At 30.6% G+C, this 72,089-nt stretch overlaps 5 protein-coding genes, 1 long non-coding RNA gene and 2 other non-coding genes across 11 annotated transcripts in view; 5 read left to right on the top strand and 3 right to left on the bottom strand.

The window, feature by feature from the left end:
- The window catches only part of LOC145958379 (uncharacterized), a 1,082-nt gene extending 668 nt beyond the window's left edge, over positions 1–414 (bottom strand). Inside the window, exon 1 of the long non-coding RNA XR_014434123.1 lies at positions 1–414. This exon is cut by the window's left edge and continues 3 nt beyond it. This is a non-coding gene — a long non-coding RNA (uncharacterized LOC145958379).
- The window catches only part of RFC2 (replication factor C 2), a 3,825-nt gene extending 2,591 nt beyond the window's left edge, over positions 1–1,234 (top strand). The window contains exons 5-7 of one of the 2 annotated variants that reach the window (XM_083075425.1): positions 414–542; positions 622–816; positions 878–1,234. In XM_083075425.1, the coding sequence (XP_082931551.1) occupies positions 414–542; positions 622–816; positions 878–916 (363 nt within the window). In that variant the 3' untranslated portion in view covers positions 917–1,234. The remainder of the gene's footprint in view (positions 1–413; positions 543–621; positions 817–877) is intronic. The other variant, XM_020371215.2, reaches the window with a different exon arrangement.
- A 1,069-nt stretch (positions 1,235–2,303) lies between these two features.
- TRNAV-AAC (transfer RNA valine (anticodon AAC)) lies at positions 2,304–2,377 on the bottom strand. Its single transcript has one exon. It is a non-coding gene; the product is annotated as a tRNA-Val (tRNA).
- A 103-nt stretch (positions 2,378–2,480) lies between these two features.
- TRNAV-AAC (transfer RNA valine (anticodon AAC)) lies at positions 2,481–2,554 on the bottom strand. Its single transcript has one exon. It is a non-coding gene; the product is annotated as a tRNA-Val (tRNA).
- Positions 2,555–5,077: 2,523 nt separating this feature from the next.
- On the top strand, positions 5,078–9,462 carry SAY1 (Ubiquitin-like superfamily protein). The gene is made up of 11 exons (XM_020372177.3): positions 5,078–5,352; positions 6,237–6,307; positions 6,433–7,009; positions 7,091–7,174; positions 7,340–7,452; positions 7,568–7,775; positions 7,894–8,094; positions 8,179–8,310; positions 8,786–8,929; positions 9,016–9,072; positions 9,175–9,462. Exons 1-11 carry the CDS (start codon positions 5,269–5,271, stop codon positions 9,280–9,282), a joined length of 1,779 nt encoding a protein of 592 aa, XP_020227766.1. The 5' UTR covers positions 5,078–5,268; the 3' UTR covers positions 9,283–9,462.
- Positions 9,463–14,970: 5,508 nt separating this feature from the next.
- On the top strand, positions 14,971–18,339 carry LOC109808901 (GRAS family transcription factor). Of its 3 annotated transcripts, none has more exons than XM_020372079.3 (2): positions 14,971–15,412; positions 15,639–18,339. In XM_020372079.3, the coding sequence occupies exon 2, from the start codon at positions 16,186–16,188 to the stop codon at positions 18,160–18,162; it is 1,977 nt and encodes a 658-aa protein (XP_020227668.1). In that variant the 5' UTR covers positions 14,971–15,412; positions 15,639–16,185; the 3' UTR covers positions 18,163–18,339. The 3 variants fall into 3 exon arrangements, with proteins under 3 accessions (XP_020227668.1, XP_020227667.1, XP_020227669.1); XM_020372078.3 differs by having other exon boundaries at positions 14,971–15,476; XM_020372080.3 differs by having other exon boundaries at positions 14,971–15,551.
- A 19,370-nt stretch (positions 18,340–37,709) lies between these two features.
- LOC109809828 (F-box protein PP2-A12) lies at positions 37,710–40,488 on the top strand. Its single transcript, XM_020373229.3, has 3 exons — positions 37,710–38,265; positions 38,379–38,497; positions 39,738–40,488. The coding sequence occupies exons 1-3, from the start codon at positions 37,963–37,965 to the stop codon at positions 40,165–40,167; spliced, it is 852 nt and encodes a 283-aa protein (XP_020228818.1). The 5' UTR covers positions 37,710–37,962; the 3' UTR covers positions 40,168–40,488.
- A 20,504-nt stretch (positions 40,489–60,992) lies between these two features.
- Positions 60,993–64,368, top strand: LOC109809805 (lysophospholipid acyltransferase 1). Its single transcript, XM_020373206.3, has 8 exons — positions 60,993–61,361; positions 61,458–61,513; positions 61,666–61,886; positions 62,211–62,619; positions 63,102–63,187; positions 63,575–63,638; positions 63,716–63,834; positions 63,971–64,368. Exons 1-8 carry the CDS (start codon positions 61,066–61,068, stop codon positions 64,109–64,111), a joined length of 1,392 nt encoding a protein of 463 aa, XP_020228795.1. The 5' UTR covers positions 60,993–61,065; the 3' UTR covers positions 64,112–64,368.
- The last annotated feature ends 7,721 nt before the right edge of the window (positions 64,369–72,089 follow it).

The following is a 72,089-nucleotide window of genomic DNA, read 5'->3' as shown; positions in this document are numbered from 1 at the left end:
AGTAACAGGACTTGCCAGAGACTGTCTCCGGATATGATTTCTGGTTGCGAGAGATGGTGGTGGATGGCTGCAAGTGCATTGGAGAAGGTTTATGTTGATTTATTTTAATGGAGAGAATAATCTTTTTCCTTCAGAAATAAGAATCCTAGTCTAGTGTAGTGACTAGGAGAGTTCATTCATTTATTTAAAACCCTAAAACTACCTCTATTTCCTACCTCTCTACAATTTATGCTGCTACTGCCATAACCACCATGAATGGTGCCATTCCATACTTCTTCCATATTGTTCTGTTCCAATTCTGCAATGCCATAGCACAACTATTGCCATAGCCGCTATTTGATAATACTGGTTGCAATCTATTTGGCTTTAATTATATTGAGGAAATGAATAACTGAATTTTGTTATTGTTGAAGGTTCCCTATGTTCCTGAAGGACTTGAAGCCATCATTTTCACTGCTGATGGTGATATGAGGCAGGCCTTGAATAACTTGCAAGCAACATTCAGTGGGTTCCAATTTGTTAACCAAGCAAATGTTTTCAAGGTTAGAATCAACCTTGAATTGTAATTTGTATTTCTCACAATGTACCATTTGTCTTGTTGAAATCCGTGATTGGTTTCAGGTTTGTGACCAGCCGCATCCGCTGCATGTGAAGAATATGGTTCGTAATGTGATTGAAGGGAATTTTGATGAAGCTTGTTCGGGCCTCAAGCAACTGTATGACTTGGGATATTCCCCCACAGATATCATCACGACACTTTTTCGTATAATAAAAAATTACGATATGGCTGAGTACCTGAAGCTGGAATTCATGAAGGTAGTTAGTTATCGGTTGGCTTACACACAAACAAGCATGCTAAATATCTGATTAACAATAGTTTTCTTCAAATTGCAGGAAACTGGGTTTGCTCATATGAGAATTTGTGATGGAGTTGGTTCTTATCTTCAGTTGTGTGGTCTATTGGCTAAGCTTTCTGTTGTTCGTGAGACGGCTAAAGCTGTATGAGTAGTTTTCCTGAGTACAGCTGAGATATGTCATTATTTTTTTCAATAGTAAAAATGTTCTGTTGATGTAGCCTTATACTCTTGATGTCTCGATGCTAACTGATGCTCCAATGCTTCGACTTCTATAAATATGTTGCGTTTAGAGTGGGTCAATAACTATCTCTTCTGAAAATGTTTTATTTGTATACTATTTAGTTATAGTTATTAATTATGATCGCAATTTTATAATATGTGACGAATAAAGCAGAGTACTTCTCTCAAGACATCTAGAAAGGTCTATGGTTGAATGTGGTGGTTAGTTGCTTTTAATTGGAGGAGGGACAGGATTTGCTGCAGTCCACAAATCTCTCCCGTTTGATTAATCCACGATTTCATGTTATGCCACATCATTCCGTTTTTGTATTGTGAACTAAGTTACATAGCAACACAAGTTGTTTACCCATCAAATAAACTAATGTCGTGCCTGGAGATAAATGCACCACGTATACGAAGGCAATTTGGCCGCGTTTTGCCTTGAGAGCCAACTGTTGAGAAAAGTTTGCACTAACTACTAGAGTATTTTCTGTGGAAGCTTCAAGAAGCACTATCACGGCAAAAAAGCTAGAAAATCAAAAACAAAATACGAAATTACAGAGAAAATTTTTGGAGGATCCTTCTCTATAAAAATGGACATTCCCTTGCATCTTATTATATCCAAATTTATTAAGTTTTTGCAAACTTTGTATTCAAGGGTAATTATAATATGTCATTCTCAACAATTTCACATACCAAATTTTAAAGTAGAACAAAAAAGTAAACCAAAATATTTTTAAAAAGAATCGGCCAATCCATGATTTAAAAGCTCATGAACTAACAAAAGCATACTTGACATGATATTAATTAACTAGTGCTCGTTATATCGAGACCTTAACAAGTAAGTAATAAAGACAACACCTGTAACTTGAAATGGAGTGCATACAATCTTGTAACAAAAATGCGCCAAATTTTTTTGAACTGTGTAGTTTTTACCATGATAGCCATCGCCCAAAGGTGAAGTGATGGACTTTCCACTTGCTATTCTGCAGTTCGCTGTGAGCAAGACATTGGTGCCTTACTTATCAGCACAAATTCAAGTCATTTACATTACTTATCAGCACAAATTCTTTTGTTGTCATGAAAGCTCAGTGAAGTGACATGTGCTCAATGGTCAATACTGGTCCTATTCCTTCTTCATAATCATCAATATTTCAGATTGTATGTAGATACAGAAAGAAATAGAAGATCAGCGGGGCAAAAATTTTAGATATAAAATTAAAATATTGGCATCGCCCGGACTCGAACCGGAGACCTTCAGTGTGTTAGACTGACGTGATAACCAACTACACCACGACACCAAGTTATTGATGGTTGTTACATATTAGCTTTAGTTAATTATATATATAAAACCCTTAGTTACAACTTACATGGCAAAAATTTTAAAAACCATATCATACAAAGTGGCGTCGCCCGGACTCGAACCGGAGACCTTCAGTGTGTTAGACTGACGTGATAACCAACTACACCACGACACCAATTTGCTATAAATTTTCTATGCTTAATTCCACCTACTATTTGTTGAATTTTAACAAAATTTATATAAATTTTCTAAGCATTTCAAATATTATATTACTTACTTTAATATATATAACATTTATAGTAATTGAGTAACGTTGTAATTCAGTCATTACAAATAATATCTAGATTCTATAAATAATATTAAAACGATTTTGACTTATTAGAATTAAATTATTAAAACCATAATTCATAAATAATAATAAAAAATTAAATATTTTTCGATTCATGTAAATCGGCCAAGTTTTAATTTTGATTTTTGTAATTTTTAAAATTTTTATCCTAAAACTTAAAATTACTAATTTTAGTTGTTATTATTATGTGACTCTTAATAACCACTTATGTATTTATCAAAAGGTTAAATGGCTATCTTAAATATATCCACAACTATTTATGATACTTAGTGGTGGGCAAAAAAAATTGAACTGAACTGAACAAGTGGTGGACTGAACTGAATTGTACTATAAAAAATTAAATTATTTGTAAAAAAATTGAACTGAACCATTTAAAAAAAACTAAACTGAACTGAACTGTTAGAAAGTTGAATTGTATTGAACTATATAAACTTAACTGAATTATAAAAATTAAACTATTTTTATAAAAGGATAAAAATTAAATGTGTCTAACATGTTCTATCTAAATAAATTAGTTCGATAGTCTAATGACCAAAACTTTGAGAAAAAAAGTTATCAAAAAAAAAATTGTATCAATTTTGTTGAGCCTAACGAATCAATTGAACTATGTTGGATGATTTATTATTAGACTTAAAATTCACTGAGTTTGTTTGACTCAATTTTATATTTTTTTCCTTTGAAAAATTTAAATAAAATGGAAAATAAAGTATAGTTGGCAAATGTGTCCTATCTTGACAGATCAATGAGTCGGAATTTTTCAATTCAAAATATCATAACAGTTCAATACAGTTTGAATTGTAGTTCAGTTAAAGTTTTATAGTGTGGTTCAGTTCGATTCAATGATACAAAAGAATAGTTGAGTTTGTTTGAACTAATATTCAGTTTAGTTCAGTTCATGAGAACTACTTTTAAGTTCAGTATAGTTTTTATAAGTTCAGTTCAGTTCAGTTCATTTTGTCCACCCTAAACAAGTGTGGTGTCTGGTTAATAAGCCTAACTAACTAGTGAGTTAGAATGTTTAAAGCTAAGTATCATTCACATGGAGACTTTATACAACATTAGGTCACAACACCTAATGCTTGGAGGAGCTTATTGAGTGTACAACACCTATTAAAGGAAGGTCATTGCCAGAAGGTTGGTAGTGATGCAAACATCTCGATTTGGGATAATCCTTGGTTGAGACATACTAACGAACATTGCCATATTGAATATTAGTTCAGAAGAACTCAACTAATAATAACTAAATAAACTAATTTTTATCATAATTATTATTTATTATATGACTTAAATATGTTTAATTTTTTTAATTAAGTAAATGAATGAAAATGAATTAAAAATATATTTTAATTAAAAGTATATATATATATATTATGAATAATTAAATTAAAAGTATATTTTAAAATATTCAAAAATTAATATAAAAAGAAAATGATAGTATAATACTTATATCTCTAAGGAGTAAAAGTGCAATTTACTTATTTAAACATATAAATGATAAACAATGTAATACTTACATATCTTAAAAAATGACAGTGTAATTTACATTAATATTAATTGTTAAGTGAAATAAACTAATAAATTATACATTTTATCATAAGAAGAAAGAATAATATAATATTCTTATATTTTAAGAGAGAAAAATGTAATTTTTTTTAATGATGTTAAATTAAACACTCTGAAATTAATATAAAAAGAGAGTGATAATATAATACTTATGTTTCTAAAGAGTAAAAGTACAATTTACTTATTTTAACATATAAGTAGTGGATAGTGTAATATTTATATATCTCAATAAAAAAATGTAATTTACATTAATGTTAATTGTTAAGTTAAATTAACTAATAAATTATATATTTTATTATAAGAGGAAAATTAATGTAATATTTTATCTGATAATCATGTTACATTTTTTTTATATAGATATTTCTTTACCAAAAATTAGATATTATTTTCCTTGAAAAAGAAATATGAGAGAAATATTTTATCTTTTTTGAATAATTTTTTTTATGATATTAAAAATTGATGTTAAAATTATTAATAAAACTATTTTTATTTTATTAAATAAATTATAAATCATCTTAAATATAATATTAAAATAATTATTATAATTTCATAATTTTAATTATTTAAATTTACAATTATTAATGCATAATAATAGTATTTTAATATTTCACTTAAGTTCCTCTCATATTTATGTTTAGGTGTCTTTTTTTCTAAAAAAATTTATTGAAACGTAATTATAAAGCAATATAATGTTGGATACTTTGAAGGCTTTTTTGATCTGGAAAGTATACTTGTCCTTCAAGTAGAGTTGAATACAAATACGACAGCGTATATCATCACGGAATTCCAAACACACACTTCTTCTTTCACCTTATTAACCTTAACCCACGCCCGAAGAAACTATATCTCTAAAAGCCCAACCCTTTCTACATACAGAGACTACACACTCGCAACAGCCAATTTTTTTTATTTTTATTAAACAAAAAAGAGAAGAAAAAAAAAGCACTGAGTTTTTGTTTCATTCATTTTCGATTTCAATGGCGAGGCCTAATCAGGAGGCAGTTGAGACGTTCGTCAGTATCACCGGCTTGCCTGAAGCAATAGCGTTGCAGAAACTCGAGGTAGGTTTTTTATCCCCTTTCCTTTTTTTTTTTCCTAATTATAAAAGTACTTCATAGCTTTTAATTGGGATCGAAGGAGGAAAAAAGGTTGGAATTTGATTTTCAATAGCTGTTTGATCGATCTTAGTTAGGGTTTTCGTGCAATTGGGTGATGACTTTTGTTATTTTTTTAAATTGTTTGTTTTTTTTGTAAAATTCTACAAAAAAAAGATTCGATTTATATATCTATTTCTTTTTTCTCAAATTTATGTGTAGATAATACTTTTTGGAATCATTGTATTCTGTACTAGGATGTTGGCTTTACTAGAGGTACAATTTAAATAAATGAGCACCCTAGGTCGTCGCTGATTAGGTGCAGACATTATCGTAAATATAGGAAATACAGAGTATGATCGTAACATTGCAATTGTCGTCTTGGTTTTGTAACATGATATGGAGTTAAAAATGGGCTGCTGAGTGCAGACAAATATTGGCTTTGAGGCAATATATTGTAGTATTTTATCTTTGATGATGGTAATATCAGAAATCTGTTGTTTATTATATGCTAGTTCTTGTAGAAGCACAATGAGGATCATATAACTTTACTAAACTTTGAAAGTTTCGGCATGTTGTGTTACCAAGCAGACACGGGTCTCCTTTTTAGCCTTTTGTCTAACCTCAGATGATTATTGACCAGATACTTATACGAGATTGGAATGTTACCACTTATTGCAATTAGAAATTTTTATAAGTGACCGGTCACTCTTCTTATAGTGTCAGCTTCTAATTGATCTACACAAATATTTCTGATTGTATCCAATAAACTAATATGTCTGGTTTATTTGTATAGAACAAGTGATTGTTTATAAATTTCCTCTTCATTTGTAAATGTTGTTTCATGTCAGGAACATGGTGGTAATCTCAATGAAGCAGTCAATGCACATTTTAGTGAAGGAGACAGAAATCTAATGACAGGGTATACTCTCTTTTCCATTAGTAAGAGTGATCATTGGGAAATATAACTTATAGTGGTTTTACTGTTTACATTATAAATCTTTATTGTTGTGATTTTGATATTTTATATTTTTTCTTCGTGGCCAGTTCTCACAACAGCTCTACTGCATTTCCTCAAGATGATTTCATGGATATAGATGATCAACATGATGCAGAAATTCACAGACCCCCATCATTTCCGGTTTCAGCAGCAAATCTCAATCCGTTTTCTCTTCTCGATTCAACAATTGGGAGAGGTATATTTGGTACTCATCTTGATTCAACAGTCCAGGCACCATTTGTTACACATCCAAGAGAGGTAAGGGAGATTCCTATAGAGGTTAAGGATGGTAATCAATCCACTTCTCAAGCTGGTCATGTTCCGACCATTGAAGATGTCACTGGAATTGAGGCCCATGGTCCAGATATCCATGGAACTGTTATAATCAATGATGAAGATGATGATGATACTCTACCTGCCCAAGTTGCACATCAAGATGAGCAAAGACATAAGATATTGGCTGATACTTCACTTGGTAGCAGTGCTAGACCTAGTGCTCCTGAATCTGAAAATTTACCTGATTCTAGCAATGACATAGAAGAAGAAATGCTTCGTGCAGCCATTGAGGCTTCTAAGCGGGAGGCTGAGGAAAATTACAGAAATCACAAACTTGGTGGACAAATTGTATGTGTATTTCTTGATGGATTTTCTCATGCTTTGTTACACTTGATACTTGTATTAATTTTTATTTTCCACTTGGTGCAGGACTCAAATGAATCAGGACCACAGTCAAAGCAATCTTATTTGGAGGATCCGGAGCTTGCCCATGCAGTTTCATTGTCCCTGAAGGTACTCCTGTAATTTGTATTTTCTTATTTCTTTACATCATGAGAAAAACCACCGATGTGTTATTATCACCAAGATATATAGACCATAGCTTTGATTTTAATTTTTTATATATACATATATTTGAAATTTGGAACCTTGATTGCTTATAACATGAAATGAATTCAGACGGCTGAGCAAGAAAAGGCATGGCGTGTACATGGAGGAGATTTTGAACCACAAACAGTAGGACCATCTAAATCATTGGAGGTTGGACTAGGGGAAGTGGCATCAAATGGAAGGTACATTATCTCTTTCTTTTTGCTTGTTGCTGTTGCACTCTGCTGCATTGACTGTGCTGAACTCAGCATTCTCTTGGATTGTCGAATCTGAAAGGGACAATTGTGGTCATTCTAGATTGCAGGCTGGAAACTTGTCCTTCCATGATGAAGCCGAAGATGTAGAGGAGCAGCCACTGGTTAGGAACAGATCTAGACATATGTCTTCGGGATCCACAGGATTGGACAAAGATGTTGAATTTGGTGAAGCTAGCGCACTGCCAAGCACAACAACACTGGATAGCAGTAATCCTGATCATAATGGAAATTCCTTCCCCTCTGATGAGGTATAGGCCTTCACTTTATCCTTTTCAAAAAGTATTAAAACTCTTTTATTACTTGCTATGTCGTCTCAACTTGTCTCTGCCTCCCAATTCCTAATCTTTGACTAAAATGAAATTGCAGTGGGGTGGCATTTCTTCAGAGGAGCATGATGAAGCAGTAATGCTTGAAGCTGCAATGTTTGGTGGAATTCCAGAAGGGAGTGGGTATCACTATGCTTATGCACCACATGAGTTTATGCAAAATAGGGGTTCCAATCCTCGGCCCTCATATCGCCCACCTTCACCATCACTGGCTGCTCAGCGCTTGATAAGGGAGCAACAGGTGTGATTATTTATACAATAGGCTAGAGTTGTAGGTTATTAATGGTCTGATTTTCGCTATTGCTCTATATGTTTATGTATGCAGGATGATGAATATCTTGCATCATTGCAAGCAGACAGAGAAAAAGAATTGAAGGCCATGGAGGAAGCTGAGGCTGCTCGTGAAGAAGAAAGGCAGAGGGCGGAAGAATCTCGCAGGAAATTGCAAGAAGAGCAGGTAGTGCATTTGTAACTGATTGCCTTGTTTTTTCATTGCCCCTTGCATAAATCCTGATGTTGATGGGATTTTATTCCTAGTTTCGCACCCACTAGGAAAATAATAAGATTTTAGGTATAAAAGGTGAAATTTTTATTGTCAATGACAACATTAAGAACCGCCGTACACTTGGTCCAAGAAAGATTTGTGTTTTTATTATATTTTATTCTTTTCTTGATTTATATCCTGGATATGATTCCTTTTGCAAATCCTAGCTATGAATTCATACCTTCCTAGAGAAAGAAAGCAAACTCCTGGTTCCAAATTATTTAGGGTATGTTTGGGAATCATTTGAGTACTTGAGTTCAACTCAACTGTGGTTGGGAAGGAAAAAAAAAATACTCACAACCTTTTCCTTTTTCTACATTGGAACGTGTGTTTTCTCATTGAACATTGTTTTAAATTGGTGTCCAAATATACACTTAAATCATGTTAGGAATTGGAAACCAAGTTAGCAGCCAAAGAAGCCTCATTACCACCAGAACCATCAGCAGATGATGATAATGCTGTGAACTTGATGGTAAAAATGCCAGATGGTAACCGTCGTGGACGTCGGTTCCTAAGATCTGATAGGCTACAGGTAATGTCCTGTTAGAATGTATGCTGTTTTTTCCCTTTCTATTTTTGGTGCATACTCATGCTAAACTTGCTTCTGGACATTTTCAGTCTCTGTTCGACTTTATAGATATTGGTAGGATGGTGAAACCAGGCAGTTACAGACTGGTGAGAAATCCCACTGCCTTTCAGTCTTACTATCTTACTATTAATTATTCAGAGAAATGATTTATTTGCACCATACTTTTTTTAACGTTATTCTTTGGACAGGTGAGACCATATCCTAGGCGTGCTTTTAGTGACGGAGAGAGTACTGCCACACTGGTTGAACTTGGCCTCACCAACAAGCAAGAAGCTTTGTTTTTGGAGTTAATCTAATGCCTTGATGCAATTTGCTACAAACAAGCTATTGAAGTTTTTAGTTTTATTAAAAATCAAAATTACAATATGAATCACAATACACAGACGGATGTGGCATTTTAATTGGGTTTCTACTGTTTGGTGATGCAATTTATAAATTTACAGATCTACAAGATCAGTACAGTACCATTAGTTTTACTTGTGATGACTAAATCCTTATGGCGAATGTTTTGTATATTATGCGGTAACATTGACGAATACTTCATAATTAGCGAAAACCTAACGTTTCCCCTTATTTGCAAAGAAATTCAAGTTCAATTTAGAGGCTCCTAGCGTTATCTTAATGTTTTTATTAAAAAAAGAAAGAAAAAGGTTTAGCTTATTTGTACTGTAAGATACTTGTTAATAAATAAAAGAGATTGTTATACTAAGCATATAATATTTAATAGACTTGTGTTTTAATATCTCGGCTGTTGATAAGTACCAGCAAAATTCGAAGAAAAAAATATTAATGTCTATTTTCTAAGTTTATTATAACTTCTTTTTGGTAACATTTTAAAGGGGAAGTTAGCTATACAGTATCCAAAATATATTATTACATTTGTTTTTCCAATACGGAAAATTCTCAGATGTGAACTTAACGAGTTTTGTTTTGATTAATATAAAAAATCAATTATTTTGATAATTATAATATATTATAGTCTTACATATTTATATTTTATGCTTTTGTTTTTATTTTTTATCTCAAATATTATGTCACTAGATGTTATATCATGTAAATATAAGTAAACAAAATATTGAAATTTAACGATTAACACATGTGAATTTGAAGATGGACTAAAATATCTTATTTTTAAAATTAAGAAGATTAAATATTTTTATTTTAAAATAAATGAATCAAAATTATGATTAAATAAAGTAAAAGAACTAAAAATACAATTTAAACTTATTTTTATGTTTTAAGTGTTTGTAAAAGATATTTTTGGAGAACTTATGTTATTATCACAAGTTTTGCTAGATAGTTTATAAGAATAGTTTATGCACACTTATAAAAAGACACCTTTGAATCTTGATAGGGTCAAATATAATATTTTTTCACCTAAATTAATATAAATATTAATTTCTACAAAAAAAATTAAATATTTATTGTTAGTATTTTCTTATTTTTAATATTTTTTTTTTATAATCTCATTAGGAATTTTTAAAGAGTGTGATAGTTAGTTCTAATTTTGCACAGAATTGTGTCTTATCCTAATTTAAATTTATTGTTGCCCAAAAAATTTAAAAATATAATATAATTATATGAATTTATATTTTTATACATGTTGCTAGTATTTTTGTTATATGTTATTGGTAATTCTTTTATAAGATAAATGTTCAAATTGATCATTGAATTTGTAAGACATTGTAATACTAGTGCTCATTTAAACAAATAATTAATTTAAGATCTTATTTAATAAGCTCTTATGTACTTAAAACTTATGTTATAAGTTTAAAATCTAATAAGTTGTTATATTTATATATACATGTCAACAAACACTTGTACATGTTACATGGGAGTATACGACTATTAGTGTAACTTTTAAAGAGTTTGTTAGTTAGTTCTGATTTTACATAAGGATGTGTCTTATCCTAGTTTAAACTTATCATTGCCAAATATTTTTTTAAAATATAATATAATATAATTATATAAATTAATATTTTTTATATATGTTGTTAGTATTTTTTTTATATTTTATTGGTAATTCTTTTATAAAATAAATGTTCAAATTGGTCATTAAATTTGTTAGACATTATCATATTAGAGCTCGTTTAAACAAGTAACTTATTTAAGATCTAATTTTATAAGTTCTTATGTAGTAAAAACTTATTTTATAAGTGTTTAAAATTTGATAAATTTTTGCATTTATATATATATACATGTTAACAAACATTTATACATGTTACATGGAAGTATATGACTGTTAGTGATATCATATTAGTATTTATAAATTCTTCCAAATAGCACCTTAGCCAATAAAATTTAAAAATTATCAAATATGTTGCTGAAAATATAAATTCACAATCATATTAATTTATAACTAAAAAATATGTAATTAAAGTGATAATATTAACATATATTTAGGAATCAAAATAAACAATAAGTAATTAAATGTAAGAATTTATTTGACAATCTTTTCGTTTCAGTCACCAATATGAAGTGTCTTCTAAATTCAAAGAACAAAGTGGATATTTTAATTCTATAGTAGTATGTAGTGGTTGAATTTTTGTGATAACTTGCTATTTTTATATGCGTATAATTATTCAAACATATATAAATGATTTTTTTTCTTTAAACCTATATCATGCTATTAAATTTCAATTTAACACTTAATTATATATTTAAATCATGTTTTGATCATTAGAAATTTTAATTTTTAAAATCATTGATGGTAGTATGATGATTTTTTTTTTGTGTGCCACATTTTTTTAAATTAATTATATTTAAAATTATCTTCTGAAAATTAAAAATAAGTAAATGGAAAGTATTGATTTTAATATATATATATATATATATATATATATATATATATATATATATAAGTGATATGTTAGTATATTAATTATTTAGTTAATTTTAAACTTTTAATTTATTCTTCATCGTGATGGTTTTTTCTTTTTAAAATAAGATAATGGATCCAGGGACGGAGCCAGGATTTCAATACTGGGGGGCCGAGAATTGGAATGATCAAATGAGGCGCTACATTTTTTTTAAAAAAAAAAAAATCCAAAGTGATACCACATAGCAGGCCGTACCAGAAGTCCAAAAGTTGAATAAAAAAATAAATTTGGGTTATTCATTTAATTATACATATGAGTTTATATTAAAAATAGGGGGTGCCATATAGTAATATATATGTATATAAAAAAAAATTAAAATTGTTGGGGGGGCCGTGGCACCCGTAGGTCCCCCCTTGGCTCCGTCCTTGAATGGATCAGTATGTTGACTCCCTACCTTAGATATGTCCAATTGTATGGACCAGATCTATTAGCCGTTTATGACTGTTGCCTTTTTTCTTTCAAGTAATCAAGTTTTCCTTTCTTCGGTTGACGAAAGATTTTTCTTTTAAGTCGATGGACATCTTTAGATAAGTTTTTTTTCTTCAAAAAAATATTTTTAGAAGAGAAAAATATGAAAGAAAATGAAAATAAACTTTTTTAATAAGTTAAAATTGATTTATATATGAATTAAAAATAAGATTTACTTGTTGTTCCTATTGTATTATTTGTTGGAATTAGACTATTAGTGTTAGTTGTTGATATCTTTTTAGTTATATCATTACTTTTTATGTATTGACATTTGATCATATATATATATAGATATAAAGAGATTTATTTGCTTTAAGAATTAATAATTTAATGTTTAAATTATATTTAAAAAATTTAATTATTAAATTAAAAGTTTTTAATTAATAGATTAAGTTAATAAATTTTTGTAAAATTTAAAAATTATACAATATTTCAACAGTTCATTATATATATATATTTTTTTTTTCTTTTTCAAATTAAATATGTTAATTTAAATTAATGTAATTATATACTAAATAGTTGTTTAATTTTATTAAAAGATTATAAATTTAACTTATTTATTAAAAATTTCTAATTTAACAATTAAATCATTAAAATTTAATATAAATTTATTGAGTGAGATGATTTTATATGTGTAATTATATTTATGTACACATATATGTAGGCATTTCAGTTATTGTGTTATTTGTCATGTTACATAGTATAAGAAAAAGAGAGTTGCTATTCATCCCGAAAAAGTAACTGAAACATCCTCCGAAATTTTTAAATATTCATACTTTTTAATACATTTATTATAAAATAATTATTTAATTTAATATTTTATAATTTAAATTAATATTTTAAAGTTTCGGAATAAATTTCGGAGGATGAATTCGGAGGATCTAGAATTTTTCTAAGAAAAATACTAATATTCATTAATATAACACCAACAATTTTGGATTTTAAATTCAAAGCAATATCTATTGTATATTTTTCAAATTTCACTAACCTACTAGTCATTACTATAAATACAAAGAAAAAACATTATAATACAAAGATATTTTGGATTACTGATAATTTTAAAAATATTGAAATTTATATATTTATTTCTCAACCAAGTAATTTTATATATCTATATAAGTAACATAAATAAAAGTAATTATTCTTCTCACTTTCTAAACACCAAATTGACCAAAACAACTAGAGCAGTCAAGTCGTCGTGAGGAGGTGGAGAATCCAATCTGAAGACCATCTCGACTCGTGCGCTACGTGTCCCACGAGACATGATGATGGCCATAAAATATACTCTGTAAATTGTACTTTAAAAATGAAAATTTGTATTTATTTAATGAAAAAGATTACCATTTCCGTCTTCAAAATATTTAGTCCCTCAAATTTAGGATAAATCTATTTTTGGTCCTTCAAAATTAAAATTATTGTTTTTAGTCCATATAATTTTAAAAATTTTTATTTTAGTCCTTATATTCAAATTTTATTAAAAAATTTATCAAATATTATTGCATAAAATCTACTTATTGGTATTTCTATTAGTGAAAATATCACATTAAATCTGATTGATATTGCATAACTGTTTTAATTAGTCACTTTCAAATATGTTATTGGTAACCTAAGAGACTAAAACAAGATTTTTGAAAATTACAGGGACCAAAAATAACAGTTTTAAATTTGAGGGACCAAAAACAAATTTATCTTAAATTTGAGGGACTAAAAACATATTTAAGCCATAATAAAACATCGTTTACATATATTTTTAGTTATAGTAAAATTGATGAATTTTAATTTTGGTTCCAGTAATTTTTCTCTTTATTTTATATTTTTCTGAAATTTATAAATTCATTTCAAAATTTACAAGTATGAAATAATCTTTATAAATTTTACAAGGATGAAAAATAAAATAAAAAAATTTACAGAGACCAAAATCAAAATCATCCATCTTAACTAAAATATATTTAAACCTTCTAAAATTAATATTTTTAATCTTAATAATTATTTTAAATAAATAATATTTATTTTAAAGATTTATAAAATACTTAGAGATGTTAATATATTGTCATTAAAATTATAATAAGCAGGTTCAAGTGTGAGTATTTTTATATTTATGTGTTTCATGAATTTTTTATTAAATAATTTGTACATATATTAGTTTATTTAACATAAATAATAGTTTTATGTTTTAGAAGAAAAAACAGAAAATTTTTATTTTCTAGAAATAATAAGCTTACACATTTTTCAAAGATAAAAAATATATTTAAGCCTAAGAATATTTAAGTAATTTTCAAGATATTTAATAGCATGTATAAAAAATTGAAGATTAATTTAAAAGATTTTCAATGCTAAGAAATTACTTATCATAATTTTTTAATAATTTTAATAATAAAATTTAATAGTTATGAAAGCACCAACAAATTATTATAAGAAAACAATATCGTATCTCATTAGTCATTATACATTGTGATTGACCTTTTTTTTCTCTGAATAATATTCAAGTAATTCTTTTTTAGTTTAAGAACAACATAGAAAAAATAATTTTAAAGAATAAAGTTGGTAGTTTACTCTTATTTAGTTGATAACTACGATCCTTCGAAAAAAAGAAAAGAAAAGCAAGATAAGAGAATTTGTCTAACAAAAATAAGAAAAGATTATATAAGTAGTACTATCATTATAGAATGTAAAAGTAACGGTCAAGTGAACGGATATGAGGGGACAGTACGTGCGACGTGGCACGTGAAAAGTCTGAGTGTCATGAATTATCCGTACACCAACTCCCCTTCCCAACGGTCATATTTCACCGACATCCTTCAACGGTCATATAGCACCTCACCTCTGAGCCGTTTGATCTTAATCAGACGGTGCAGGACCAAAGTGCTTCCCTCCCCTTTGTCGAGCATGTTGTCATCATCTTATTCCTTTCTCTTCCTCCCATGCTGGTAAATCAAACCACTCGTAGGCCCAGAAGAGGAGAGGGGAACTACTACTATCTACGGTGATGGAGACAGCGCTAGTGCTGACGGAGTGGTGAACAAGTAGAAGTAGAAGAAGAAGAAGAAAGAAGAAGCGCATACAATACAGCAACATGGTGGTAAGGGGAGACCGTAGTAGTTGTGTTATATAAAGCACTGGTAAAGGTTTGTGTTATCTTTTGGGTAAGTGAGAGGGGGGGTGGGGGGGTTTGTAGTAACTTGATAGTCTTGTACCTGATTGAGTTCAAGCATTCAGAGGTGGGGTTTCTGGCTTTTGCTTCACCCCCTGCAATGACGGACTTGTTCAACGTTTCCACTGCTAATATGGCTTTCACTATTTCTCAGGACTTCTTCTGCCACAAATTCCAAGGTGTATGTTTCTGTTTCTCATCCCTTCCTAAACTTAAGACCATAGCACTCTTTCAAATGTCCCTCGGTTAAACTCTTCCGGAATCCGATGATCGTTTTTATGTGCTAGCTAGGCAGGCCTTTTCATTAGTCTCTCCAATTCTTTCATTCTTTCCTGCATATAACTTAATTCACATTCTTTTGTCATTACATTACAATTATTTTCCATTTACAGATTCGATTCATATAGGATCAACACTTTGAATTTGTAAAGATAAAACCAAACCAAACATTCATTTTCTCCGTTTGTTAAATTCATCGGATTCCTTTTTTTTGCTGGACATAAAAGAACCCCTTAGAAACTAAGTTGTCACACACTCACATAGATTGTCAACTGCATGCAAATTGAGTTTTAGAGGAAAAGGATAGATTTTGTTGAACAGTTAATAAAGTTATTACTAGATAGAGAGAAAGGGAAGGGAAAAAGAAGCAGGTAGCAGCACTGGGGTGAGTGAAGCAACCGGCGCCACAAAAAGCATAGACGATGTTGGCTGGGTGTTCTAGTTCGACATTGTTGTCACCGAGGCACAGATTGAGGAGCGAAGCATCAGCACAGTTTCAAGCCTGCCACTTCCAGATGAACACGCAGCGATTGGATTTACCATGCACCACCACCTTCCCTCGCAAAGACACCTCTTCACGTTCTCAGCCCCTGAGGCCAGTGGGGCTCTCCGTGGAGAAGCCACTAGAATCCAAGACCAGCACCTGTTCCCTCAAGCACAACATTCGACTCCCACCCTTGGCAACCACAGCAGCACCAACACCCCTGGGGGCAGAGAGAGAGTCAATCAAGGACAAGAGTTTGAAAAGGCTCGCGGAGCATGAAGAGTCCTTCCACATATCCAAGAGGATCAAAAAGGGTAGCACCACCACCGAGTGTGGTGACAACTTTTGGTTTCAGCCAGGCTTGGAGAGTAACGCCACTACTTTAGGAGGGCTTAACACTTCACTACCTTTCTCTTCGGAAGAAGAGAGAGTCTGTTTTGTTCCTTCTGAAGTGGTGTCTCATTCTTCCCCTTTGCCTTTAAACCCTTGGCTGGAATCATGTGTGACCAAGATAACAAATTTCGGTGAGGGTAGCCAGCATCCTCCTCCACCTCCTCATCATCATCATCCAAGAGAAGGTTCAGTCTCCAACGCTTCTTCAGAGAGCCAAGGGCTGAGCCTGAGAGTAAACGACAACGTATCAGAACATGAAGTGGGAAACGGTTCAGGGAATCCTTACCATCAGCACCAGGAGGTGGTGGAGACAGGGGAGGAGGAGGATCATCACGGGTTCGAGCTTGTAAGCTTGTTAACCGGCTGCGTGGATGCAATAGTGTCGAGAAACGTGAGCGCAATCAACCACTTCATAGGAAAACTGGGTGATTTAGCTTCTCCAAAGGGAAGCTCCATAAGCCGCATATGCGCTTACTTCACAGAAGCATTAGCCATTCGAGTGACAAGGGTTTGGCCTCATGTTTTTCACATCAGCACCACTTCTCGGGACATGGTGGATGAAGAGGAAAACGGCACCGCATTGAGGCTTCTGAACCAGGTGACGCCCATTCCCAAGTTTCTTCACTTCACATCGAACGAGATGCTGCTGAGGGCTTTCGAAGGGAAAGACAGGGTTCACATAATAGACTTCGACATCAAGCAAGGTCTCCAATGGCCTAGCCTGTTCCAGAGCCTAGCTTCGAGGACAAACCCTCCGAGTCACGTGAGAATCACGGGGATAGGCGAGTCAAAGCAGGAACTGAACGAGACCGGAGACAGACTGTCGGGTTTCGCGGAAGCGTTAAACCTGCCCTTCGAGTTTCACCCAGTGGTGGACAGACTGGAGGACGTGAGGCTGTGGATGCTGCACGTGAAGGAGAACGAAACGGTGGCGGTGAACTGCGTTTTGCAGCTGCACAAGACGCTCTACGACGGGAGCGGAGGAGCATTGCGGGACTTCCTGGGGCTGATTCGCAGCACAAACCCTAGCGTGGTTGTGATGGCGGAGCAAGAGGCGGAGCACAACGAGGCGAGGTTGGAGGCTAGGGTTTGCAACTCGTTGAAATACTACTCGGCGGTGTTCGATTGCATCGAGGAGAGTGGGGTTGGAGAGGAGAGTGCGGTGAGGGCGAAGGTAGAGGAGATGTACGGGAAGGAGATACGGAACATAGTGGCGTGTGAGGGGAGGGAGAGGTTGGAGAGGCACGAGGGGTTCGACAAATGGAGGAGGATGATGGTGGAGCAGGGAGGGTTGAGATGCGTGGGGGTTTCGGATAGGGAGATGAGTCAGAGCGAGTTTCTGGTGAAGATGTACGCGTGCCAGAGTTACCGTGTGACCAAGCAGGAGAAGGAGGGAGCTACTGGGCTTACGCTTTCTTGGTTGGACCAACCTTTGTACACTGTTTCCGCTTGGGTGCCGGTTCATGTTCATGTTGCGCTTGCGGCGGGTACCTCTTCCTCTTTTTCTCAACCACCTTCATAGGGAAATACTATTACTATTATTATTATTCTTTCATTCTTTGTTGCAGATAAGATTTCTTTCTTTTTTTTAGCTATATTTCATACATTTCGCTTCAATTTCTGCTCATTGTTTTATTCATTCTTTATGTAACCTGAAATTCTTTGTCATTCAAATGAATTCAGTCATTCATTTCTCTTCTCTCTATGCAATTCAAAAGGGTTTTGTTCTCTGGTTTGAATAAGGCGTATGAGTTATATTGTAAGTCCAGTGGCATTGATCTCAATTTCAATCAGAAAAAAAATAAAAAAAATACCCACTACACCTTTTTTTTTCTTTTTTTTTTCTTTTTAGAATATATGGGGAGTGTCTCTTTATATACAAGGAAAATAGTTATTGCATAAGTACCGTAAAACATTCCTTTTTTTATGTTGTTGTTCTATTGGATTAACAAACATGAAAAAGAAAGAGGAAGCAGAAGACCATCTTTGTTTTCTAAATCCTTTAATTAATACATTCTCCCTAAACATGCCTTTGTTTTTCTTTATCTTTTGATGTGAAGTGGGTTAGTGGGTGTTTGGGCACAACTTTTGCTAGGCTTTTGTTTCTTGCCCATAGACTCTTTGCTATTGGGCCTTCTCTCGTGAAGTACCATTCAACAAAAAACAAAACGAGGCAGATGATAAACACACCTCCACTCTCGTATAAACACACTCTTTTTTAAAAAAAATATATATAAAATGTCTAAATTACCCTTTAAAAAAATGAAATTCATAAATTTACACCTCCATTCCCCGCACCCCCTTATCCTGTATCTGCATGTAAACTTTAGTCTGGAACGGCACCAGAACGGGCCGTTCTGCAAGAAGAACGGCCCGTTCTGCTTTCAGAACGTCTCGTTCTGAAAGCAGTACGGCCCGTTCTGCAAAGCAGTACGGCCCGGTCTGGGGCCGTTCTGTTGCAGTACAGGTCACCGCGTCACTTTTAAAATGGCTACCTCTTATGACTGATTTTAAAACCCCGATTTTAAAAGTCATTTTTGTACTAGTGTTTCTTTCTATAGAACAATAGTAAGAGTCTTTCTCTTACTATTCCGGAAAGTTCTTTCCGGAATTATATGAACAATAATTTTACTATTCCGGAAAGTACTTTCCGGAATGCTAATGACTGTAAAAGTACTTTTCGGAATACTAATGATTGTAAAAGAGCCTTTTTTATGCTGGTTATGGTGGGGCTAGTCCTTTTTTCTATTCAGAATGACTGTAAAAGTATATTACTTAATAACATTGAGCGGAAAGAGGCTTTGGGAAGAAGAGGGGTATGGAGTGTGGGGTGTGGGGAAGGGGGGTGCGGGGAAGGGAGGTGTAAATTTAAGATTTTTTTTTTAAAAGGGTAATTTAGACATTATATATATATTTTTTTTAAAAAGAGGATGTATTTATACGAGAGTGGAGGTGTGTTTATCATCAGCCAAAAAACGAACATATAACAATCCATGCTTTTGTAAAGATTACACCCTCCCACATAACATATCTACGTATCCATTGGCAAGGAGGCGCCGGGTTTTTGCGTAGGAGTTGTACTTGTAGTCATAACTTGAGCATACCATCTTCCTTATATATATATATATATATAAAAATAAAAAATATTACAAAGATAATCATAATGAGAATTGAACTTAAGTTTCCATGTTTCTAATTATCACAATCTTTCCTCATCTAATCACTAGACTAACCCTAATGATTTTCTTCTTGAGATCATTTGAAAAGAAAGAAAAAAAAAGTATATAAACTTCAAGTTCTTAAGAAAATAACAAGTTGAATACATTATTGTTAATTACTTAATCTTTAAATTTTAAAGCTTAAGATTTAAATCTTAATTTTGTAAGAATAATTAATTTTTAATATTATTTTTTATTATTTAAAAATTTAAGAGTAAAACAGTTAAAAATTATGTACACAAAAATAACAAATCGTTTTATATATAGATATTATACATAATTAGAAGGATATCTAATTCTCATTCAATTTGCTTATAAGTAAAATAATATCTTCAATTATAATTTTATTTTTAAATAAAAACTAAAGCAGACATGAATGTGAAGCCACTTTTATTATCAACCGTCTGTTATTATTATTAACAACTTTGGGACAATTATGAAAATCGAAAAAAAAGAAAGTTGTATCGATAATATTTGATGACTTGAAGCAAGCTGGTAATAATTGCCCAGTGGTTGGGCCAACATCAAGTCTTTTAACCAGTATTTGCCGCTGATGTCTGCATCATTTTTAAGCAGGAAATGCTTCACTTCACCAAAATTTTGTTGTCTTTCACATCTTTTTGTTGTGACCACTCATTCCATTAAGAGAATATTTTCTTTCCAATAGCTGAACAGAATCAAGTTTGGGAATTATTATGTTGATGACTGAGGAGCTCTCAGTGGTCATTGTATTCAGATTTTTTTTTGGTATAGAAGATATTTTGTTTGGAAACGTGAATGAAGGCCGCTTGGTTAAACGTTATATCATGATTCATGAACACGAATGTTAATTAATATTTATTATATATAACTAAAATTTAGCATAATTAAGTACATCAATAAATATTATATTTTTAAATATCAATTATATTAAATTTTTTGAATAAATAAATATTTTTAAATATATAAATTCTTTTTAGATTAACAATAAATAATTTTATTGAGATTGTTTTTATTTATTAATAATTTAGTTTAAAAAATTATAATTTAATTCATAAATAATTATAATAAATAAAAATTAAATTAGGCATGATATTAAAAAAAATTAAAAGTTCTTTCGTCAAAGAAAAATTTCAAAAAAATAATTTATAATAATTTGCATTATATATATATATATATATATGGGTTAACTATTTTTTTTAAAGGATTAATGAACTTTTATCAAATTTTGTTATTAGTTGTTTGCTGTTTTTTTTCTTTCTAATTTTAGGTCTTATTATTTTTTTTAATTTTCTCTTTGAATTTATGATTTTTTTTCTCTGGTTAATACTTTGGTCTCTAGCCACAAATTTTTTTATTCATGTTAAAAAGTCAAAGTTAAAACCAAATAAAAGATTTGGAAGCTAAAAATAAAAATTTAGAGATTAAAAATATATTTTTATCTATTTTTAAAAATAATAATTACATTTACGATTACTTTATCTATAAATCTATGTAAAATAGTTTTAGCATTTTAATTATTTTCATGTTATTTGTTCTTTTTGTTTATTTTCATGTTATTTGTTCTTTTTGTTGGTCCCAATCAATTTTTTTTATTACATCTCTTCTCAAATTCAGGAGCGTGGAAGGTTTTATTGTGAAACTTTTTAATTTTTTTTTTTATAAAATAAAATATAACTCCTTTCTTTCTATTTGATCTCAGAAGAGTAAAATGATAGGTAAGGGGTGATGATAGATATAACAATAAATTTATATATCGTATATGTTGTTTATTGTTCCTCAATTTTTTACATCAGTGCGAAAATAACCCTATAATCTTTTCTTGTAGGTACATAATATATCCCTATAATCTAGTTGAACGTGGAAATTACTATCCTTTGGAAATGATCATGGAAAAAACATAAATTGAATTTGTATTTCTTATGGTAAATTGTACCATGATAAAGTTAATTCATATAAATTTCAATTTTTCTATCAATAAAAAAGTAAAGAAGAAATACACTAATTAACTTAAACTTATACTTTACAAACACGTGATGAATTAATTAAAAATACAAGGAACAAATTACTCACAGGATTCAAAACATAAAAAATCTAATGAATTCATTTCAATATTAATTCATTTCACAGAAAATTGAATAATTAAGTAATTAATGAACGAATATGAATGTTAATTTTATAAATAAATAAAAAAAGGTTAAAAAGATGTGTCTTAAAATAAGAAAAATAGGACTCAAATATATTATAAAAAAATATATGACAGCCCACCGAAAGTGACTTGTCAGCAAGGCAGCATCATGTTTTAAATTCCATGACCGATCGTTGATGTCTGCGTCAATATTTTTGAACTGGACAATTTACACATAGATTTGTCATGTTCTATATTTTTCTGTTTTTTTGTCACCACTCGTTCCATGATGAGGGGGAAAATTCTTCTGGTAAAGTGGGGAGAATTAAGATAAGGGTGCAAAATGAGGACTGAGGAGCTTGTCATTGATCATTGAATTCAGATTTTTTTCTTGTTAGACATTGAAGTGATAGCCTTAAAGATATTTTCTTCCAAAGCTAATGATTGTTGACAAAGAATAAATTTAAGTCTGTAACAAAATGAAATTTTTAGTTATGCATGGTCTCAAAGATATTTATTATTTTTAGTGATAAGGATTACTTTTGACCCATAAATGTAGTTGTAAAATTGATAGGATCGAATGTGTTGAAATGTTGATGTTGAAAAATATGAGTTGTGTTATAAAATCTTATTATATATATTAATATTTTAAATTTTAACTTACTCTTACATATTTTTATGTGTTTTAAATTATGATGGTCATACTTGATATGGAAACATAATAGAAATAGGTTGAGGTATTGTGCAGTAGAGATCGTCTAACGGATGGTGGAGTGAAGTTTTTTTGGTGCTAATGTTGTGTAGTACTATGTATAAAAGTTACTTGATTGACAATTTAGGTTGTATAATTTAATTTTACTAGAATACTATACTTATATTATGTATATTTATATAGTTGTTTTACCTTTATGTGTAGGATATATAGTACATATTCTCGTATATATAGGTATACAACCCTAAGTTAATAATCATTTCACTACTAGTAGATATGTCGTCTAGTACATGGACTATGTGGATCGTTACAATTTCATCATCAATTACAACATGCATACTTTCTCAACCAAAAATCATTCAATTCTCTTCACTCCTAACTTCAAGAACTTCAACCTCTTTTCTACCCATCACATGAATTTAATTAATTAATATCAACTACATTCTAAATGATTAAACAACAACAACAATTAGCATGCATCGACACTTGTTCCAAACACACAACTTCCCCTTACTTGTAGCTGCTCCAAAGAGAAAAGAAGAGGAAGGAGAAGAAACTTTCTACATGATTTTAACTCAAGATCTTAAGCTCCTCAATGTTGGATCTTCTAGCTCTCTCTATATATATATTCTTAAGTTGAACTAACTTAACTATACATGAGACTATCTTAAAGGCACCCTAACTCTCAAAGTCTCTTAATTTCAGAGATTTTAAAACAACATCCATAACAACATAAAAACGTTTACTTACATAATTAAATTAAAACATCTAAAACTCATCTTAACAGCTGTACTCATACGTCTCTCATGACTCATGCACGTCTCTCATGCACGTCACGTTTTTCTTTTTCGTTCACGCCACTTTCTCATTTTGATTTTTCATTCCGTTATTTTCAGATTCTCTTTTGTACCTTTTCTCTTTCTACCTTTTTGCTGCTCCATTTTGTACATATACCATCGTTTTCTCAGCAATAAGAAATTGAGCTGTTGTTGATCAATTTTTACGCATCACCCTTCATTCTCCTTTTTCTCCCTCATGCGGGATTTTATTATGGTATCAGAGCTCTTCCATTGAAGAGCTCTGCTGCGCATTCATCTTTTTTCTTTCCTTCCTATTACTATGGAGGACGAAACTCATTCAACACCCCCTTTTCACAGTTTCCTCTATCTTCATCCTGGCGAGAATCCTGCCACTGCGCTTGTATCACCTGTTCTTGATTTAGGCAATTATCATTCATGGAGTAAATCCATGCTTACTGCTCTTAGTGCCAAAAACAAGATGGAATTCGTGGACGGGAATGCTCCACAACCGCCTAAGTCTGATGTTACTTATTCCGCATGGCGTCGATGTAATAATATGGTTGTCTCTTGGCTTGTACATTCAGTTTCTCCTTCTATTCGTTAGAGTATACTTTGGATGGACAAAGCTGATGAGATTTGGAATGATCTTAAATCAAGGTACTCTCAAGGTGACCTCCTTCGTATTTCAGATTTGCAGTATGAAGCTTCTTCCCTTCAGCAGGGAGACCTTTTTGTCACTGAGTTCTTCACAAAACTTAGGATTATTTGGGACGAATTGGAAAATTTTAGGCCAGATCCTACATGTTCATGCACCCACAAATGTTCTTGCAATGTTTTACCCACCATTGCTCAAAGGAAGCGAGAAGATCAAGCCATGCAGTTCTTACGTGGATTAAATGAACAATATAGCAATGTTAGATCTCATGTTCTCCTCATGGACCCCTGATGAAGATTTTCGCAATCTCTCCACTTGGCAAGCGGACCAAGTTTCGATGTAGTATTTAAGTATCGTCCTCAGGGATTTGAGAATTTAGTAATTCTTACTCTAATGATTAATATAGAGATGTTGATATGATTGGAAGTGAGCTAATGTGAGGCAAAATTAAAACGGTAATGTAAAAGTTATAAGAACAATTATATGAAACAAGGATTGGACCCTAGAGCACTTGCTAACTCCTAAATTTCCTTAAAATAAATATGATTTCATCTTCATGACTTCCACGTTCATTTAATAATTCAACAAGATCCCTCAAAATTGAATCCTAAAGTAATTAATCTAAAACATGATTCCTCTATGTTTTATGATTAACACTTTGCATTAAGAGCAATGACTTGAACAAGGTGACTAAACAAATCAAGTCTATTCCTAGAGCAAGAGATGTTTAGGTGCAAGATTCAGTTCGGGTTTTCAAAAACATTTTCCAACCGGATTCAAAAACCAAAAATCATACAACGGGTGATCAAGCCGATATAAGCATTAAGAGAAGAATCAAACACAAGTAATGAAAATGAAATGCATATATATATTTAAGAAGAAGAAGAGTTAGTAGTTACATCTAGACCAATCCTCAAAGATTTAGCCCCTCATGACCATTTACAAGATCAAAGGAGTGGAAGAAGAAATTACAAAGGAAGAGATGAAGAAAAGGAGTTGATCCTCGTTCCCAAGTGAACCAGCCTCCAAATCTTCGTTCTCACTCTGTTCTTTTTTCCTCCTGTGCTCCCAGCTCTTGTTTTTCTCTTTGTTTTCGTCTCTCCTCCCCTTTTCTCTCTCCCCTGCCCTTTTATAATTGCTAGAATTAAAACAGAGTAGGCAGGAAAGAGAAGAATCCGCTCAGCGCCTTGAAACGGCTGAGCGGATTGGGAGTTCTTCACCATGAAGAAACCTCAAGGGCTGAGCACGTGAGATCCGCTGAGCGCTTTAGAGGCAGAGAACACCCCTTGTTCCTGGATGAAATCTGCTGAGCGGATGGGAATGGCTGAGCGGATTGAAGGCAGAGAGCACTCCTTCTCCTCCAGGGCCAATCCGTTGGGCGCTTTGAAGTGGCTGAGCGCCTTGAGTTTGGGAAGTTCTCTGACCTGATTCCGCTGAGCGCTTTAGAATGGCTGAGCCATTCTTCTCCAGGTTTCAAAACCTACAAAATAAGCACCAAATTAGATCAAAGGCTTCCTATTCCCTGTACTAACATTAATCAAAAGCACCTCTTTGATTCTAAGCATATATAGATCAAAATAATATCAATATGTACACAAAATGTGCCAGATAAGTGTCTCAAGTGAGTATTAAATCAAACTAATTAGACACTTATCAACCCCATTCCTCCAATTTCTAAGATTTTCTCCTATGTTGTTCAACAGGAACGCCAGCTTTTGGGGTCTAATTTTGTTGCCAATACGGTTACAAAAACTGCTGCAATCAATGCAACTGCTTCATCTTTCACATGTACCCACTGTGGTAAATCAGGACACACGGAGAATCTATGCTATCGTAAACATGGTTTTCCCTCTAACCATGACAATAAAAGCAATCGTGGTGCCTCTAATCGGTCTGGTAAAATTTGTATTCATTGTGGGAGAAATGGACACACTATAGATGTTTGCTACCGTAAACACGGGTTTCCTCCAGGTTACAAATCCCCGACTGGCAAGACTTCCATTGTAAACAACACGGTGACTGATGAATGTAAGGCCAGTGATCAACAACAAGCTATTCCAAACCAGGATTATCGCTTCACTCCTCAGCAGTATCAAATCTTGATGGGTTTAATACAACAATCAACCAATAGCAGCTCAGCTTCTCCTTCTTCACATATAAATCATGTTGGTTCTGTTTCTTCATGTTCCACACAGCCCTCACCATCCCCAGGTAATTGTTTTTCCACCTCTGTCAGCACATACAATCTCACCTCTTGGGTCATTGACTCTGGAGCCACTGATCATATATCTTCTTCCCTTTCAAATTTCTTTTCGTATCGTTCCATTAATCCTATTGTCGTCAAGCTACCCACAGGTCAACAAGTACTCGCTACCCATTTCGGTCTAGTAAAGTTCACTGATACTTTCTACTTATCAGATGTGTTGTTTATACCAGATTTTAAATTCAATTTAATTTCCATTTCTAAGTTGGTTTCTTCTCTTGATGTGCAACTCATTTTTTGCTCCACGTCTTGTGTTATTCAGGATCTGAAAACCAACGAGAAGATTGGTACAATTGATGTAAATGTTGGACTCTACACCATGACCATTGCTGCCATTCAACCCTCTATATGTTCTACTGTCTGCAATCCTGAATGTAGCATTCAATCCATTGATTTGTGGCATTTTCGCATGGGTCACTTGCCATATGAAAAATTACATTCTATGAAACAATATTACCCATGTCTATATAGTAACAAACACTTTACGTGTAACACCTGTCATTATGCTAAGCAAAAGAAACTCCCATTCCCTCTGAGTCATTCTCATACATCTAAATCTTTTGACTTACTTCACATTGATATCTGGGGACCTTGTTCAAAAATATCTTTACATGGACATCGTTATTTTCTTACCATAGTTGATGATCATACACGATTTACGTGGGTTTTTCTCATGAAAACTAAAGCAGAGGTGCGTAATTGTGTAACCAATTTCATTGCTTACGTTGAAAACCAATTTGAAACTCAAGTCAAAGTTATAAGAACTGATAATGGGGTTGAATTTTCCATGAATAAATATTTTGAATCCAAAGGAATTATTCACCAAACCACATGCATTGAAACTCCTGAGCAAAATGGAATTGTTGAACGTAAACATCAACACCTTTTAAACGTTACCCGTGCACTCCTTTTTCAATATGCTCTTCCCCCTTCGTTTTGGTGTTTTGCACTCATGCATGCTACATACATCATCAACTGCCTTACCACGCCTTTCTTACAACATATTTCCCCTTTTGAAAAATTATATGGCAAACCATGCGACATTACCACTCTTCGTGTCTTTGGATGTCTTTGTTATGTTAGTACTATTAAAGCCCACCGTAAGAAATTGGATCCCAGGGCTCACCCTTGTGTTTTTCTTGGATTCAAACCCCACACCAAAGGCTATCTCACCTTCAATCTTCATACTCGTAACATTGAGGTTTCTTGAAATGTTATATTTTATGAAGACCATTTTCCTTATGTTGACCATACTGCTCAACCTACATCATTTACTCCATCTCTCCCTCTACCTTTCACAAATGACCACATTATTTTTTACTTCAATCTTCATAATCTTGCACCTTCCACTTCTCAGCCTTCTCCTTCTATTTCTTCACCCGAATCTGCTCATTCAACCCCTGCTCCTCGTCGGTCTACTCGTTCACATCATCCACCTTCCTATCTTCGAGATTTTCATGTGACACTTACATCAACTGGATCACCATCTTCTCCAGGTATTCGCTATCCCTTAGAGTCTTTCATTTCTTATGCTCACTTATCTTCATCTTTTCGTCATTTCATTTTATCTATTTCTACTACCACCGAGCCTAACTCCTTTGTTGAAGCTTCTAAGCATGACTGTTGGATTAAAGCTATGAAAGATGAGATCACTGCCTTAGAAGCCAATCATACCTGGACTATCACCTCTTTACCACCCAACAAAACAGCAATTGGTTACAAATGGATTTACAAGATAAAACACAATGTTGATGGATCAGTTGAACGATACAAAGCCCGCTTAGTAGCCAAAGGATACACACATCTTGAGGGCCTTGACTTTCTTGACACGTTTTCACTGGTTGCTAAGTTAACTACAGTTCGCCTTCTTCTCTCATTAGCTGCAATTCATAACTGGTTTCTTAAACAATTGGACATCAACAATGCATTTTTGCATGGTGATCTCAATGAGGAAGTATATATGCATCTTCCTCCTGGTTTACCCTCCACTAAATCGGGACAAGTTTGCAGGCTAAATCGTTCCTTGTACGGGCTCAAACAGGCCAGCCGTCAGTGGTATGCCCGCCTCTCAACGTTTCTTTTGACTCATGGATATACACACTCTTTTGCAGATCATTCTTTGTTTTTGAAGTTTACAGATTCTACTAGTACAGCTCTCCTAGTTTATGTTGATGACATCGTTCTTGCTGGGAACAACCTCATTGAAATACAACGCATCACTACTCTTCTTGATCAAGCTTTTAGAATCAAAGATCTTGGAGATTTAACCTATTTTCTTGGTCTTGAGGTTGCTAGAAACAACACTGGTATTCATCTGAGTCAACGTAAATATACACTTGATATTCTTTCTGACACTGGCATGTTAGCTTGTTGCCCATCATCCACCCCAATGGATTATAAAGCTGGTTTATCTGCTGATACTGGTACCCCTTTGACTGATCCCTCTTCCTATCGAAGGTTAATTGGGCGCTTGATTTATCTCACCAACACTCGGCCTGATATTGCTCACGCTGTCCACCATCTTAGTCAATTTGTTTTTCAGCCCACATCTTCTCATCAACAAGCTGTTTTTCGTATACTTCGATATTTGAAACAAGCCCCTGGACAAGGCATTTTTCTTGCTGCAGACAGCTCCCTTCAATTGAAAGCCTTCAGTGATTCTGACTGGGCGGGTTGCATAGACACTCGACGTTCTGTCACAGGTTTTTCCGTTTATATTGGACACTCACTCATTTCATGGAGATCAAAGAAACAGCCCACTGTATCACACAGTTCATCAGAAGCAGAATATCGAGCTCTTGCTTCCACCGCTTGTGAAATTCAATGGCTCACATATCTTTTAGAAGATTTTTGCATCTCCTTCACTTGACCTGCTCTCCTCTATTGTGACAACCAATCTGCTCTCCAAATCGCATCCAACCAGGTGTTTCATGAACGAACGAAACACATCGAAATAGATTGTCATCTCCTTCGAGAAAAAGTGACCAATGGTTTACTCAAACTGCTGCATGTGTCATCCTCCTCTCAACTGGCTGACATTTATACCAAATCTCTATCTCCTTCTCGTTTTAAAGAGCTGTGTTCCAAGCTGGGAATGTCCAATATCTACTTCCAGCTTGAGGGGGGCTCTTAACAGCTGTACTCATACGTCTCTCATGACTCATGCACGTCTGTCATGCACGTCGCGTTTTTCTTTTTCGTTCACGCCACTTTCTCATTTTGATTTTTCATTCCGTTATTTTTAGATTCTCTTTTGTACCTTTTCTCTTTCTACCTTTTTGCTGCACCATTTTGTACATATACCATCGTTTTCTCAGCAATAAGAAATTGAGCTGTTGTTGATCAATTTTTACGCATCACCCTTCATTCTCCTTTTTCTCCCTCATGCGGGATAACTCACATTGTTACGTACACATTTTATTAAAGTTAAACAAAAAATACTAACGAGGTGTTTGTGAGTAATACTATTTGCAATTAGTTAGTCACGTAGCAAAATAGTAATATTAAAAATAAAAATAAGTATTTTAATATTATAAATTTTAATTAAAAAATAACATATACGTAGTAAAAAAATATTATTATTTCTTACATGGAAACTAATATGACTAAGTAACTTTATATAGCTCATATAAATGTTAGTATTTTTTATTTAATATTAAATAGCATGTTAATAGTGGACTAACATTGTATGACATATTTTTATCTCTTTTTTACAACTACAATGTAGAAATAAAGTATAAGCAGCACTTGTCATTTTATCAGTGGAATTCTCTCTGTGATGCAATCGGCATTTCGACAATCTTGCTTACGATCCTAATGATGGACACCTGCCGAAAACCAGCTAATCCAACCAAAATTCTGTGGTCTCGTGGAGATGAGTCATACACGTCATTTTTATATTTATTTATTTATTCTTTGTTTTGCCCGAATTGTCTTTGGTCAAGGTTGTGACCAAAAAAGCCTCTGGCCAAGGAATTTTCTTTTTACAACAGCCTGAAATATGAAAGTTCTAGAATTTTTAGGATAATTTTCATTTTTCAATTTTTATATTTATCTTATTATTTTTATCGGTAAATAGTTGATGTATTGATAATATAAAAAATCAAAATATTATTTGTATCATTGTAAGTTGTAAGATGATATATTTATTTTAAGTCATTTCGCGTTGTTAATTTTAGTTGTTGTGTTATGTATCGAGATACTCTAGGATATGAGAGTTCTTTATGAATTTCAGTAGTGTTATAAGTTTCTTTAGATAGAGAGTCAGTTTGACCCCGAAAGGAAGAATATATTAGATATCTATTTTGAATAAAGTCTCATAAACTCCATTCAACAAAACTTAAAGAGAGGATTCTAGAGAGAACTCTAGTCCAAGAGTTCCTAATACTCTAATTCTTCTCCTCTTCCTTCTTTGATTATCATTTTAGTTGTATTATTTTTGAATTTAGGTCAATAGGAGGCTTGGAAATCTTGTTGTTGGCTTGAGTTGAGGGAGGCACAAAAACTTGGGAACCCTTTTTTTTTCTTCTTTCACAGTTAGCTTCAAATATGAGGTATGGGTAATTGGATTTATTGTGTTTTGGATGAGTTGCTAGCTAGTGAATGATTTTTGAGTTTCACATCGTGTGAATTTTCAAAGATTTGTGGTTGTGTTAGTAAGTTCAAAGTGGAAAGCATGTTGGAGATTGGAGTTTTGGGTTATGAATGCAATATGTTGATTTTATGTGATTTAATTGTTGCATGTTGGTTTTTGAGCTAGATTTGAGTTGCTTGTGTTAAGTAGGAGCATCATTTTGTGTTGCATGAGTGATTGTGGCTAAGTTTCAAGTGGAATAGCCAATTTTAACGATCTGCATAAGTGTAGAACTTGCATCATGTCATACGCCCCTTTAGAACGTTAGGCGTCATTTTAACATGAAGCTCTTTATCTTGACTACATCGAGTGTAGGATCGGTAGCATCAGATGTGAGGAGAGAGACTCATCTTGGATTGGGATGACGTCGGACATGGTTTGAATGACTTCGAGTGTTTGAACACTGGGGGGTATTTGACTTGGTGACGTCGGGCCTAAAGTTGAGTGACACCCATCATGGGCAAATTAGAGTTCTTTGTCTAGATGACGTTGAGCATCGATATGGTGACGTCGGATGTGAGTCAAGCAGAGACTCTCTGCTTGAGGTGAGACTGGGCGAGGGATTTTTCCACGTTAGGTGCAAGGTCTCAAAGGTTTCTACCTTATCCATGTTGGGTGCATGTTGTGTGGCATCGGGTGTGGGCGAGATAGAGATTCCTTGCCTGAATGGCATCAGTTGTTGGGTATGTGGCGTCGGGCATTGATGGCTGAAGGAAAATGTTATGTGATTTGATAAATTCTTGAGTACTTGTTGATTTAGTTGTTTGATGACTAAATGAGAATGAATAAGTTGCATGGATGATGTTGTATGTGATGATTTTGTTAGCTGAAAGTTGAGATGAGTTGTAGGTTGTGTGGTTGTGTAGTTGTGTTGAAATTGCTATATGCATGATGTTGTTGTGCTTTTGAAATGATGAATGCTGAGAATGTTTTCGGCATTTAAGCATGTTGTGTTGTTGAGTTGTTGAGTTGTGATGACCAACCTAGGACTAAATGAGGGGTTTTAAAAGTTGCATATCCCATTGCAGGGATATTATGTTGTGGTGTTCTACAAACCCAACTTTGTTGAAAATCTTTCCTGAAAAGTTGACCATTGAAGTGGATATCTATGTTGAATCTCCTTTAGGACTTAGTTGGTATCATGTGTGGGCAAGGGTGAAGTACATGTGTATGAAGCAACCTCAGTATAAGGGTCAAGTCAAGTTATATTGATTACAAGTGATCAATTGAATAAAATACGAAATCGGAAACTTATTTTCTAATTGGGTATCAAAATAGCATAGTATTTAAAGGATAATCAATGAGCTAATCTCATAGGAGACTTAATTAAGTTAGCTAATGTCATGATAGGCTTACATCTAGTTGTTCTACCTTGATAATAGTACTAGACTTCCTAGTTTAAGTGGTGACATCCAAGAAACTAAGTTATTGTGTTGCAGATTGATGTCCAATTTGTTATTAATCTAGCAAGCCAAAAAGATCACCCTATGTTGTTGGTTTGGTAGGGTTAAGCCACTTAAACTGCTCATCATATGTTGTAGGAAATCTCTTAATTGAATTATGTGACGACGTACCTATTTGTTGTGCTAAATATGTTGTGTTGTTGTGATGAAAAAATCTAAGTTGTTGATGTACTAATGTTCAACATAATATTGTGCTATAGTAGACTAAGTTGTACACGTTGATATATATTGGTTGTGTTGTGATGTGTGTTGATATGTTGAAGGTGTAGGGAAGATGTATTGGTATATTAATATTTTGTTGACATTTCATGTTGTTTATATGTTATTTTCTTCTTTTTTTTTTACTCCAACTTACCCTTTTGTATTTTCATGTGTTTTGGATTGTGATGGTCATACATGACATGAGAGCAAAACATGAATAGATATGGAGTTGTTCAGTAAAGGCCACTTAGTAGTGGTGAAGCTGAATTTTTTTAAGCTACCTTTGAGGTGGTCCTTATATAGATCGTAAAAGTTATTTGACCGATAACTTAGGTTATATAATTTATTTTTACTAAATCAATATATTTATATCACCTATATTTATATGATTAATTCACTTTTGCATAAATAATATATAACACATATTCAATCATTAGTGGACTTATAACAATAAATTATTAGTTGTTTTGTTATGTCAATTGTAAGTTATTAAGTGTAATGATTAAGACAATGTCGTTATATTATTAATCTCAAACTATTATTCATGTTAAATTTATTAATTTTTATAATAGTTATTTTATATTTATTATAATTTTTAAGTAATTAATAATATATAGAAATTAGTTAGGGCATCTCCAATGGAAGCAACTCATTTGAGTTGTTTCATGCATTAAAAAATGAAAAAGTGGTCCCTAGTGTGCCATGTCAGTATTAAACAACTCAAACACAAATTTATTCCAATGATAAGAAACTTTAAAAAATTCAACTTTTAGAATTTTTTTCTAATCATTTATGAACCAATTTTAAATTTTTATTAAAAAGGATAATTGCACTACAATAAAAGAAAATAAATTACGAGAAAAAATATATAATAAGTAGATATTAAAAATAAAAAAATAATAGTAAATACATAAACATTATACGAAATTAATTTTCATCATTATTATTTCTGAAACGTTCCCAAATATGTTCAATAAGATCTGCTTGAAATCTAGTAAGGAACGGTTGCTTGAGGAAACAACTATCTCTTTTCTTCAAGCAACTCATATTATCATGTCAGAGTCCTCTAATGATAAGAAACCGGGACTTGAGTTGTTTCATGGGACAAACAACTCCCATTGAAATTGCTCTTATATTTTCTGTTACATCACTTCTCAGCTATTACTTAGCATGTTAAACTCGCGTTTCTCTACACGTGGTTGCTTACAACAATCTATACCAATCAGAATTTCATTCGTATTTTTCTCTTGTAGGTATTGTATTTTCAGTTAAAAAATGTGAACCGGGCGTGTGTATATGGGAGTTAGGAAATATTATTTATTTATCAAATTGAATTGTACGGAGTAATAGCGACAGAGTACTAGTATACACATGGTGTTGGTTGTATAAACTGTAGCTGTCATCTTTATGAGTTGTATAATGAAATTGTGGATGAGGCCGGTGCCGATTTAGTTACGCGGACGATAATAATTTCAAGAGGACAAAAGGTGTGATGGAATAGGGAATCAAAATATAATATAAATGGAATGAGGACGAAAATTTAGCATTTCCTACCAACAATACTTTGCATTAAATTAGTATTAAAAAATATTTCTTGCTTTACTCGTTTACCGAAAGAAAAATGTGTTGCTTTTGTGCATTTTTTATTTTAATAAGTAATGCATTCTCTAAAACGTTAAAGTGGTCTTTTTTAATACATGATCCCTCGTCACTGAGTCAAATTTAAGGCTATGTTAATTTGCTTTACGACTAAAACAAATTGTATATAGGACTGCAACACAATTTTACTTGCTCCTCTCTAACGTCCTCTCCTGCAGATTGTATATAAATAAATGTCTTTATGGCTTTTCCTTTGACAACTAAATGACGTTGCTAACATGATGAAAATAAACATGTAGGGAAAATTGTAATGTACAAATTACAATTTCATTACTCAGTGAAATCAAATAGAGACAATCATGATAGCTTTTAAAGTGTTTGTCTAGTAGCATGCATGGCCGTGGCAAAGCATACATAAATTGCTTTGCATCCATTATTGTGTCATGTAATACAAAGATGGATTGTGATATAATTATTGTTGCTTGTATTTGTGGTTTGCTTCTCCTAATAGAGCACGTGCTTTGCTTTTCTTAACAAAGCACAAACATTGTTATCCTTTCACTTGAGGGTTATGTGAGTCGCCGGAGGTAAATTATAGAGGTATTAACTTATAAACTTGAATGTGTGTATCATTTAAAGAAACATTAAGGAGGATAGGTATAATTTCTTTTAAAATAAATGTTCAAATACGAAATTGATCAATAACTTTAATATGAAATATACATTTAGGATTGGTACATGTTAAGCTTTGATAAGCTTAAACTTAACTTGATTCATAATTACAAATTTTGAATTTGATCTATTTTTTTTTGTTACATATAGTATTAATTTTAAGGTTTTTACTTATATATATATATATTTTTTATATTATCTTTTGATTCATAATTTTTTTTATCAACTATGATTGTGACATCTTTCTACCAAAAACATCGATTCTTAAAAAAATATTAATACATAGTTGAAATAAATAAAACTAAATAGTTTAAACTTGGATGAAAGGATTTAACATACTTACTTTTAGTATTTTGAAATATAAGAAATTTTAATTAAAAAATGTGAGGACACTAAATATAAATACGCTTAAAAAGCTTGTACACAAGTTATTAATGCTAAAACTTAAACAATAACAAAATGCTAATAAAATGAGTCCATAACAAAAAAAAAAGTCTAATAAACTAATCCCCTACCTTGATGTTACAAAATAATTAGAGCAGTCTTATAACATAAAAAAAAAGTCTAAGTTTTGTCTCTTACAACTTAAACTCATTTACTTAGCTTGCACCTTAAAGGACATTTAGCCCAACAAAGAATACAAACACAAAAGCAAAGAAGTGAGAATAGTCTCACACATGTTAAAAATACATATAAAGAGACCAGGTGGTTAACTAAACACATAACACAAGCTCATACACATACACAACACAGAACACTTGACTCATGAAGACTCATTCTTAATTCTATATGCATGTAGTATTATAAGCTCTCCACATAAGGCACACAAACATGGTAGTTTATGAGTATATAAAAACACATATTACCACATAATGGATAAACAATACACTCACTCCCACTAGAATGAAGATTCAATCGGAGCCCGTTAGGGTTCCATAGCTAGCCATGGTTACATAGGTCATGCATGTAATGCTTGATAGACTTGGGATTTCAAACTTTGCCCTTTAATTGTGAATTCAATGAGTTCCTAAATCACTCTAAACTTATCTACAAGTCCCAAATTAAGTTTACACAGGATCAAAACACAATTTTAAAAAAATCACAACGCCAAACACTTAAACCCTAGTTTCACTCAAAGAGTATCAATTTCATCCAATCAATCAATTAACAACGAATCCGTACAACAAGCATCTAAACATGTAATCAACACTCTTGTGGTAATTTTAACCCCTCAAATCACATAAGAGATTGAAGAACACTACCCACAATCCTTATACATGTATATGTGAGATAGTTCTTACTCTTTCTTATCTCAAATGATGATCACAACCATATAGGGTGTGATTTTACTAATTCTTGAACTGCTCCTCTCACTCCTCAAGCAAAAGCTCCCATGAAATTCTCTTAAGCATTAAAAGCATAGAACATTAGATTGAAGCAAATGAATATCTCCCCTTAGACCCCAGCAAATCAAGTGATAGTTTTTGACTCCTAGAGTCCAAACTCATTAGCCTTGAGGTTAAAACACTCTTCAACATTTAGTGGAGTCTTCTATTCTAATTACGTCTTTACCATACATAAAACTCAAATTCAATAATTTATTTAAGGAGATTAGGTCTAGTACCATTCAGACCAAGGACTTGTTGGTCGACAATATTATTTTGAATGTTTATATCAAATTTTATCAAAATTAAGCAACAATAAAAATTAATTAAATTATTCATATTTTAGTATATTTTAAATTGTATACATTATGCCAATTTCAATTTATACGAATGAAGTATCAATTAATTTTGGATTTATAAAATCTTGTATATACAATCTAGTTAAAATGATTTTTAAGTTTATAGATTAATTTTAAAAAGCCCTCATCTAATTAAAAATTGTTGAATAATGTAATAATTAATAAAGATTACACGGATATGATTTGATTTCTCTTTTAAAAAATTTATGTATTACTTTTATCTTTTAAAATATTACTAGAAAATACATTAGTAATATTATTACTATGATATTTCTTCAAATTCTATTTTAGAAAATGAGATAAATGTATCCAAAAACATATTTAAAAGAAGAAAATTAGTAGAAAAAAATAATTTTTTAAAATTTTTTATTTATAATTTGTGTATAAACTAGTTTTAATTTATGAATTTTAATTTTTTATTTTTATCTTAAAAAATTTATGGATATTATCCAAACAAATTTAATCTATCTAAATTTTATCACGAGTTTGTTAAAACGTGGATAAACAACGAATATTTCCAGTTACTCGAAAAAAACACACTCTTTTTTAAAACTTTCAGTTACAACATTGAAAGAGTGACCAAAGCAAGCACCTTTTTTTTGTTTTACGATAAAATCTGTTAAGATCCAAAATCATAACAAAATTAAAGATCACCAAAAATCATTAACTTTTTAGAATCGAATCATATAAGGTGAGAAGGTACTTTAGAAAAAAAATGCAATATAAAAAATTGTATTTTTAAAGAATAAAATCTAAAATTAATTATAATATCAGTAACTGATTTTTTAATCCATGATTATTATTAAAATTTATTTTCTAAACTGCAATTTATTCATTTTAGAGGGAATAGATCATATATTTTTTTTAATATTAATACAATGGAATAATAATAAATAATTTTAATGTAATATAAATAGTTATATGAAATGATGAAGTATTTAAAAACATTTGCTATTTAGAAGAACTTTTTTCTAGAGCAATTTAAAATTAGTTAATATTCAGGTTTGATACATAAAAATTAATGGAGATTGAACAAATAAAAAACAGTGAAGGTGGATAATTAGCGTGTTGTGATACGGTTTCCGTCAAGTCCAAGTCAGATCGCGCTGTCTGGAGGAAACAAACAAAGGAAGAAAAAGAAGGGCAAAGTGTGGTGTTTTTCTTTACCCACAAACAACACAACTGTTCGGTGTGCGCCTCGTGGCATACAAAAAACACCCCTTAGCTAGCTCAGTCACTACTCCCATTCCATTTCATGGGTCTCCGCTTCTCCTCTCCGCCGCCGGAATCGCCGTCCACCTCCGCTTTGGCCGAGTTGCCCGAGAGCTGCGTGGCTCAGATCATGACCTACATGGACCCGCCCCAGATTTGCCAGCTGGCCACGCTCAACCGCGCCTTCCGCGCCGCCTCCTCCGCCGATTTCGTCTGGGAATCCAAGCTGCCGCCCAATTACCCCGCCCTTCTCCGCCGCATCTTCGCCGATTTCCCCTCCCATTTGGGCAAGAGGGGGATTTACGCCAGGCTTTGTCGCCTCAATTCTTTTGACCACGGCACCAAGGTAAAAAACATCTCATAACCTAACCCTAACCCTAACCCTCTTTGTTAGCTTCTGTTTTGCTTTCGTGTAGTGGACTTGAAGAGTTGTGTTTTTGTGTCTGTGTGTTTCCGCAGAAAGTTTGGCTGGATCGAAGCTTGGGTAAGCTGTGTATGTGCGTTTCGGCCAAGGGACTCTCCATAACTGGAATTGATGATAGGAGATACTGGAACCATATCCCCACTGAGGAATCCAGGTCACATTTCTTTACCTTTTACTCATTCCAACACTTTTTTTATATAAAAAAATTGTTATTATTATTGATTTATATTAATCCGCCTGGGTTTACAAACTGTGTTATCCTGTTTGAGAGAGATAAACTAATGATGAAAAAATTGAGAAGAAAGGGGGGATGGATGGGGGAGAAATTGAATTTGGGTAAGGATCTGACTGCGCATGGGGAGGGGGAAAATAAAATGTGAACTCATGAGTCATGACATAGCTATTCAATCCTTAAGGAAACCCTAGTGTGTCTGAACTCGTGACATGGCAATCGTTGAGGAAACCCAGCTTGGTTAACAATCAATGTTAAATTACTAAAACATAAAACCCTTAGTAACCATGAGTATTAAAATTGAAAACCCCAATAACCGTGAGATACTAAAAGGGTTCCAAAGTTACGATCAATGGAATTCCCAGTATGTTATACCATATACCTATTGATGCTAGTATGACTGTATGAGACTATGAGTAGTATCCATATTCTATATGCTGTTATCCGTGTTTATTCTGCAATCTGCATCCTTCTCTTTGCTAACTTTTTAGTTTATAGTTTTATTTAGTAGAATGCTATCTTTGCATTTCCCCCCTTCTTTGAAGATGTTAAATATTTTATATATGTTATTCAAAGAGTGTGAATATCTTTTTTGGGTCAAAAGTTAGTTCCTATACTCTGTCACACTCTGCCACTTGATTCTTTAGGTAGTCATTGTGACAATAAAATCCATTCAATCATGGGATGAGTTCACTTAACTGATCCATTTGAAGAGGAATGTTTAGGGATGAACTATGAAGTGAAGTTAAAGGGGGCTAACTGGAGCAGTGTGGTGGAAAATTTCCGACTATGCAGATGATGTCATTGTAATTGCTATTGCAGAGACCTAATTGTGGTTGCAACCGCAATTTATAACCATGACTATTGTAACAATTACATATTCATCTTTTAGTGTTTTATTACCTAGAAATTTTGGTGGTTATTTGCATTTTTTCCCCATGTTCAGAAGTCTTCTGGCTGTACTGTATGTTCTAAAATTCACCTATCATGTCAAACTTGTAGGTTTTGGTATTGTTCTTGTGATGTTGTGAAGGAAGGGAAAGCATTTATATGTTAATGAAGATTGCGCCTTTTCTATTGTTATTCTGGTTGATGATGCTAGTTTGAAGCTCCAGTGATGTAGTTTAATTGTCTAAATAAGTGTTATCTCCTTCATTTGCAGATTCGGCAGTGTTGCATACCTCCAGCAAATCTGGTGGTTTGAAGTGGATGGGGAACTTGAGTTCCCATTTCCAGCTGGGAAATACAGCTTGTTCTTCAGATTACATCTAGGGCGAGCCTCCAAGAGGTTTGGAAGACGAGTCTGCAACACAGAGCATGTCCATGGGTGGGACATAAAGCCTGTGCGTTTCCAGCTATGGACTTCAGATGGGCAGTATGTTGCATCCCAGTGTTTTCTGGACGGACCTGGCAAATGGATCTATTACCATGCAGGGGATTTTGTTGTCGAGAATGGCAATGCATCAACAAAAGTTAAGTTCTCTATGACTCAAATTGATTGCACGCACACTAAAGGCGGTCTCTGTTTAGATTCTGTGCTCGTATATCCAAGTGAATTCAGAAAGGTTAAAGCATTTTTGAGTTACTCTTAACCTTTGTACCAAATATATTGTAAACTATCTATATGTATAGAGCTTAGGCCGCGTCGGGAAGAATAGAGAATCGAGTTTTTAATATGGTTCTTTAGGTTAAGAATCGAGTTTTTAATATGGTTCTTGAAGGTTTAGAATTTTGTAGAAGCCAGAAGGTGATGTATATATGTACAATATTTGTTTGATTAGTCTGGAACATTCGGTCATAACCTTGTTTGGTTGAAGAATATTATATTATATGCTTTTGGCATGTGGAACAAAAATGGCCATTTGATGACAATGGATGTTGGAAGAAAACGAATAAAGTGGACTACTTTTTTAGTCTCGGTTTAAATTCGATTATATTTTGAAACGTGGTTTTCCTTTCTACTTGCTCCGCGCCCCCTGTACTAGTATGATACAAATTAATCACGATTGCCTGAAATTATCTTTTATTGCGTTTTGTTGATCATTCTTATCCGATGACGTGGAAATGAAATTGTATCACTTACCATACTGATTGTGCAATTGGGACACACTTGTGGGGTCATCGATCAAGCTCTATAGTCTATAGTGCGTCATCAATGGCCAAAATATTCGAGATGTATTGTAAACGTGTATATATGTATAGATAGAGTATAACGAGAGTTAACTATCCATTTTGTTCGTCTGATATATTACGAGGGTTTAAATAAATTCAAAACATTCTTTTTTTTTTTCGTTCCTGGAGTATCCACCGCCGATAGCAGTGACTAATCTCCTCGCTACGTTGGAGGCACCTCAAAGGGTGGGATAGCTGGCCCCAAAATTTAACTATATTCTAATTATACTTTAAATAATTGATATTATTGGTGTTTTAAAATCAAAATTAGAGATTCAAGTTGTATTAAAATTGACTTTAAATGTCAATTTTTACCGTGCAGCTTATAAAATAAAACTCTAATTTTAATTAGAGAACATAATATTAATATATATATATATATATATATATATATATATATATAAATAAAGAGCTGTATCAAAATATTGTCCTTTATAAATATGGTAAATTTTAAACACAATTCTTTATATACTTTTGATTTTTTTATATAATAAAATAGGATTCTATCTCAACATTCAAAGTCGACTTTATATGCCAAATTGCCAACTTTTTGTTATACAAATTATCAAGTTAAATTTTTTAATTTTAATTAGAAAATAAAAAATATTTAAGAAACTATATATAAATATTGTCCTGTATTGATGATGGCTTCTCGTAGAAGATAAAGCACGATAAGAAGAGGATACGAGACAAATGTTATATATACATCTCCTTCTTAATACATTCATGTCTCCTTCTCTATTTTTAAATTTTTCTTAAATATTCTTTGTCTTTTTAAAAATAAATTTTATTTTCAAAAATCATCTTTTTCATTCACTTCATTTTCTTCTATTTATTTTCTTTTGTTAATCTATCTTCTTTAACCATTCTTCATAAATCTTTCTTCTTCTTCTTTTTGTATTTTTATTTTTTTTCATCAGTAATTAAAATAAGACTATCTTATCTTTATTATTTTTTAAAACTCTACTTTTCTTAGACTCTTAATTTCAACATATTTTATATCTTATTTTTTGACTTATCACTAATATTGTATACATTGGATATAAGGTGAATTTTCTAAAAACATCATTTTTAAAGGTAAGACCTAGGTGTAATACCTTCTATCCTGCATATAATCAATAAGTATAATAATGAAACGTTTTAATTAAAAACGGAGTACATGTATAAATAACCAACTAAATAGTATCCAATTTGAAAGAGGATATCACATAACAACTAAATATGTCACTACTCCAATAATAACCTCTAAATAAAAACATTACAAAATAAGTCTAACACCATATCCTAAGGTATGACTAAGCAACATAAATGACAAATCTTAACTTTGCTCTGATGTCACATCTTATTAGAGTACTCTCACACAAGGTCTAGATCTCATCACTAGCATGATCAACATTATAATGAATCTCACCTACAACAATATACATACCAAAGACAACACAAGTACCAAGAGAAATATTTTACTCTGCCTCACGACGTAGAATAAGAATGAATAGCCAAACACATGATAACAAAATACCATATATATATATATATATATATATATATATATATATATATATATATATATATATATAGAGAGAGAGAGAGAGAGAGAGAGAGAGAGAGAGAGATTCGTTTACTTTAGGAGTAAGTTTATTTAAACTTATTTCGTTCAATAACTCATGTTCTACATCAAATTCCAACAATTCAACTATTGAATTTAAAGTACTTAATGCATAAATCAAGTATGAAAATTAAAAAAAAATTAAAAATTATTTGATACTTCGTTTCATCAATTCAAATTGACAGATAATCATAAAATCATTTTATATGTTGAATTGAGTTAATGATATAAAGTATCAAATGATTTTTATTTTTTAAAAAAAATTGCAAACTTGATCTATGCATTAAAACTTTAAATTTAACGGTTGGATTATTGAAATATGATATAGAACATAGGTTATTGAATAGAGTAAGATTATTTAGACTTGCTTATAGAGTAAATATATATATATATATATATATATATATACACACACAGACCATTAAATTAATAACAAGGTACAATTAGATTAACCATGATTCACCACATCATTCATCACATTACTCATTACACAATACACATTCACACACGTAATGCAATGGACACGAGTTACGATTTACATATGCATTGATTTGTTGATTTGTGCACATATGATGCTTGTCACACGAGACTCAATGGAATATCATGTTATCAGTATGCATATTCATAATGATTTGTCAACATCAATTTATTTGCAATAGTTATCCATTACAACATAACAAATTCATACTCTATCATCATACTTAGTCATATTCATGAATTAACACGAGACTTGTCCAAATCATACTCCATTAGCTACAACAAGAATAGGTACCAAGTATGGGATGGTGCTTGGCATCACATAGCCAAAGAGCACTCGTAACTTTCTAAACAACTTGCACTCGACGTGAATCACCTCACGCCTAGTGAAAATCACCTCATGGAGCTCCCTAAAGATCTCATGCCTAACGAGGACCAACTCATGCCCAATGTGAGTGGCACAAAGAGCAAACTTTGCTCTCGACCATAGCAACGCCTAGCGAGCCCAAGGTTGTGCCCAATGTCACATAGAAAACCAAAATCTGTAGAAATGCGAATTTTATACGACATGTACAAGTTATCAATTTACAAACCTAATTGGTAAAACACTTCAAAAGGTCAAGATACACTTCTAAAAGGCATGAATTACACATAATTACGTACTCATCAATTTTTCATACAATCATCAAAATTGCATTCTCTTAAGGTTTCCATAGTAACCGACGTACAATTCAAGATTCACAAGATTAGTTTGCTATGCGAAATTAACTATACATATATGTTCAAGACATTAATTAGAGCATTGAAGAATAATATAAAAGATAGAAACAAAATATGTCACAATTTGGGATTTTCCATTCATACGATACATACAATAGAGAAGATATTGGGGATCAATCTTATTACCCAACAATTATCTTATGCCTAGAGTGAGATTACTTACTTCCCTTTACCTTGGAGAACACTAGTCGAAGGACATGATCTCTAGGGTGATCTTTCACGAACTCTAGTTCTTCTCTCAATTCTTTATAAGACAAACGTAAAAAGTGAAAAAATGAGTAGCGTAAAATGAGAAACTATCATAACCCTCCTTCTTAATCCTTAACCCGCACTTAACCCTTTAGTAAAAATAATTTAATCATGACTCATGTCTCTTTCCTCAATTATTAAATTAAATATATTTTAATAAAAATAACATATTTTATATAAATAAAATGTATTTATAAAAATCAGTCTAATTATTATTAAAACTAATATTTAATTATTAAGTAAAAATATTAGGGGTGTTATACTATAGATAGCAATGAGGTGAGGCGGAGATAGGGGCAAGTAAAAGCTTTTCGTCACCCGTCTCGTTTAGTGTAAGTATCTATTTAGTCCATATTTATGAAATTTTTATATATCCGCAGATATCATGGGTATTCATAGATATTTGAAAAAATGTAAAATTTTAAATAAAAGTAAGAAATAAAATAAAACTAAAAGTAAATAATTTTAAAGTATATATTCATATTATGAAATAATTATGACATATATGTTCAGTTTAAAAATAAATTAAATTAAACTACTTTAAATATGATTAAGCTTATTTTTAATATTTTTAAAGTTGGAATACTAGTAGGTATGGATAATATATTTTACTATTTATGTTTGTCCCATTATTAAGCAGGTACCCGTTAAATTATCCATTTAAAATTCACAATAAATTTTATTTGTGGATACTATCATATATTTTGAGATATTTTAAAAGGTTAATTAATTTATAAAATTATTTTGAATTTAAATTTAAATTCAAAATAATTATTTCATTAATTATTGATATTAAAATTTAATTAATTTTAATGAGATATAATAACTTAACTATTTAGTTTTAATTAATTTAATAATTTAACTTTTTAAAATTAATTGATTTTAATTATCGTGATTAATTATAGTCATAATATTCAGAATTTCCTATTATAAATATTAAGAATTAGTAAGAGTCAAAAGCATTGACACTGCTAGCTTTGTACTCTAGTCTAATAATGGAAAAATCTGGTTGAATCCCATGGCACTTGCGTAGAATGTGCAGATAAGTCCTTTAATACAATGTTTGTTAACTATTTTTACAATAAATACAAGTTTTTTTTTATCATCCCTAATATGATTCATTAATTTTACGTCATTAGTTTTATGATGAATTATTAAATATAAATGATATTTTTTTATTATTATTACTATTATGCAATTATATTTTCAAGTTCTTAAAATATACTTTCAGAAGGTACTTATTGGAAGAGAAATACCTTTTACTCTTCCAAAAGATACTTTGTAGAAAATTATTTTTACTCTTCAACTTACTTTTGAAAAGTAATTTCTAAAAGAGTAAAATCATTTTTTCTTCAAGAAAGTTCTTTACAAAAGTATATATTTTGTTTTTCTAAAAGTACTTTTAGAAGTATATATTCTTTTTTCAAGAAATACGTTTTGAATATATATTTTTACTCTTCAAGTTTAGGGGGTAAATGATGAAACATACTTCCAAAATATACCTTTATATGCATATTTTTTTTTGCTTTTCAAAAAGTATATTTTTTCTTCCCAAAAATATTTTTCAAAGAGAATATTAAATTTTTTTTTTATTAATTAGTAGAGATGTAAGCCCAATATAATGGTGACATGATATGTAGGCCATAATGCTGATTAGGGCTAAACACTAAATTATCGTCCCAACTTAGCACCTTGCAGCTAAAGTGAATAGACCTCGGCCTATTTTTATCTTTCTTCTTCCTTTGGGCTTTTGCCTGAGGTCTTGCAATGAAATCATTGTCCAAATAATTAATAAAAAATAAATAAAAAATCGATAATAAAATGGATTAAACTCTTCTAAATAGTACATAGATTTTATTTTATCCATTTTACAAGATAAGGTGTTATAATAATTACTGGTTAAATAGTTAATGATAGATATTAAAAATAATTTAAAATTTTATTATATATATATATTTATTTAATTTTATCATAATTATTAACCATTGATTTTTTAATAAGTAATTGTGAGTGTACTTTATTTTCTAAAGCACATTTCTTCACTTTAGAGAAGTTAAATTCTAATAAACCAACTTTATAATAAAGGTATTTAGTATGTTATCTTACAAGGATATATAAGTAGATTTTTGATTTCTTAAAATATATTAGGAAAAATTACATTGATCTTTTTTGAAGTCTTTTTAAATAACACACTTCTCTTTTAATTTTTAAGTGAACACTAAAATTTCTTATTTATTTATCTAAATGACACATATAACCTCTTATATAAGATAACACTATCTGTGTGAACTATTGAGAGAACAAATTATTAATTTAAGTGATAATAATTAAATGAGACTTAATCTTTTATTTAATTTTAACTCCTAAGTTATATCCTAAATATCATTTGTAGCAATTTAAAAAATATAACAATTTAAAAGAATGAGTTGGAAAATTATTATTTTTAAAATTGAAGAAGAAGAAGAAATTTTTTTTATATAAAAAAGACATAAAATTGTATATAATTTAGAAATGAAAAATGAACATGTATATAATTGATAAAATATGAATTAAATTTTATTATTATTTTTTTTTACTTTAACTAATAATCTTATTTTAAAAGAGATGCGTTTTTTTTTTTATTTAAAAAAATAGAGAAACATTATGTTTTATTTAAATAAACTTTAGGAGGGGGAATGCAGTGTTTCTTATTTACTGTGTAATTGTCAATTACTGTTACAGTGTCGCGCTAACAATTACTTGGACAATGAACTTGTTTAAATATAAGATATAGAAATTATTTTTAATAGTAAAATTTCCAAAATCACTTCTAAATCCAAAGATGCTCAATATATGCTCCATAACTATAGCCTCCTAAAATAGCTACAGCAATCTTTTTGTGAGTGAAACGTCTAAAATTACAACTAATCAAAAGTTTAAGATATTGTATTAAAACAATTTAAACATCTTTTTTTACTAATTTAATGCTTTTTAATATTTCTACCGATGGGGATTAAACTCATAAGAATCCCATGAGGAAACCAAGTCTAATAATAACAACCACTGCTCCATGACTTTTATCATTTTAAATATCATACTCAATTTTCTCTGTATGAATTAAAATAATTTTTATATTATTTTAATTTAAAAATGTGGAAAATAATATTCTTTCTGTCCAAAACTAACCGTCGTTTAAAATTCTTTATATATAAATTAAGAATGATAATAAATATATCACATTTTAATATTATTTTATTAAAATAATTCTACAATTTTAATAAATATATTTTTAATAGTGGTAAATGAAGAATTTGAGAGGATAGATTAAAAAAATATTACATTAAAATTTGATAATATATTTTATTTTAATTTTTTTAATACTAGATATGCAATTATTTTGAAACGAAGAAAAATAAGTTGTCAATATAATAATAATAATAATTAAAATTAAAATTAAAATTAAAAAAATAATAATAAAGAAATAGTCTTGATTAATATAATTTTTTTTCTTCTTATTTTACTCTTCCTTATCGTTATCTCTTCTTTTAATAAAAATATAAATCTCATTTTTCTTATTAATATTAACGACGAATGTACCATCGATAAATGTCATGCTTCTAAAATTAATTTTTAAAAAAAATCTTATTATTATAACGTTCTTAAATTTAGAATCAAAAATTAAAATCATTTAATGCAGATAAATATATATATATATATATATATATATATATATTAAATATGAATTATGAAATTGGTATATATTTTGACTAAACATGCTGATTTGATAAAAAAAAAGTCATCAAAATAAGTTTTTAAAAAAACTAACTGTTATGACATTTAAAGAAACAGATAAAGGTTTATGTGGTAGATAAATTTTTAGAATTTTTTATTCAAGTCATTAAAATAAAAGAATTTATAATTAGTTTTCTTTTAATTTATTTTTTATTTTTATAATTTAGTTTCTATGGTTATTTTTTTTTAAATTTATGAATTATTATAAATATTTTTAACACCTACATATTTTGACAACCACATTAGATTATTATTTTGTATATTATCCATATGTAATAAGTATATTTTGTGAAATTTTATAAATTGTAAAGAAACTTTTAACCTCATGGACTAGATTACAAAAATATAAAAGATAAAGGATAAAATTACAAAAAGAATTAGTTTAAGAATCTAATTGAAAACTTCTAAAAAATTAAATGACTAAATGATTAGTAAATATTTAATTTGGTCTTTGAAAGATAATAAAGATAGTTGATAGGTCCCTAATTTTTTTTTGACATTTGAGTCCCTAAATTTTAATTCTATTATACAAGTTAGTCATTTCATATTTTTGTTATACTCAAATAATGATTTTGTGTCATGTTGACAGGTTTTGATATTTTTTAATTAACAACAGAGACTTTGTCGTGTTTAAATATTTTGGTCATAGACGCTCCTATTAAAATGGAAGTTTGTTGGTAAGTTCCTATAGTTGAATTTTTCTGTTCAATCATCCTTAATTTCTTCATTTGTTCTCACTATATGTTTATGATTGTAAACCCTAAGGAGACGTTTGGTAAGAAAGAAATTTTTTCATACTCAATTAATATTATTAGAAATTACAAATTATGAGAATTATGATTCTTGAAAATAATTAAAATATGTTTAGTTACTCATAAAGACAAAAATATTGATATAGGATTATCAGAAATTAAAGATTTTTATTTTTGCTTACAATAGTATATTTCTAGGCATATAAATATTTTTTTTGAAAAAATGACATTTATTAAAACAAATTCATTAGATATATTTACTTTCTCAAATCTTATTACAAATATGACATTAAACTATTTCAAAAAGTTGATAACTTATAGTTTAAATTATTTAAATACAAATTCAACAAAAAAAAATAAATAAAGAAAAATGTTACATAATAATCAAGAAGGATATAAATATATTATTTCATTTCATTCAAATAAAAAATATATAAATAAAAGTGTTAACAAATACCATTAAACTATAGAAACAAAATATATTTTAATAATATTATTAAAATTGACAAGGTTAAAAAATAATGAAATATAAGAAACAAAAAAAAGAAAAATAGAGATATGGGAGAGAGATAGGGGAGAGGGAGGGAAAGGGAGAGAGGAAGAGAGGAAGAGTGAAAGTGAGAGTGAGAAAGACATAGAGAAAGGGAGAAAGAGAAATAGAAGAAAAGAGAGTGAGGGAGAAAGAGAAATAAAAAGGGAGAGAGAGAAAAAGTGGGAGAGAGATCTACCAAGGATTGGTTTCTTTATTGGCATCAATAATGCCTTTTTTGCATGGTGATTTAATTGAGGAATTTTACATGGAAATTTCGCAAGGACTTGCTGTTCCAGATTCTACATTGGTTTATAAATTACACAAATCCATCTATGGCTTGAAACAAGCCAGTAGACAGTGATTTGCTAAACTCTCTACTTGTCTTTTTAATCTTAGATATAGACAATCTTGTTATGATCATTTTCTTTTTATTAAGAAATCCAATTCTAAGTCAATCATCATTCTAGTTTATATTGATGATCTAATATTGGCAGGAGAAGATGTGTAACGACCCGCCATGGTCCATACACTTAGTGAAATCGCACTACTACTAGTGAACTAAGAAAAATATTAAAACTGGATAACTTATACATACAGGTAGATATAAATATAATACTAACTATGTTTCTATGTACAAAATCTAACACCAAATATGTACAGTCATCCCAAAAATAATATCTCCCTAGTGTCGGTCAAGCACAAACAAAATAGTTACCCAAGTGGTAACTCTGACACGAAGACAAAACTCCTCGTCTCGCAGCGGTCACAACAACCATCTCCAACCTAACCTTGATCTGCTCTCATACATAATATGATCATTGCAGTCCATCCACATGGAAATATAAGGGTAAGCTAGAGTTCAATAAACAACCATACAAGTATAAAACAATAATCTATACTACACAATCATCAAATCAAGTCCCAAAGGGACTTCCATCTCAATCAATCATCAATTCATCAAACATGAAGTCAACACCACACACTTCATTATACTAGAAATCATGCAACAATAACAACTCATGACAGATATCAATGCATATCAATCATCTAATGTGTAGTCACGCATACACCTAGGAGATCTCCCTAACAACACAGTAGTATAAGTGACATCCCAATCCTACCGAAACCACCCCAACCGTTTTCACGCCCAATGCGCCTGCTCGGTTACAACTAAACAGGATATAAATCATCACTCAGGTTTACTCGGATGATGTCACTTACACACTTGGAAGTTCAGTTCCACCGTCAGGTATAGCATAGCTGGATACAGGCTTACCACGACCTTGACATACATTACCAAGTCACTTATGGAGTTCACCCACTGACTATCTGCAAGGAACCACACACCTTCCCCAGTACTTGGTTAAGGGAATAACCCTCGACCTCATACCCCGCTCCAACACTAGCTAAGGACTTAGAGGAGACTCACTCAAACCAGTGACCTATCTAAGCACTACTCTCATCAATCAATGGTCTATCCAAGCACCACTCTCAAGAGACTCTATGTGAGCTCTTCCAGTTCGAAATCATTTTCCCTCTCCTCAAGTCCTAGGCTAGGCACATGTCATAAGGCATCAGATGCAATAATGCATCATATATCATGCATGGTCTATCCACCATCATGATCAATATCATCCTCATATGAACATATACACATGTCATATCATAATCAAACATTCATACATATCATTACCAAGCATACATATGAATCATTCACCACCATACATCATAAATCATACATATATGAACCAACTATACATTATAGTATCAAACAACTTTTTAATCGACACGATAACAACTTAACACATCAAAACAACATGTATCTCCCTTCGACAATTGTCAAAGAAAACTACACCCAAAGAGTTATACTCATCTAAATAAACCCAAACCTATCTCAAAAGAAATATAAGAGGATTTCCTACAACTCTTAATAAGACATCAAGTCCTAATTCCATCATCTACTTTGTCAAAACTTACAAAAACCACAACAGCTATAACTATTGCTGACAACTTGACCCCTGTTTACTAAAACAACCATATATTAAGTTCTAGACCTCCTTTTTATGTGATTCCAACGCTATTGGAAAGCTAATATCCAAGGCTACAACTTTCATGAATATCATAAAGTCAAATTATGAAAGCACAAAAGAGCTCAGCGCCTCCAAAGCGCTCAGCACTTTACCTCCAGGAATTCTCCCCTGGCTCGCGGCCCCCAAAAGGCTCAATCGTTTCAAAAGCACTTAGCCCTTTAAAATGGCTCAGCCCTTTGGTTCCAGAAACCCTCCTCTGTCACGTAGCCCCAAAAAGGCTCAACCCTTTAAAATGACTCAGCCGTTTCATGATAGAGGCACCATGTTCTTCACCATTTTTTGACCTCCGCATCTGAAACTTAGAGAAAATCGACATGCAATGGAAAAAATAGCATCCATGCACCAACAACAGTTCAATCCAAGTCCTAGAAACAACATGTACTCATCTGATTCATCAAGATCGACCAAAATCCCATTTTAGCTCAAAAATCCTGAAAATGAGAAAGACCCCTCAAATTAGCAAATCAATTTCCAATTGATGCATCAATTGAGTTTCTAAACTCACATGCAACCAATCCATGAGAATCCTAGCTTCCCTCACCTGAAAAATTGGCTCAAAATAGCCAAGAACTGAGAAGAAGAAGAAATTCCTCCAAAGCTCAACCCGTGGACTTCAATCCTCCAAAAGCAAGCTTCCTAGCCCGAATTCCAAGAGAAGAAAGAAGAGATTAGTAATCTAGAAGAGAAGAGGAATCAAACAGATAAACTTGGGAAAGAAAGGAGCTCATGGACCCAGAGTCCTTCTCTCTAAAACTTCTCTCTAAGTTTCTTTGAGAATGAACTTATGAAGTTCCCTTCTCAGATAAACCATTATATACTCTTATCTCTAGAGTCAACTAAACTCTGAAATCTACTCACTACGTTACAAGATGCAACAGAAATTACTTTTTTCAAACAAAGTCTTAATAACACCTTTAAGATTAAGGACCTTGGAAATCTCAAATACTTCCTTGGTATTGAAGTTTTAGGTCTTACTATATCTCAAAGAAAATACACTTTAGATCTAATTTCTGATTTTGGTTTACTTGCAACTAAACCAGTCCCTACACCTATGATCAAGAATATTAGACTAACTCATGATGATAGTACCCCTTATTCAAATGTTGCTAAATACAGAAAGCTAGTTGGGAGATTACTCTGCCTTGCCTATTGGATGATCTTGGAGTTTTCTACATTCAACCAACACTCCTCTGTTGTGATAATGCATCAGCCAGACATATTGTAGCTAATGCAGTATTTCATGAAAGAACCAAACATCTGGACATTGACTATCATTTGATAAGGGAGAAACTTTAGGCTAAACTTTTCCACCTTCTCCCTATCAATAGCAAAGAGCAACATACTGATCTATTTACCAAGTCTTTTGATCCCACTCCTTTCTCTTTTCTTCTTTCCAAGTTGGGAGTTTTAAATATCTACTCTCCAGCTTATCGGGTTATTGGAGATTAAAAATATTAGATAAGAGTAGCTATGTTAGTTACTAATATATAATAGCTATTAGTTAATTGTATTAGTTGTATTATGATAATATTAGCTTTTTTCTGTTAGTTCTATTTTTGGTTGGAACTGTTAGTCCTATTAGTTTCCTTCATTATATATATATATATAGAGAGAGAGAGAAAAGAAAGAGAGAGAGAGAGGAGGGTAGAGACTTTAATAAATACGTTGTGATTAATAAAAGTATTATTCAATCATCTTCTTCTCTTTTCTTTTTTTTTCTTTTCGCTTTAATTTACGTGATACAAAGAGTATCTGAATTTTAAATTTCGTATTATATATAAAATATAATAACTTATGGATAAAAACTCAGTTTTACACTATTAAATTGAAAAAGGAAGAAAAATTGATAAATCACATCTTGAACATAATTTAGTATAGATCACTTAAAATTCTATAATTAGAGTAAAAATATAATAAGTTGATTAAACATGATATAACAATATAAAATTTAATAAAGTAAAATAAGATATATGACCAAACAACTTACATTGTAGATAATTTAACAACCTTTTAAGTTTTTTTTTCTTCATATCCATACCAGCATGATTTATTAGTGAAAAGCATAAGGACACATAAAGTCAAATTAAAAATTAACCCAAAAAGTATAATATCTAATTTTTTATCAACACATGTAAAAAAAATCACTAAAGAAAAAATTATGATTAGTCTTTTATAAATACAAAATTTGTCGATATTAATAATTAACTTTTAAATTTACTATAAAATTTATAAAATAGAATTAAAGCTTAAATGAAATTTACAAAATTAACTATTAACATATTTTTAGTAAATACTACATGTATATTTTATAGTAGACAATTTATTAATAATTTTACGTCAAATAATCAAAGCACTCAGTAGTAACTAACTAGCTAAATAAATAGATAACTATCAATGTCATCTTTATTTTGTTACCCACAATTAATAATATATTTTATTAACTGTTATAAAGGATCCACTTTGAGGGTTTTTTTTTTTTTTTTTTTTTACCCTAGACTGGCTAGACAACCCAAAAAATTGTGCCCTCATAAATTACTTATGATCCAATTTCTCGAACCCAAATATATAAACAAATAATTAAAAAAACATATACTTATTGAAAGAAATGACTATTTAAATATATGATACATTTATACAATATTATGAATTATTTTAGAAAATATTGCATTATAAAAAATGATTAATAATGGTAACATGTTACATAGAAATAAAGTTAAGTGTAGAATTACTGATTTGTTTTTTCTTTAAATTTAACATTATTAATTTATTTTCTTAAAATTATGAGTAGAATTTTATTGAAAAGTGAAAATATCATCTATCAATTAATTAATTTTTTGTAATTAATTTATTTTATAATAATTTTATATAATTTAATCATGTAAACTTTTATTTTTATATTATTAGATTAAATAATATTTTTTTTAGTGTCCTTCTAAAATTAGGATCTTTAATGGTCACCTTTCTACATGTGCTTAGTGTTGCCCCTACCATTTTGACATTAAAGAAATGTTTGTTATGAGAAATATTTTTACTTTTTTAGGAATTTAAATTTGGGAATGTTAGTATTTCACATTAAATTTATTATCTAAAAATAACATTCATTAAAAAAATAAAAATTTTCAATAATATACTTTATACATTTTTTATTATCAAATTATTCTTATGAAGTGGTAAAAATCTAACATTCTAAAGTTAAAAAGAATATTTTATTGTGATAAAAAAAAATTAGATTTTTAAGTAATATTTATAATCAAACAAATTTAATTATTGTTAAAAATTATGATTTTTAGATGCGTTATTCTCAGAAATTTCGCTAAAATTGTAGTTTTACATACATGAATTGAGTTTGGTAGAAAGATTTACTCTCAGGTGCCATAAACAAATGTTCAAATCCCTTTCAAGAAAAGTGTCAACAACTAATATTTGACATTATCTTGAACGCCATTTTCTTTGAAGAAGAATGCCCATGAAAAAAAGAAAGAGTTATGATGTATATTTTTTTTAAGTTGACTCTCATAACAATAATGTTTCTATAACACTTTTTTATGACTTATTTTTATTATTGATTAAAATTTATTAAAAATTACATATTTTATGAATTTTACTTATTAAGTAAGATTTAGAAGAAAAAAAATGTGTTTTTTAATATATTTCAACTAATAATAGAGAAATAATGAGACTAACATTCTATTTTTATTTATTTATTTCCGTATGAAAGATGATAAATATGTAAACTATGTTAAAAATGTAGTTAAAAAATGAAATGTTTAACAAATTATTTTAATAAATTAGAGTATTTGATATGTAACTAATATTTTTAATTTTAATAAAAAAAATCATATTATCTTCAAAAATATTATTTGCAATAAATCATTACAACAAACTATAAATATATAACAACTTTATTCCTTCAGTAAAAGCAAAAAAAAAAACTTATTTCTTCTTATTATTTTTTTTACATATTTAAATTACATCCTTTCACGCTCAAATAAAATCCGCGAGAACATAGGTTATCAACATTTATTTTTTGCTTTTTTGGTGTAAAAAAGAAACATTTTTTTTTACTTTTTAATAATTTTTATACTTTTAAATATGTTATTTTTTTAAAATGTGATTTAAACTCTAAAAGATCTTGTTATTGTAATGACCCAATAGATTATTGGTAGTAATACCTATACTACAAATGATAATATAAAACTACAACCAATTAAGATTAACATATTAGTAATACCTAGATAAACAAATGATAATATATACTTGTACAATTAAAGTTTATCAACCATTGAAGCATATATAATGTATACATATCTATTCAATAATATGGTACTAAAGTATAAAGGGAATCTTAATTATTGGTCAATCAAGACTACTAACAACCAATCACATCAAGTTAACTCAAAGATCTACACCGCCATTACCCAACATAACCTCAAAACAAGTTCCAACATTAATCTCTCCCTATTTTGCTCCCATATCAAGTATGATTATTGCAGTCTAATCATATAGAAACATGCAAGTGTAAGTTAGTATTTAAAGAATCAATATAGTTAGTATAGAAATAAAAACAAACATACTATCAACATAAACAACTCAATATAGTATCAACTTAGTGTAACACTCCAGTTTTCAATAAAGTTATTATTATTATTATAATAATAATAATAATAATTATTATATGGTATTTGGTCATAATTATTTTAATAATTATAGAAGAATATTATTTTGTACGTTTTAAATAATTATTGTTTTGGACAATTATTTTGTACGTATTAAATAAGTATTTTTTATTAGCATATTTAAATAAATATTTATATGTTTTAAGAGAAGGTTGATTTTATATGATATTTTGTTATTGAAATTATATTATTATATTTTGGGTCAGAAATATATTATTATTATAGAGGAAAAATATTTTATAATATACATGTATTTATTTTATTAAATTATTATGAGGAAAAAGAGAAGTGGGTTAGAAGAGAAGGAAAATGGGTTGGGTTGACCCAGCCCAATGGATTAATTTTAAGGAGTCAGTTAGCGTTAACCCTATCTACCTCATTTGCGTTCTGAAGGGTTAGGAAAAAAAAAAGAGAAACAAAGAGCTCTAAGGAAGAGTACTCAGGAACGACCTTAGATCACACCTTTGTCTTCTGCTCATCCAGGTAAGGGGGGAGTGAGAAACCTCGCTCTAGGTGTGGGATTGTATGCTGGGTAGTGGGATTGGCTCCCAATCCTGCGTTTGTTATATTTTTTGTATGCTCATGTATGAGGGATTTCTCCCAATTGTATCTGTTTTGTTTATTATTTTTCTTATATGTAATTAATTGTATAATTTGAGATCTCTATGGGTTCCTATGGGAAACCCTATGAGAAACCGGCAAAATATGAATATTTTCTGTTTTGCTATTTGATTGCTCTATTGTATTCCTTGTTGAATGTAATGTGTAAATATATGATTAATTTTGAGAATAAATATGTATTTAATTTTACACATAGACGAGTTTTGATATAAATTAAAGTACTCTGTAGAGGTTATGAGAATATGATGAGATAATGTGATAATGTGATATGATGATGTAATGTGAAATGTGATTGAGGCATGGGATATGAAGATGTGGTAATGTAATATGATGATATGATGAGATAATGTGAAATGTGATTGAGACATGAGATATGAAATGTGATAATGAAATGTGATGATGTGATATGACCATGGGAAATGATAATGTGATATGAGAATGCATAGAGTCTTGATTGACATGCATCATTTGCATAAGTGTTTTAAGGGTACGATATGGAATATACCGCCAGAGAAGGCCCCCTAGTGTAAAAGCTTTGGGGATTAGTCCTTGGGGATAGCTCGGTTTGGAAGTCTCAGTCTCGCCCATTGTGTGCATGGGATGTATCTTGCGCGGCTTAGCTATCCCGACGAGACTCTGGTAGTATATCCTTCTAGTGAGAGTGCGCAGAGGGTGTGACCCGGCATGTACTCCTAGACTACTCTTCGTGTATTGCTAGCGGCAATATGTCATGTGATGTTTTACTGGCGCCACATGCATGATAATATGTAGTTCGTGTCCATGCATGTGCATTCTTATTATTAAATGATGATAAATTACTATTTGTATGACTTGGATGATTGGATAAGCTATTGTTGTTGATTGATCTATGAGGTAACTGTATTGTTTGTGTTTGGCTATCCGGTGTGCGTTCCTACACCGTGAGCCAGAGTGAGATGTTTCTCACTCCTTTCATTTGTGTTGTTTCCCTTGTTTGATATACAGGAGACCATCAACAGCATGAGGCTGAGGATGTGGACGATGGAGCTGAGGCTTTTATGTGGGATTTTGCTCTGATAGGACATGTGACATCGGGACATAGATAGAATTAGAATATGACATTGTTTATGATTTATTAAAGTATATATTTTGGAAAATTCAAATTTTATTCTTTGAAATTTTATTTGCTATTTGGATTAAGGACATGAATGTGAATTCTCTACTCACATGATTATTGGAATTGTCGTTTCAATTTTAAATATTTTTTTTATCCAATAAGATATTTCTTTTTATTATTATTATATATATATATATATATGTTGGGGTAGAGGGTGTCACACTTAGCATATGAACCACATAACTCAATCAAGACATTAGATACACAATAACTATATGCGTCATCACATATTTCAACTAGAAAATCTCACACAACATAGGTGAACAGTCTAAGTGGCTTGATCCTATTGAGCCAACAACATGATCTTTTTAATCCATCTAAATCAATGACTAATTTGAATAAAAGTCATAACACAACATGATTTCTTGAATTTCGTCACTCAAATTAAGAAAAGTCTAGTATTTATGTTAGGGTAGAAAAACTTGGATATGAACCTACTACGATATTAGCTAGCATAACTAAGCCACCTATGTGATTAACTCGTTGACTACCTTCTAAATACTACGCCCTCCCAATACTTAGTTATGGATTTTAACCTGTGGCCTTTTACTTTAGTCTAATATGGTTGCTTTATACACATAACCTTGACCTTATATACATACGGATCAACATTGGCTGCTTCTAGAGGTGACCCAATTATCCATTTTAAGGTCAATTTCCTAAGAAGGATTTTCAATAAACTGAACTCTCGGAGCACCACAACACAATATGCTTACAATGAGATATGCAACTTTATAAACAATCTTTCCTCTAGTCTTGGGTCAATCAACACAACTTTTAACATCATGTCTTAAGCATTCTCAATACAACTACTCAATAAATAACATAAAACTTTTAACCATTTAATCAACTATACGTTATCATAGGTCAATGTATAGAGATTCAAAATCATACATCAATATATAAAATCTAACATAACTTAATCACATACAACATATAATAGATCCAACTATCCTATACATGTTCACCAATTTCATCATAAAACAGGTTAAATTAAGGTAACCCACGCTTGATGCCATTGAGGCAAGAAGCCCTCTGCCTCGTCCATGCCCGATGTCATACAACCCATGCCCGGCATGAATTAGGTAAAGACCCTTAAGCCTTCGTGTTCGACCTCAATCCATTTTGAAATGATTATTTCTCCTCATACTCAGTGCCACTCAAACCATGCCTAACACCATTTCAACCCGAGACAATTCTCTTTCCACACGCTCAACACCATTAATCTTGCGCCCCACGTGAGAAAGGCAAAATACCTATAATTGAAACTACACTTGACAACATGAAGACCCGTTTGACATGATGGTGAATTTTACACATGCAGAATCACGAAGATAACTTGATCCACCTAAAAATCAGAAAACACCAAACATGCATTGCAACCATTCATATATAATCACCATCAACAACTTATTTGCGCCCAAAGAACAACATGCAACAACAATTAAGGTAGAGTCACTAAAACTTCACTTTCACAAGTTCAAACACACTAAACCTCAAGATACACCAAATCCCATCTCAAATTCATTAATACACCCATGAATTTAAAGAATTATAGGCACAAACAACTCAACAATTCAACAAGAATCAAGTTTAACTTTCCTTACGTCAAGATCAATTCAAAAATGAGGAAAGAGGAAGAAGGAAACAACTTCAAGTAATCCTTGAAAACTCCATGCCTACACCATGGGACTTGATTCCTAGCTTTCCAGGCTCGAGTCCCTACTTAGCTACTCAACTGTGATCTACTACAACACTCAGCAAAGTTAGAAAGAAGAAGAAAATTTTTAGAATTCTAAAGCTTTTCTTTCTAGTTTATCCCTCTATAAATCTTGAGAATGAACTTATGAAACTCAATTATCAAAAGAAACTTTATATACTTTTCCTTTAAGGTCAAATTAGACCTTTATCTAGAGAAATTCTTTAAAACACCTTAAGACTCCTTAGTATAGTTCCTTAACTCCTAAAGTCCCTCAACAACACATCTGTAAACATTACAACACATAATCATTAATAAAATTGAATAATTAATCAACACATACAATGTTACAATTATCAAAATATTATTATATATTTTCACTTCTAAAATTATTTTATTCTATAAATTATTCATTTTATTTTTCAATTTATTTTTTAAAGGTTAAAATACTTTTGAGTCTTTATAGTTTCACTTACTTTACTTTTTAGTTTCTATAATTTTAAATAAACCTTTTTATTCTATATACTATCTTTTTCAATTTTTTTGTCCCTATGTTTAAGATAGATTTTTGTAATTTTTTTTGTGTGTTGGTGTAACAAAGATCTTCAATTTTGTAAAAGTAAAAATAAATTTGACAAAAAAACACATAAAGTTAAATTAATACTTTTGTCACGTTAATATAAAATAGATAATGTTAAAAAAAAAATAAGTATTAAAAAGATTACAAAATTATAGACATTAAAAAAAATCTATCTTAAACTATAGAAATTTGAAAATATTAAAAAAATAAGTATATAAACTAAAATAAATTATTTTAAACTATAAGAATTAAAAAATAAAATAAATAAAATAAAAAAAAAACGTTAATTTTTTTAAAATTAAAAGCATGTTTATAATTAGATGGACTTATGCTTACTCTTCAATACAACTAATTTCCCATATCAACCACAAGTAAACAACTTTACATATGAATATAATTAAAGTAGTTGTTAGTTAGACAAAAAAATAAAGCTCCTAAAAAAATAAAGCTACTAAACAAACAGAATTAAAATCGATTGCTTTTTAATATAAAATAATGTATTAGTATCACTTCTAAACTTTTCTAAAAGTTAAACAAATAAAAATTTACACGATCTCTCGTAAAACAACACGTATTACGAATTTGTGTTTTGTTTATTTATTTTTTTAAAATGTTACATAATCATAGAAGAAATAAGAAAACACAAACGATAATCAGATTAGAATGATTCTCATATCAGAGATCAAATATTGAACAAAAAACTAATCAAATTAATAAGTGTAAATTTTAATAAAATAAAAAATGTGAATAGTTACTACTAGTTTTGATTTGGGAACGAAGTATCATGCCGAGAAATAAAAACTAATTTTTGTTACAAACTACAATAGTCAATACACATATTTTTTTCCTTGAAACATAATGCTCAAAATAAAAATTCAAATCCAGAACTATATATTTAAGAGACATAAATTACATTAAGGGTGAAACTGGTTATAGTCTTATACTAGGATAACATGAATCCAGGTCCAAAGCAGAAGAATTAATTGTTGAAGTAATAATGGTCCGTATTTAAGTATTTATTTATTGCGTTTTGTTTTATCCGGGAAAATACAAAAAAATAAATAAACGGAGTTTCCAAAGAATAGAGTGCAAATGTAGGTGCCGCAAAGAGTGTTGTTGTTGGTAGAATGGTAGTATAGCATAGCAGTGGTAGAAATAGAAATATAGAAATAGAATAGTAGGTCTTGGGAGGGTAGGAACGTCATTTCAGAAATATTCTAAAGAACTAAGATTTTCAAAGTAGATAAAAGTGAAATTAAAAGTAGAAGAAGGCAAGGCAGCATCATATATCTCTTTCCATCAAACAGATTCAAGCGAAAGTTGGAAGCCATGGAGATGGAATCCATGGCCGCATCCATCGGGGTCTCCGTCCCCGTCCTCCGCTTCCTCCTCTGCTTCGCCGCCACCGTCCCTTTCAGCTTCCTCTGCCGCCTCATCCCCCGCGGCCTCCCCAAACACCTCTACTCCGCCGCCGTCGGCCTCGCCCTCTCCTACCTCTCCTTCGGCTTCTCCTCCAACCTCCACTTCCTCGTCCCCATGTTCCTCGGCTACGCCTCCATGCTCCTCTATCGCCCCCGATGCGGCATCCTCACCTTCTTCCTCGGATTCGGCTACCTCATTGGCTGGTACACTCGATCCGTCTCCTCCATTTTAATTATCTATTTATTTCCCTCTTTTCCATTTTCTTTAACATTTAACCCTATTTCTCTTTCTCTCTGTAGCCACGTCTATTACATGAGCGGCGATGCATGGAAGGAGGGTGGCATTGACGCCACTGGTGAGTGCCCGCCAATTTATTACTGTTTCTTTATTTGCGTTTTGGATTGAGGAATGAAAGTATTCATTGACTGTTATGTTTTACTTGTTACGTTATTTGTGGGGGTAGTTTGGTTTGATTATTAATTGTGGTTGGTGTTGGATTGGGAGTAGGGGCTTTAATGGTTTTGACGCTCAAGGTTATCTCGTGCGCGGTTAATTACAACGATGGATTAGTGAAAGAGGAGGCTTTGCGTGAGGCGCAGAAGAAGTACCGTTTGATTAAGCTACCTTCGCTCATTGAGTACGTTGGTTACTGCCTCTGCTGTGGGAGTCACTTTGCCGGTCCTGTTTATGAAATGAAGGATTATCTTGATTGGGCTGAAGGAAAGGGGGTATTGTTTTTTTTTCCCTCTGATTTTGGTTAAATATATATAACAATTAGCAAAATATACCGCCTTTTAGCCTGTACGAATACAAACTTAAAAAAGCATGTCTACCGAAAATAAAGAGTTCTTTTTTTCTGGAAAAGAAGTTTCTAGAAGTACTTCTAACTTGGATCCAGAACTCTTTGAATGCCAATTCTCCTTGAATCTGACGTAATAAATTCATTAGCAATCTCACCATTTTTTTTATGCTGATTAGTTATGAGTGTCAAGAGTGTCTGTTCTCATATTTGTTATTTCAATTCTATTCTTTATCCTTGCTGTTGTTTGCAGATTTGGAGCACTGAAGCAAAAGGACCATCCCCGTCTCCTTATGTGGCGACCGGCCGGGCTCTTCTCCAAGCTGGGATTTGCATGGCCATGTATTTAAACCTTGCGCCTCATTATCCTCTGTCCAATTTTACTAATCCTTCGTACCGAGAATGGGGTTTCTGGAAAAAATTAAGTTACCAGTACATGTCTGGCTTCAGTGCACGCTGGAAATATTATTTCATTTGGTCAATTTCAGAATCATCAATTATCATCTCTGGCTTGGGTTTCAGTGGTTGGACTGATTCATCCCCGCCCAAGCCACGCTGGGACCGGGCCAAAAATGTAGATATATTAGGGGTTGAGTTTGCGAAGAGTGCAGTTGTGATTCCAGCTGTGTGGAATATACAAGTCAGCACCTGGCTCCGTCATTGTGAGTTTCTTGTTAATGAATTTGAATGCTTTTATTGCGGGGTTTGATTAGTTATCTCAGTAGGTTATAGACAGTTCAATTTTAGGCATGAAACTTAATATATGGTCCTTTTCTGCATCATTTATAAGTTATTGTTACAATATGGCTATAATATTTTTTATGTGGTTACCTCTGGCTTTTTAACTAGTCTGTACTTTGCATCAGGGATTAGTTGGGTCATATTACAATAATCTCTCTTGAGTTAAAACATGGTTTTTGTTTACAGTAAATTACAGCATGATCAAGCCATCAACCCTGGACCCCAAAAAATGGTGCAGCTATCAACAATTAATTTTCGTTTTTTTTTTTTCTTGGTTCCTACCCTGTAGACTTGGCTATTTGCAGAATTGAAAATTGATGTTGATTACCTATTTATATATCATTCATAAGGGTTGAAAATGAAATATAAAATAGTAATCTTGCTATTGTTTGGGTTTTGGTAGATGTTTACGAGAGGCTTATTCAGAATGGGAAGAAACCAGGCTTCTTTCAGCTACTTGCTACCCAGACTGTTAGCGCTGTTTGGCATGTGAGTTAAATTTTAGTTGCATTTTAAATTGTTTATTTTATCCAATGCGGCTGTATCTTGGTATCTACAATTCTACATTATTATTGCTTCAAGCTTACTTGATGTATTTGCAAATGTATGTCTAGTTTTTTAGGAAAAACTAATTATTAGACAGATAAGTCATAACAGTCATGAGTAAGCAGTTTGTGATGGTTGCTGTTTTAATATTGATAAATTTCTTCTACTATATTATTTGAAGAAAAAAAATCCAATTTGGCAAGCAGAAGAAGCTGTTTCATGAAACAATGTTGGTGCGCTGGAATTTTGTATTGTTGATCTGTGCTTTATGTGTAAGGATTTAAGACATCATTTTTGTTTTCTTTTAACATTTTGACTTTATGATTGTAGGGCTTGTACCCTGGATACATAATATTCTTTGTCCAGTCTGCATTAATGATTGCTGGTTCCAGAGGTATAAATTGAATTATGCTCATTTGCTATTCTTTCTTCAGTTGGTTAACTTGTGGTGCTATGTTTATTTTGAAACAGTCATTTACAGATGGCAGCAAGCTGTGCCTCCAACAATGGCTCTGGTTAAGAATGTCTTGGTGTTTATGAATTTTGCTTATACACTTTTGGTTCTAAACTACTCTTGCATTGGTTTCATGGTTCGTCTTCTTTCTCTCCTCTCCCTCCAAACACATTAACACATATGTCCAATATGTACTCTGACTTAAACAGGCAAATATGGATTTCAAAGATTTTTACAAGTTTTCCATCGTTTCTTTGATTTTGTTTGAATAGGTGTTAAGTCTGCATGAAACTCTTGCCTCCTATGGAAGCGTGTATTATGTTGGAACTATTCTTCCTATTGTTATGATTCTTCTTGGTAAGGTAATCAAACCTGGAAGGCCTGCCAGATCTAAAGCTCGGAAAGAAGAGTGAGGTAGATGATGCTGTTTATTCTTGTTGGAATTTTTGAAACCACATTAGGGTACTGCTGGAGAATGGATTTCCAGTTTTCACAGGTTTTCCTCCCATGGTTTTTAACCTCTTGTAACAGCTCCTTTGGTCTTGAAAATGGTTGGTCCTTTTCATACTCTTGGCTTTAGCATTGAATTGTATTTCTGTGATTAGAAACATCTTGTTGGAAAGTTTGATAAAAGCAGTTATTGAAGAAATATGAGAAACATTTATATTTATGTGATTTGTCTCTCCTATCTGCTCTCGGTTCCTAACAAAGTAACAATTACTGTAAGCATGTGTTTGTTTTTTCAAATCCTAGCAGTCGACAAATATGCAGATACTCTGATGTATGGTAGCGTAACTATACTATTTAATTTTCAATTCACTCCCAAGTTATTTTGCTTGACTGTGTACAAAAATGATATCCGCCTTATTGGCTAGAAAGTAAGGGCATGTTACTAAGAAATTTTTGGTCAGGAACTGCCTATGGTCCAAGAAGGAAAAATGAGATTATTCAATCCATCAACCGGAGTACCATTATCGCCTTAATCTATTCAGGGTGTATCAGCTGGTTTTTTCAGAACTTATGTTCTTAAAATGTCACTAATGCAAAGAAGTGATTGAACTTATTTTTGAATGATGATGGGATTCATAGGTTTATTTTTTTTTTTTGGTGAATAGGTATTTTTTTTCTTTTAAGGGGGGTGTATTGGTTTAGGATTTCGTAGGATTTTAAAAGACTTTTTTTGAGTAAAAAAGTCCATTGGTATTCAATCAGGATTTTATGTCACTTAAAAACAATCCAGTGGTATTCAATCTGGATTTTTAGGATTTTTTAAAGAGTCCATTAAAATCCACTGGTATTCATTTGAGATTTTTTACAACTTAAAAACAATCCATTGGTATTCAAAAATTTAAGGATTTTAAAGGATTGTTGTGTGAGAGGGATTTTGAAAGACTTTCTAGTGTTATCTATAAATACCAGATTCATAAAATAATCCCATCCAAACCCATCGGATTTTGAAGGATTGTTTGAAATGATTTTTCAAGTGTTTTAAGAATTTTCAAGTGAGTTTTTCATCTTTTTTTTCTATGCTCCTGTCTTCTCCATTTTTTCTCTACTAATAATACTACACTATTGTTCATTGCTCATATATAATACTATTCTCATACCATTCTCCTATTTTGTGAAACTCTAATATGTAAATGATAGTGTCATTGACTTGTTTTATTTTTCTGTTCGTTCTCTTTAATTGACTTACTTTATTTTATTCTATGTAGTTGAATTTGTTCCTTTATATAACACAAAAAAATACTTGAAATTTTAACTTTTAAGTGGTAATTTTTTTTATGACACACGTTAAGAAAAGAAAAAGGTGAAAGATGAAATTGATATCATAATCTCAACAATATATATATATATATATATATATATATATATATATATATATATATATATATAAAAGATGAATTTGTTAGGGTTTTTGTGAGTAGAATGAGATAAAAATGGATCTTAGTAGGGGGAAGAACCCTCTTAGCATAAAAATTGCGAATTCTCTCTTTCCCTTGAATTTGTTACTCTTATCCCTCCTCCTTTTATGACTCAACAATTATTTTATTTTTTTTACTATGAATTTTTCTTTTTTATTTTTATATTATGAAATTAAGATTTTTTATATTTTAAAAAAAGAAAATTAACATAAGACATTGCAATATCTAATTTTTTAGGGTTTAGGATTTATGCCTTCATTAGCTTATTTTTTAAAAAAGAAAATATTGTTAAAATATTTGTTAGAATAATTTATATTTATAAATATCGTTAAAAATTATCATATATATATATATATATATATATATTCTCTATATCTAAATACTTCTGTTTATATAAAAAAAATTATATATCTAAATATTTTTTCAGTATCGAATATACTAATTTTTTTATATAAAAAATTATCTTATGTTCCTATATTTTCGTTTTTACATTTTTTTTTATAATAACTGAGGTATTTGATCCATTTGGATAGCAAAAATATATTCGATCTTGTATGATGGTGTGCTTCTAAAAATAATAATATAATTTTATTGATTTTGTCTATTATCCGTAATTATTTATATAACTATTTTTTAACATATATTGTTTTAGTAATTCAAATGGGAGATTCACAAGAAAATAATAAAGAAAAATGAAAAGAGAAAGAAAACTATGAAGCTTGGATTAAGGATGATTCCGATGAATTGTTACAATTGATAGTGGATGCTATAAAAAGAGGATAGAATATTATAGAGAATTATTATTATTATTTATCTAGACATTATTTTTTTTATTTTTTATTTTTATCTTTGACTCTTTTTAAATTTGAATGTATAATTTTTTTTAAATCTTATCAAATGTCAAAACTCCACAAAATCCCACAGAATCCATTAAAATCCTAATTTAAAAGTCTTGCAGAATCCATTAAAATCCTGATTTTAAGTCTTGTAGAATCTTGCAAAATCTTAAAAGTCATGAAAATCCTGCAAAGTCTTTTAAAATCCGCAGGATTTTTTTTAACTAAAAAAATCCTTTAAAATCCTAATCCAATACACCCCCTAAGTTTGATTAGAAGGTATAACTTTTTTTTTTTTATACCGGATTTACTCTTATAGAATAAAGTAATATTTTAAGTTTAGGATCTAAGATCTAAGGTTTAGGATTTAAGTCGTAACTTTATATCCAAGTATTTTTATTAATAAACTTTATTATTATATTTTAGAGTGAAATAAACACTCTTTAGCTAAACATATATATATTTTTTTTAATTTGTGATATATGTTTATTTTGGGATATATGTCTATTTGTCGAACTTGGACCAAAGTATAATTTCTTCTACTATGTGATATATGCCTATTATTTGGTGTTCTCATTTTTATGCAAGCAAGTTTCTTTAGTTGATGATATATATAGAGGTATTTATCGGATCAAATTAATTTGATGAACTCGATAATCCTAAATGAATCAATTAAATTGGTTTGAGTTTTTTTTTTTTTTAATGATTTAACTCGAAGTAAATTAATTAAATTTAATGTTAATTAGTTTAAATATTGAACTTAAACATTTAAAATTTGAATTAATTTGAACTAAATTAATTAATTTATATATTATTTTTTTATTTGGTTAACAATTAATATATGTGAATTGCTTTTTATTATTTTGAAGTTGTTTGTGTTATAATATGTGAATTTTTTTCATTTCTTTTCTCAAGTACTTAAAGAAATAAAAAAGGAACTATATTACATATATGGAGTGTCATTTTATCTTCACACATTATAGTGCATTAAGTAGATTAAAAAAGTAAAAGAAACTATATTACAAATTTATAAATTTAGTTATTTTAACAATATATCAATTTAGTTAGTGTTAGAAAATTTATTTACTTTGAGTTTTTCTTTTTTAATTTATTGGATATTTGATACTTTATATCGATTCAAACCGATCAACATCATATTGGTTCAATTCAGGTTAAGAAAAAAATTAAGAAATTCAAACCAATTAAATTTAATTAGTTTATATAAGACTTTGACTCAAATCCAAATCAACTCGACGCATGAACCCCCCTCATATATATATATATATATATATGAGGGAGTTATAATTACACCGGTGTAATTTTTACCAAGTGTTACACCACTCAATAACTTTATATTCAATGTGAATTTTGTAAATTTAACCGTTAGATTGAAAGTTCATATCACTTTATATGTGTATATCAAATTTTGTTAAAATTGAATAACAATTTGAAGATAATCAAAGTGTTCATATTTTAGTATATTTTGAAATGTATATATTACGTCAATTTTGTTTTATGAGAATGAAGTATCAACTCATCTTAGATTAATATAAAATTTGATATATATGATCTAAGAGATATGAACTTTTAATTTAACGGTTGGATTTTCAAAATTCATATTTAATATAAAGTTATTAAGCGGTGTAACACTTAGTAAAAGTTACACCAGTGTCGTTTGAACCCTCCTCTCTCTCTCTCTCTCTATATATATATAATATATATTTCTTTCTTATTTTCACTATATATATTTTTAATATATTTCTTTCTTTGTTGTTTCTTTTTTCCTACCAAAGAATCCTTAAATTTTTTAAACCAATGATTAAAGGCATGACATTCGTTGCAGTCTTCAGTTCCCAAACTACGAGGGCAAAATTGTGGAAGCCCATGCAGCCATTAATTGTAGCCTGATGTGGGCGACGTATGCTACTTGAGTATCACATATATTCACTAATAGCAGACTCTTTTTCTACTATTCTCCCAGTTTAAGCCCGCTTAAATGTATTTTTAATTTTTTAAGTTTACCATAAATTTATTTTTAATTTTTTAAATTTAAAATTATTTTTTTATGATTTTTAAAATATTATTTTAATCCTTTAAGTTACTAATAACATATTTGAAAATAATACATTGAGACTGTTAAACAACATCAATTGAGTTTCATGTCATGTTTTATTAACAAAAATATTAGTAGGTAGATTTTGTGTGATAGTATTTCATAAATTTTTTGAAGAAAATTGAGTATAAACACTAAAATATGATTTTTTTTTTGAAATTATAAGATTAAAAATATTAATTTTAAATTTGAGAAAAAAAATAAATTTACCTTAAATTTAAGGGAAAAAAATATGTTAAAAACCTTTTAAATATATGAGCATAAAATGTCCAGTACTATATCAAATATAAAGAATTTTCAATTAATTTTAATATATTTTTCTAAAATACTCTTTATTTAATCAAAATTTTATTTTAGTAATCTTTTATTATTTTTAATATCATATTTGAATGAAGATTATTTTCAAAAATTGTTTTTAAAATAAACAAATACAATTAAATGAAGATAATTAGCTTTTTAATTAAAACATTTTATTTTGTTTTATTTTTTATGTCGGAGGGAGTACAAAGTATTCTTAGTTTTACTTAAAATGAACTCAACGCTCAAGTATATAGACAACAGCAAACTGGCTCCAATTTTTTTTTTTTCACTGTACCTTTCGCCTTCCATTTTCCAATGGCGTGTAACTCTGTTACTTCTGCGGTGATAATTATAGAGAAGAAATTATATTTATAGATTAATTGTGAATAACATTTTCTTTAAGAGAAGAGAGATATGAAATGAGAAGAAAAAAATGTATAAAAAAGACATTGTAATTTGTAAAAAAAATTATATACTATATATATATATATATATATATATTATCATTGTCATTTAAATTTGATAATAAGAATATAAATAAGTCCAATTAAGTAAAAAGTATTTTAGTAAAGATATGCGGTAAAGTTTTTTTATTTTTTTTATAACAAAGATTTACAATCACAAAATTCTTTTTCTTACATTTTAATTTGGAGTATTAACTAATAGAACTCATTATTAAGAATCTATTTTTTCTCTTATTTTTTTTTATCCATAAGAATTATAACCACATTAACAAAGTTTGGATCTGACTTAATCATTTTAAATAGTTTGTCATTTGAATATATACAAAATCAAGACATTATTTCATATTTTTAATTTACTTCTTAAAATGGTAACAATTTTATAGGTTGCTACATTGACTCAACTCAAACAACAAGCAACATAGTGAAAAATATAATCTACTAACCTAATGTTATTATGTAAACATTTCCTAGATATTTATGTAACAAATATATGTATAAGATTCATAAATCGTAAAACAACTCCTTCATATGTCAACTCAAAAACATAAAGTCCCTTATGAGATTATTTATATATATACAAAATAATTGTAGATATCTACAAAATATCAAGGTTGAAAACATAAAATCCTAGGTGTTGGTTAAACAACTCTATCCAATGTTGTATCAAAAACATCTCCAACAAAATTCCATCTTCAACATGGTCATCCAACTCTAAGCTTGCCATTCAGCCTTATCCTAACTTGCTTCTATAGCAATTATGATCTTTGCAATCCAACACATAGAGAAACAATGATAAACTTGTGAAAAAAAATATAATAACAAGCATAAAGCTAACTTTAAAATCTAACAACTTTACAACTCAACATAATCTCAACTCTATCACCAAGATATCAATATGAAATATCACACAACATAATTCAACTTAAATCATATAACAACTTAAAATTCAACATAAAACAACAATCAACTTCTAAGTTGACAATTATTCTTCAAAATTTACAACTCAAAGTAACACATATGTACAACTCAACATCTCAATTCATAACTATGCAACATAATTATACAACTCAACAACATAATGCGTCATCACACATTTTCAACCTAGGAGATTTCTTACAATCAGTGTTATCAAAATCGAAACGGTCATAGACTCAATCAAGGTATTGTGTCAATGAGTCACTGGTTGAATCGATGGATCGCTAGTTGAACTACATGAACTAGTATATTATTAAATATATAATTTATATTAAAGATATAGTATAAAAATGAATTTTGTCATTTAATATTTATAAAGACATGTTGGTGTAGTGGTTAAGTATTTTGCTAGTGACCCAAAAAAAGACATGGGTTCTACTCTCACCAAGGTTGATTTTTCATATTTTGTGTGAAGTTTTGTTAATTCTTTAATATTACAAACACGTGAGAGTTCATGTAGCAGTCAATCAACATTGACATGCCTCAATCAAGTCTTAATATGTAATTAGCTTGTCACCTATTATCTTGGTACCACACACCTTTTCAATACTTGGCTAGGGATTTTGACCCTCGACTTCATGCCACTCTATTTGGTTGTTTCTAAAAGGTATGGATCAACCTTACCCTATTATGTATTTAGCTTAAGAACCTAGAAGAGACAACTTTTTAAAACAATTCGCTTTAGGAGCCAACTCTCTCATTGAAGGGTTTCATTTTTTTTATCATTGGACTCTCGGAGTACCACAACTTAGATCCTCATAATGATATCTTTTTGTTGATCAAGACCAAGATGAAACTCTTATATTTTGATGATTACAAATGTATTTGTATAAGCCTTTTGATCATTAAGAGTACAACTTGTAAATTTGTCTTGTGTGTTTTGCTTTGTGCACAATTTAGTTTGTATTAGATGTTAAATCATTACTTAGTCTGTTATTCTTCATATAAGTTGATGGTTGATGATTTAGATTAATAATGATGAGGTTTAAAATTGATTTAGAAAAGATCTAGATTAAAAAATTGAAGTATTGAGTTTTTACTCAAAATAATTGATTATCTTTAATAATAATCCATTATTTGCTCCATTTTTAAATAATACGAAAACAGTTACAAAAATAATCAACTATTTGACTAAATAATCAATTATTTCATATATGACTTTTAGAATAATCAATTATCCCTAGAAATAATTGATTAAATTATTCTTTGTGGGTAATTTCCATATTTGCGAATAACAAAATAATCAATTATTCCATCAAATCAATTATTTTAGAAAGAAAACTCTTTATATAGTTTTTCATTTTTAGAACTTGAAGAGAACTAAACTTTTACGAATTCTAAAAAAATGAGTGAGTTTTGAGCTAAGTTTTCTTGATAAGAAATGTGTGTTATCCTTTGTGGAAGCCTTTATCATAAATCAAGAGAGTTGAATCATCATCATTAATTTACTTGAATAATTGTGACTAAATGGTTTAGTCTTTCACCTATTCAATTTATTCTATACATTATGTGATATATTTCCTTGTTCTTTTTGTATTTCTTGAGTAGGTTTCTCAAGGTAAGAAGGTTTTTAAGTAGCTTTCTCAAGAATGAAAGGTTTTTTGTTATGGAGTTCAAGAAGCGGGTTCTTTATTTTTTTTCTTCTTCTGAAGTTGCATGCGATTTGTGATTTTAACCTTTGAAAATTAAAGATTAGTGAAAATATTCAATTAGGTTGATTGGAGACTAGATGTAGGTCACAGTAGTGGTGGTTGAACTAATATAAATCTTTGTGCAAA

This window comes from Cajanus cajan, chromosome 5, assembly GCF_000230855.2.
Source record: "Cajanus cajan strain Asha chromosome 5, NIPB_CcT2T_4, whole genome shotgun sequence".
In the NCBI taxonomy this organism is placed as follows: domain Eukaryota; kingdom Viridiplantae; phylum Streptophyta; class Magnoliopsida; order Fabales; family Fabaceae; genus Cajanus; species Cajanus cajan.
This window is presented reverse-complemented; position numbering and strand designations above follow the sequence as displayed.

Coding starts and splice junctions, on each gene's coding strand:
- SAY1 (XM_020372177.3), top strand. CDS start 5,269: ATGGCGAGGCCTAATCAGGAGGCAGTTGAGACGTTCGTCAGTATCACC. Junction 8,311..8,785: donor GGAAATTGCAAGAAGAGCAG/GTAGTGCATTTG, acceptor AAATCATGTTAG/GAATTGGAAACCAAGTTAGC. Junction 9,073..9,174: donor AACCAGGCAGTTACAGACTG/GTGAGAAATCCC, acceptor TTCTTTGGACAG/GTGAGACCATATCCTAGGCG.
- LOC109808901 (XM_020372079.3), top strand. CDS start 16,186: ATGTTGGCTGGGTGTTCTAGTTCGACATTGTTGTCACCGAGGCACAGA.
- LOC109809828 (XM_020373229.3), top strand. CDS start 37,963: ATGGGTCTCCGCTTCTCCTCTCCGCCGCCGGAATCGCCGTCCACCTCC. Junction 38,266..38,378: donor CTTTTGACCACGGCACCAAG/GTAAAAAACATC, acceptor GTGTTTCCGCAG/AAAGTTTGGCTGGATCGAAG. Junction 38,498..39,737: donor ATCCCCACTGAGGAATCCAG/GTCACATTTCTT, acceptor CTTCATTTGCAG/ATTCGGCAGTGTTGCATACC.
- LOC109809805 (XM_020373206.3), top strand. CDS start 61,066: ATGGAGATGGAATCCATGGCCGCATCCATCGGGGTCTCCGTCCCCGTC. Junction 61,514..61,665: donor GGGTGGCATTGACGCCACTG/GTGAGTGCCCGC, acceptor GATTGGGAGTAG/GGGCTTTAATGGTTTTGACG. Junction 62,620..63,101: donor CAGCACCTGGCTCCGTCATT/GTGAGTTTCTTG, acceptor GGGTTTTGGTAG/ATGTTTACGAGAGGCTTATT.